The sequence below is a fragment of the Lissotriton vulgaris genome, chromosome 5, assembly GCF_964263255.1.
Source record: "Lissotriton vulgaris chromosome 5, aLisVul1.2, whole genome shotgun sequence".
Taxonomy (NCBI): Eukaryota; Metazoa; Chordata; class Amphibia; order Caudata; family Salamandridae; genus Lissotriton; species Lissotriton vulgaris.
Genome location: NC_141693.1, coordinates 1,504,870,322 through 1,504,942,410, shown reverse-complemented (window position 1 = coordinate 1,504,942,410; position 72,089 = coordinate 1,504,870,322). Strand labels below are relative to the sequence as shown.

The window sequence follows — 72,089 nt, the reverse complement described above, 5'->3', positions numbered from 1 at the left end:
ATTTCACTGAGTCAGTTTTACGACGCTGCCGCGTCAAATCCTTACGCCTTCCTGAAGCAGGCGTAAGGAGTGACACACCACGTTGAGTATGGGTGGCCCCTGTGCATTGCAGGAGTTGCGTTGCGCTTGCGACGCGACTCCAGCAATGCGTCGCCCATAAGCCACAAGATGCGTCACGCATCTTCCCTTCCTTGCACCATGGTGCGCCGTATTGTAAATGCGGTACAAAAGGGGGGTGGTGATGGACGTAAATGTAAATGCGGCACATCTGTGATGGCGGAAGGAGAGGATTGCATGACGCATTTGTTCTGGCGCATCCCTGCTGATTTGCAGAGATGCGTCAGAACATGTAAATATGCCCCCAAGTGTCTCCGGGCAATAGCTCACTTAATTTCCACGACTGCCCCCAGTCCCTTGAGACCCATGAGGGTGAGTAGTTCACGCTTTACAAATACGGATTTACATATTTTACGAGTTTATGTCCCCATCTCTCCAGATTCTACATCAACAGACAGACCATCGGCTGGTGTAGCCAAGGATGCCAGGCTATCATGGGCACAGTGGCGTAGCAAGGTCAGGTGGTACCTGGTGCGGAAAATTTCGTGTCAACCCCCCCTCTTGGCTTTACAAGATGGCAAAAATATGTGTTTAACACATATTTTTGCCATTTTGTCACCCCCCCCCCCTCACGCCCTCATTGATGACACCCGGGTAGCCCGCACCCCGCACCCTCATCCTGCGCCCCTGCGTGGGTACCCGAACCTCCCTGCTCACCGCCCCTCTGCAGGTCTTCTCGACCCTCATGTGGAGCGCTACAGAATCAAAACTGGCAGGCAAGTCGGAAATATGCTTTTGAACCGTTTGGGCTAGAAACAATTTCTTTTTGTTAAAATATGAAGATTATGCTACAGATTATGTATTATACGGTAGATGCGGAAAATTTAGCAAAAATCGCCATGGCCGCACAATTGCATAATTCCAGTGGCCCTGCCTATCACGCTGGATATGAATAACATGTATTCCATCATCCACACAGGGTCTGGGGGTGGTGGAGGAGTAAACAAGCATTGGTAATGCATCGGTTTCGCCTATTTAATGAATAAAGAGCTGTTTTCATCAATCATCATCCAGGAGAAGGAAATAGCTCCATGACAGATAACACTGGAGTAGAGAGGATGTGGCATAGTGGCCAGAGCTGCTAATTCGAGAGCTAGGGATTCTGGGCAGCATCCTGTGATTCTATGCAAATCATTCAATCTCAACGGGTGATAAATTATTATATAAATATGCTGCAATAGTAAAAGGCAAACTTTATGAAAATATAATTCCATCAAAGCGGATGTGAACAGTATTTCGGTAGTGGGAAACTGATAAAAGAAGAAGATGAGGAACAAGCATTGATAAATGTAGGAAAATATGCTCCAGCAGTAGAAATGGAGGAAATTTAAGTGGCAGGCACAGGAACCAATGAGACGCCAGCAAAGAGAAGAGACCAGATGGAAGTCCCTATTAAGCTTATCTTAAAAACAATAGATTTCTCATGCACAGTAGAAGCGCTGTGCTGGCGAAACCTAAAATAACAGCACAGTTTCAGGGTCTGAGTAATGCGGAGCAACATCAATAACAGCTAGTCTATTGTCCAAAGGTTCACATGGATTTTTTTAAATAATGCCTGTCCCAAAGAAATGAGCAAGGAACATGGGATTATATTGCTATTGTGGTTACATAATTGCTCACAAACTGATAACATAGCACGGCACTACACAACTCCAGCCCAGCCTACCTAAACGGTCACATTCCTAGCCGCAAACCATCCAGATACCTCTGCTCATCCGGACTCCTACATGCACACACCTCACAGACAAAGATCTGGAGGCTGGACCTTCTCCTACATTGCTCCTAAAGCATAGAACGACTTCCCACTACACATCAGAGTCTCCTCCTATCTTCTTGAGTTTTTCAAGCAGCTGAAGACCTAATAGTCCTGCCCACCCTAGGCGAGGCCAGACTCTCACCTGCTTATCGCCAGGATACCCTCCCAGGTGATAGTGCTCTGCAAATCCACATATTTTTTCCAAGTAGCTCTTTATTGGTTTTATAATACACCATAAAGCTGGTATGTAACAGTTTTAAGTTACAGTTCTGCCACAGTAAGGCATGCTAGAATGTATTGTTCATTTGAACGTCTCATTTTCGGATGTACAATTCACACATTACCTTGCCTGTATATTATGAATATTAACCAGCATACACCAAAGATAAAACACACAACAGCAAAAAGAAAGAAAAGTCAGCAAGGCACCTTAATAAAATAACTGGGGATATGGCCCAGCATAGCAACATCTACAGCTACTCTATCAAGATGTTGCACACTTTTTATCGCACCTCCCTACAGCGATGCGAATATCGAGACTTACGCTCTATAAATCTACATAACATAACAGGGCTGTTACGGCACTTGTTGTAAAGATCTAAGTGTATCCAGCCATTCCCATAGTACAATGGTGTTGTGTAAGCTCTTTTAATTAATACACTTTCTGCAGAGATCTGTATGCAATTTCTGGTCTCATGTCTGAATAATTAAATAATAGACTGAAGGGTTAATGTGTCTGCTAGACAGCACTGAGTGTAGTATGCCAGGCAACCGCATATGTATCGTAGCAAAGCGGGAAACAGCCATAACAAAGCATGCCTCACATTGCATGCCTTTACAATGCTGTCGATACAACAACTGCGTTGTTACAACGTGAACCATTACATCACGAGTCGTTTGAACGACTTGCTGTAGTGGGGGCACTGGTGTTGAATTTAGAATCCAACTCCTTCCCTGCTGGTGCACAAACTGGAATAGGAATTGTAAGTTATACTATTCCTAAGTCCAGCGGCCCCCTACAGCAAGTTCTAGAATGGAGAAACGTGGTGTTAGCATAGTTTGCTTAAAGCAACGCTTCGCCATTCTGCTGTAAATATGCCCCCTTGTGCTCTCAAAAAGTCTTGGTCTGAAGAAGAAATTGAAGTCACACCACCGATTAACTCACTCAACCACCTCATTTTTTCAGTGAGGTGCGAACTGGAAATCTACTGTGAGACATTGACTCTGACTGGTATAACGAGGAGCACACAATGAGACAAATTAGATGCACAGCAAAGCAGTACATGGACACAGCGATGCAGGGTAAGGCAAAAGCTACAGCAGGGCCAGGCAGTAAAGAGTAACAGTCTGTGCCAGGGAACACTCACCACTACAAGTTCTAATAAGTAACAATCTGTAAGAAAAAGGATTATTTAGGTGGAAATTCACCCCTCATATGGAATAATAACACTAGCTTTTCAGAATGAACTCCAAAAGTACTAAATTAACCAGAGCTCAACCCCCTCGTAGATGTGGCACAAAGCAAACAGGCTCACTTTAGTACAATCTGTATAGCATTTAGGCAGTAAGAAAGTCAAAAGTCCAAACAATAAAAATGCCACTCCAACTTAGGAAAATGTTTCGGTCAGGACCCTTGATGGCAGTTTGACTAAAGGGCTACCCCATTCTTGGAGTCCCCTGAGAAACGTTTACTCTCCCATGAAGGGATGGAGTGCAAATAAATCAAAGATAAATAATCTGTTACTATTTGGCTTTAGGAGCGGCTATCTGCCCTAAAAATAAAAGCAGGGCATGGACCCCCCCCTTCCCGTGCTATCCAGGAAGGATTGCATTCGCTGCCCTGAAGAAACTCCAGGACCGATTTGGCCAATATTGGACTGAAACATGTTGGCTCTAGCGTCATAGGACCATAAATCTCCTGACTGACCCCCATTCACTATTGTTTTTTAATACCCCTGGTAGATCCACGAATAAAAGGAAACTGGGATCGGACAGCAGATTTTTAATCTATAACTCCCCCTGGCCATATCTAAACAAGAGCTCCCTGAAACACGGCGAGCCCACCCTGACTTTTAGACGTCAGGGTGACCCGATGATGAAGCATGACACCACTAGGGTGTGTGAGGGTAATATAAACAAAAGGATGTGTGTCCTTCCCCACTCTATAGTGGAGTTCAGCTCATAACGTCAAGAAGATCCTTCCCATCCCTTGCCAACCAGGGTCACCCTCAGGGAGTCGTGAACTTTGGTCATAAGAGTGTAGAGTACTTTTTCGTGAATGCGAAGATCGGAATGTACCATATAATGGTAAATATGGTGCATCCCTGCCCTTTCCCTTTCACACAGCCACGCAAGTTGTCTTCCTGAATTGTGTTGCATGAAAAAATTATAAATTTGGGCCTTAGTTGGTATCCTCAGATTGATTCATGGCAGCAGTACAAATGCATGAAACAGCATATAGTACGGACGATAGGTGGTGTCAATTGAATTTAGAAAAGCTCAAACTTTCCTATTAAAATTTTACTTTTTTATATATTTGTTTGAGAATTAACTAAAATATTTCCTTGTTTGTGTTTCTGTTTGATAAATTCTTGTTTCTGTATTTTTGTGTATTCTTTTTGTATTTCAGTCATCGAAATTGCCTATGACAGTGTACCCAGTTTCCAGTAATGACTCAGTGGGTGTCCCCGGATTCTACTAATGATTCAGTGTGGTCATCACCGGATTCCAGTAATAATCAAGTGAGAGTCCACAGAAGTCAAAAGGTGAAGAAACACTGCCCTTGAGATCAGCATGAGAAGTTGTCAACCAAGCTAGTTAGTAGGAGCACAAAGAAAGTTCATCTGGTACCGTGATGATCACCAATCAAAAATGAACAGGGTAACTATTTGAGAGGGTAAAGGGAAACACGCTGAGTGCTTGCTCCGAGTATTCATCCTTACAGCCACCCCATTGGTATGACCAGACCCTGGCACACTTTAACTGCAGTTCTCACAGCTGCATGATGCTACAATTTCCTTTCAGCTAAAGCTATCAATTATTTTCTCCATGGGGCAGAGCATAACCTTGCAAACCCACCGTCGCTCTCTGATCACCTTGTCTGATTTTTAGCTCTAGCTTCAGACAACTTTAACTGGATGCGAAAACACATGTCATCAATACACACAATAACACAGTGGGCTACCCACAGAGCGCCCTGACAAGAAAGAAATGCAGAAAGAGGAATAAGGGGGCTGAAGCAGCAACCTCCAACCTTAAATGGGGGTATCCTCCTTACACTAGATTTTGGAGTGAGGTGTGGGCACAGGATTTGCCGTTCCAAAACCGATGTATCAGAGGAATCATCAAGGTTACACAGCTCGGAGAAAAGGGTAACACCCCTAGAGAAAATCCCAGACTGATGAAATGTGTATATAGCACAGGAAGTCTTGACGCAGGAAAGAACAAGGGGCATACCCCTCACCTATATACTGCTGAGCATGGCTTATGCTTTGCATAGTGAGCTTACGGGTCATGACCTCAACCAGAGATTTCTGCACATCGCTGAAAGTCATGCAAGGAGAGATGCTGTTCAGGGTGATTTCCTGCTCTGGTCCATGTATATTATTTTTAAAAAACGTAATTCATCAATAAAGCTTTGTGAAACAGAAGTTATGGTTCTTTAATTATGAGACAGATATGGCGTGTTATATAAAAATAATTAAATTCTTCAAGAAAAATCTACTGAAATTATGTTTTGCTTATAATGTAAAACTTAAGCAAACAGTGGCAAAGCCAATAGGTCTTTGCATTGCATGAGCTATTGGCTTAGCCAATGTGTTTTAGCTATTTTGTACACCAGCGTGGATACTGTTCAGCGTGGCTAAAAGCTTATGGCATGAAAGTGAGTGGTGTGGAGTGGCGTGGCGTAGAGTGGCGTGGCATAGAGTAGGGTGGAGCTTCATGTAGATTCGAAAAGTGAAAGGGTGTAGAGTGGAGTAGATTGTTGCAGAGTGAAGTCACACAGAGTGTCAGAGTGGAAAGGCGTAAAGCGGAGTGCAGTGGCATAGAGTGGAGTAAAGTAACATTGAGTGGCGTACAGTGAGTTGTGTAGAGTAGATTGAAGTAGATTGTTATAGAGTCGAGTGGCATAGAGTGAAGTAGAGTATCGTAGTGGCATATAGTGGACTGGAGCGAAGTAGTGGAATGGAGTAGAGTGGAGTAGTGTTTCATAGAATAGAGTGAGGTAAAGTGGAATAGAGGGAGTTTCGTAGAGCATTGCAAAGTGGATTAAAGTGTCTTAGAGAGGCAGAGTTGAGTAGAGTTTAATGGAGTAGAGTGGAGTATGGTGGAGTATCATAGAGTGTAATGTCATAGAGTGGAGTAGAGTGGTCTAGAGTATAGTGGCATAGAGAACAGTGGTGCAAAGCAGAAAGGCAGAGAGTCCCATTGTGTGGAATGCATAGGTTTTTAGTAAAGTGGTGTAGAGTAGAGCAGCACAGAGTGCAGTAGTACAGAGTGCAGTTGTGCAGGGTTGAGTGGAGTGGTGCAGGGTAGAGTGGAGTGGCGTAGAGTGCAGCGAGTAGATTAGAGTGGTGTAGAGTGGATTGACGTTGACTGCAGTGGCATAGAGTGAATTGGTGTAGAGTGCAGCCGAGTGACATAGAGTTGAGTAGTGCTCAGTAGAGTGTAATGGTACAGAGTAGAGTGGCATAGAGTTCAGTGGCAGAGTGTAGTGTTGCAGACTAATGTGATGTAGAGTGGCATATAGTGCACTGGTGTAGAGTGTGTACAGTAGAGTAGCATAGAGAGCAGTGGCATAGAGTACAGTGGTGTAGAGTAGAATAGAGTGGTGTAGAGTGCAGTGGCCAAGAGTGCAGTGGCCAAGAGTTCAGTGGCGAAGAACCAGTGTTGCAGAGTAGACTGACATAGAGTGCAGTGATGTAGAATAGGGTGGCCCAGAGTGCATTGACTTAGGGTGCAGTGGTGTAGAGTAGAGTGGTGTACCGAGCAGTGGCCAAAAGTTCAGTGGCGAAGAACGCAGTGTTGCAGTGTACAGTGACATAGAGTGCAGTGATGTAGTGTAGGGTGGCCCAGAGTGCATTGACTTAGAGTGCAGTGGTGTACAGAGCTGTGGCATAGAGTACAGTGGTGTAGAAAAGAATATAGGGGCATAGAGTGCAGTGGTGTAGAGTTCAATGGCAGAGAGTGCAGTGTTGCAGAGTAGAGGGTCGCTGAGCGCAGTGGTATAGAGTCGCCAGGGCCACTGGAAATATGCGATTGTGCAGCAATTTTTGCATGATTATAGATGTGACGCATTTGCCACGTAATAAATTATCTGCTGCATAACCTGCAAATGTTGTCAATTTTTTTTTGTTTCCAGCAAAAATGCAGGGACATGCGTTGCCGCTCAGTAGAAGGCCCTTTGCAAAACTGGTTATCTTTCTGTTGCTTATTGCTATATTTGGGTGTTACTTATACTGGTACTAAGGAGGTCCACCCAATGCCCAAAGTAAAATAGTGTAGCGTAAAGTGCAGTGGCACAGAGTGTTGCAGAGTAGAGTATAGTGGTGGAGAGTGCAGTGGTGTAGAGTAGACTGGCATAGAGTGCAGTGATGTATATCAGAGTGGTGCAAAGAGGAGTATAGTGGCATAGAGGGCAGCAGCACATACTGCACTGGCGTAGAGTAGATTGGTGTAGAGTAGAGTCGGGCAGGGCAGATTTGAGCGGGGCAGAGTAGATCAAAGTGGCACAGGGTAGACTGATGTAGAGTGGAGGGTACAGATTAGAGTGAAGTGGAATAGAGTAGAGTTTTGAAAAGTGTAGTGTCGTAGAATGCATTGGTGCAGACTAAATTAGAGTGGCATAGAATGCAGTGGTGCAGAGTAGAGTCCAGTGGTGTAGAGTCCAGTGGCAGAGAGTGCAGTGTTGTAGAGTATAGTGTCGTAAGACACCAGTCAATCAAGATAATCTGACTCCTTTTTTATGCTCAACCACACCAAGACAAAGTTTGTTCTCGTTTGCAGTGGCACCTGCCAACCCTAGGTCTAGAGATTGCTTGACAACAGTGGTGGCTCCTCTGCTAAGGCATCGGAGCATTACCCTGCTGAGCAATTCAAAACGGCAAAGTAAAATGATAATAATGCTACATTATTATTATGTTATTTAAATGTACTGGCTATATTGGTTGGGGGCGGGGTTGGGCTAGTTAGAGATGAGGGATGAATGATGGGCACTTCCTAAGTGCACATTACATTTTGGCCGGCCAAAGAGTCATGCGCATCTTGCATGTCCTCCACCCAGGCTGCCTTACATCTCCTAAACATCTTCATGCTTTACCGCGGTTCCTCCCACACTTGGCCACATGGGTTCTGTATAAGGTTAATCTGCTTTACCAGTATTATAAGTTGTAGGGGTTCACCTAATGGCTAAGGCAGTCGACCTGGAATATGGGGAACCGGGTTCGAGTCTCAGCTAGGACCCGCAACATCCTGTGAATCTGGGCAAATCACTTAATCTCCCCGTTTGAAAAGTGGAGAGTGTGTACTCCATGAGGGATCACAAATGTCAGGATTAATATCCGTTCTTTCAAGTTGTCATACAGAGGACAAAACTATTTCAGGTTGCAGTGTAACATCTGTATTGTTTTTTAGTAGAACATGGACAGCCGACACGTGTTTCGCCCCCTCTTGGCGAATTGCGCCGGGGCTTTCTCAAGGCTGTAAAGAGAGATGAATGGATTGTTTAGAAGTGTGATGAGATAGCAGTTGACCCCAAGAGAGAAAAAGAAAGAAGTCACTTAAAGTGGAAAGTTAATTGAATATTTTGTGATGTCTCAGCATCAAGGCATTATCTAAACCGTGAAATGACAGTGTGTCGTGCCTCAAGTCACGTAATTATAGATTTCATATATCCTTATAGCGAGTCCAAACAAACAACAAAAAGTGCAACAAAAAGTGCAAACCATAAAAAGATGAATCAAGTGATTTTAAGGAACAGTACGGAGAAGTGCGCTTTAAACAGTGTCTCGATGTTCGATATGCTTTTAGCAACCCAGATAGTGACCAAAGGTACCAGACCAAGATAATGTAGCAAGGCAAGACAAAAGAGTAACAGCATAATAGACAATATGCAGTAATCATACCTATTTTCACATATATAGCGTATATTATTACTGTTTCCAATTTTGGCAATATCCAAGATACAGGGAGTTCAATACTCGAGGAGCAAAAGTTCTTCTGTGAGTTCTAATAAAAGAATTTTTATACAAAATGCTTGTAACCAAATGTTATGCCATGGCACAGCATACAGATCATACAATATTTCACATTGCGTTTCATTAAAAACCATGCATGTAGATAAAAAATGTATATGGTACAGATTAAACAAATATATCTATATTGGGTCTCAGATTTTGTATTGCTTTGCTTCATATATCTAGGCCTGAATGCCCTAGGCATTGTATGTTGATTGGGTTAACCCACATGTCCTCATACCTCGTGGGGAGAGATGGGCATATATACTTGTCATTCTTATCAGGGAGTACATATGAAAAAAACATATTTAAAGGAATAACTAAAGACTGTGAGAATAGGGGAAGATGTCCTTTAAGTTTAGTGTGCATGGAAAAGTCTCCAAAAGCGGGATAACCCGTTAATTGTTGGATTTACAAATACTGCAAACTTGAATGCATAAGATAAAATGTATCAAAAACGCACAGATCGTTTTTTAAAAAGAAGGGAAAAAAAGAGTTGTCAATTGGATTGTTTTTCTAAATTTATTATTTAAGATTTATCAATATTCACATGGTGGTGCGTGTATTTTTTCATGTACATTTCCGTCTTTTAAAGTCAGCGTTTAATGGCTCACTGGGCACCCACATGATTACAGGTGGTTGCCTGTCAAGACGATAACTAATTAAGGAAAAATCAGCTTCTTAGTAGAACACATCGGGTATACAAGACCGACAGTGCAACCCGTGTGTTATTAGTTTGCGCCCATCTCGTAATATCCACATTATTTTAAGCATACACAGGAACACCAAGATTCTATGTGTGTTCGAGTGCCACAAAAAAAGACCGTTATTTAGACAAGACTCCAATTTTAGCCACCATTGTTTGCAAGAATAAAACGGGACACCCGTATTGCTCGGGCAATACTTAGCCAAAGTAAGGTGCCTTAAATAGAGAGAGCCGAAGTACTGATAGGGTCGCATGAGCATGCTAACTGACTGGAGCGAGTAGAGCGAGCCGCAACTCTTTTTCATCTCGCCAGGCTTATCAGAGCCCCAAACATGCTTTTACTCACTTTTTGAGCTGATGGCGCAGTTCGGTCCCTGCTCCCAGTCCTCGATCTTCGGGTTAGTTTACGGATTGAATCCCAGGCTATCCGTCGCCCGTGAGACAACCGGAAGTTAAAGTGCATTACCCGGAAATGAACCTGGGAGATCGTGTTTGCAAATTTGGATTGCCTTCGTTTTTCGGGAAGAAACCCGGCTAAGTTTTACTGTGCTAATTGTTATTTCATATTTTGTCAAAAGGAGTGATGATTTAAAATTTAGAATTGAAAATAGCATATTGTGTCTCAGTCAGCATCGTTACTCAAGGCCGCCATTTGTAAGAGGTGTTGACGCCTTAGTGTGAGACTGTCATCCTATGTAGGCGAAGGCGTCACAGAGCATGTACAGCATCGAGTAACCATTTTCTCTGTTGTACATCAGATCCTCACGTAAGGTACATCGTGTCTATGAATATTTATTACACTGCCTATCCTTCAGAGCAGAGATATAGTCATGGTTTAGTTTGCAACCAAGTTCTAATAACAGGAATTCATAACCCTGGGGCAAGTAGAGAGCACATTTTAGCAACCTTTAGTATAACACGGAAAAATTACATCATGTTAAATCCTAGTCTAATTTCTAAAAACCTGCCTAGTTATGGGAATTATTCATGGTACAGTCACCAGTGTCACGTTTTTTTGTTTGTTTATGCAGTCTAAGCAGATCAACATTCATGAACAGCTGGATCTTGCGGGGAACAAAGGGTGGACTAAACATTACTGTGATTGTGCTGCATAGGGTAGTGTTATCAAAGCAGCACATTTATACAAAGCAAGATGTTATTACTCATATCACATAGTTGTTAGTAATGTATGGCTGTATCCATTGGCAATGTACATCATCTCCTAATGGGGGAATTGGAGTTTTATTAAAGCCAGGGATGCCATTCATATTCCTGATTCAATCCCTTTGTTACTGTTTCCATTCCTATAATTAATGAGCTCTCTTCTCTGCGAAGCAGTAGGTCCAGATCACCCCCTCGTTTTGGTATTTTTAGTCTTTTTATACCCACAAACGTGAAGGTCAAGCGATTCCTATGGTGTTGTAGGAAGTGTTCAACTAGGGACTGTCTAGTGTCTGTTCCATGAATGTTCTGATAGTGTTCTTGTATCCGTACTTTTAAGGGTCTCTTTGAGCTGCCGATGTAATGTTGTCCACACGGACATGTTATCAAATAAATCACATAGGTGCTTTCACAGTTGATAAGGTCTTTGATCTTATGATTGTGACCATTGATTGAGATCTCTTTTGTTCTTGATTTACCAAGTTTACAAATTGAACAGTTGGTGCAAGTGTAAAAGCCCATAGTCTGAGGTGGAAAAGGTCTCGATTTCGGTTTTATATCCAGAAAAGACGGACAAAGCATATCTCTTAGGTTTTTCCTCCGTGAGAAACCCATCTAGGGTTTGTCTTGTAATGCATTGGACAGAGTGGGATTATCTTTCAGCAGGTGCCAATGTTTTTGCAAGGTTTTGCGGATATATTGTTGTCCGCTATTGTATTCAGTATTGAAGCGAATTGTTTGTTTGCTTTCTCTCAATTGGTTGTTGTGTAGTAGGCTCTGTCTGTCTGTGGTTTTGAATTTGGTTAATGCTTTTGTTAGTGGTTGCTCCTTATAACCCCTTTGTTTTAGACGTTGAGTTATATTGGCTGAATGTGTTTCATACTCTTCCACAGAGCTACAGTTCATGCGTGCTCGTCTGTACTCCCCTCCTGGAATGTTTGTAATAGTATGGGCAGGATGGCTGCTTGTAGCATGAAGGATAGAGTTTGCAGAACTGGGCTTTCTGTAGATTTTGGTGTGTAACTGATTGTCTGAGATGTAGATTGATAAATCCAAAAATTCTATTTCTGTTTTCGAAATATTGTGAGTGATTTCAATTCCCCACTGGTTAGGTGACATAGACTTGATAAACGATCTGAGTTTGTTCTCTGTTCCTTGCCAAATCATTAAAATATCGTCTATGTAGCGACCCCACATTATTATGTTGTCTGTGACATCTTCCGATCTTTCTTGCCAGAGCCAGTGTTGTTCCACCACTCCCATCAGGAGGCAGGCATATGGGGGTGCAAATTTTGCCCCCATTGCGGTCCCCCGTAGTTGTAGGTAGTATTTCCCATTGAAGAGGAAGTAGTTGTTAAATAGACAAAACTCTAAGAAGTCAAGAATCATTCTGTTGCGTGCCGTGAGGTGGACTGATCGGGTTTGCAAATATTTTCTAGCAGCAGCTATACCATCTGTGTGTTTTATTAAGGTATATAAGCTGGTGATGTCTATTGCAATTAAGAAAAAGTCTTCTTGCCATGTTATATTCTCAAGTTTCTGAAGTACGTCTTTTGTGTCCCTAATAAAGGACGGAAGTGATCTCATTAAAGGTTGCAGCTCTGCATCAATGAAGGCTCCCAAATTCGAACAGACAGAGTCAATGCCGGCAATGATGGGTCTCCCCTTAGGTTTTCTCCCTGGCTTGTGCACCTTAGGTATTAGGTACATGGTTGGTACGATTGGATTTTTTATGTACAAAAGATTTTTTTCTTCGATACTTAGTAGGCCTTTTTCTTGCCATAGGTCGAGTAACGCAGATAGTTTTTCTTGGATCTGCAGGGTGGGATTGCTTTCTAGGATTTAGTAGCATGTGCTGTCTTCCAATTGCCGTTGTGCTTCCAAGAGGTAGTCCGAGGTGTTTAGGATGACAACATTTCCCCCCTTGTCTGCTTCCTTGATTATCAACTCCTCATTTTGCCGTATTTCAGTCAATGCCAGTCTCTCTTTGGCAGTAATGTTTTTTGGAGTATATTTTTGCTTAGCTTTATATTTGTCAAATTCCTTGTTTAAGTCTTCAGTCACTTTAGTAAAAAACATGTCAATCGAATTGCCAGATGGTAATGACGGAGTAAATCTTGATTTCTTCTTCAGTGGATTAGGTTTGGAGTGAAAGATATCAGAGCCCAGTTCTTCTGCAGTTGTTGTAAGTGATTCCAAGTCATCCGGTGCATCATCTGAGGACAGATGCAGTAGGAGATTACTGTTTTCTAGGTCTTGTACTGACAAATCACTGGTTTGATTATTGCAATTGATAGTAGTATGTCTTCTAGGGTTATCACAAAAAAAGCAATGTAATTTTAGTTTTCTTGTGAATTTGAAAAGGTCAATTTTGGTTTTGACCAAGTTCTATTGGGCAGTTGGACAAAAGGATAATCCTTTATTAAGAATTTGATTATGTGTTTCCGTCAATGTGGTTGTAGATAGATTAAGTACCAGGTTATTGGTTATGTTTTCATCAGATGTTGTTCCCTTTTCCTTGCTCTGGTTTGGACAACTGGCATATTTGGTTTTGGTGTTCCCAGATTTGGGGGTCGTGGTCGATTGTCTTGTATATTTCCAAGGCAATGTCACTGAACCTCCTCCCGAAAATTTACCTGCGGTCGCATATTTGTAGATATAGTTAAATTCTCTACTGAGCCAGCCTCAGATGACGAGGGTGTTTGATTAAGATCACTGGCACTGTTGCTTGGTGTTGAAGTGTTGATGTTATCATATTTCTGTGCAAAAGTATACACCCTCCCTTGTTGGTAGTCTTGCAGGTCACATCTAAATTTTCGTTTTTTTCTTTGGATTATATCCTCCTCAAATTCATCCAAAAATTTGTTTAGAATCTCATAGTTTTTGGTTGTGATCTCACCCCAGTTTGCATCCTCAATTCTTTTTGATAAGGTGTCAACTTCTTTTTTGTTGATTTCATATTCCTCCTGTGCTATGTCTATAAGTTGTCGGAGCATATTGTTAGAGGCTGTGCGAAGATTTTCTTCCCATAGTTGTAATTTTTCTGGAGCTGTAGTTTCAATGGGGGGAAAGATCAGAATACGTAATCCACGTGGAATTAGGTTATGTTCCAAATATTTTTTGAGAGATGCTCCTTCCCACCACTTTGAAGTCTCCTTTTTCGCAACTTTTTCCAAGGCTTGGAAAGTGCTTTTTGCCGACATTAGATTGGTAGTACTTGGTGTTCGGCTTATAGTTGCACCTGTGGGGTCAAATGCTTCTTCCAATCTGTTATTGCGTCTATCGCGTCTCGTATTATATGATGACATTGTATATTAAATTTTCCTTGTACACCAATGGTACACTTCTTTTGATACTGATTAGTTGATTGGCGAAGAATTAGTTGTTTAGGCCTTTAGAATACATATATTTAGATTACAGGCAAGGTAGGAAAGGTCCAAGGATTCCAAGGCTTAAACAGCGCTTTGATAAGCTGCTTTTGTAGGTGAATGGAGACACACTCGAAGCTCTGGACCTCTTGGGCTTCATATAGAAATGCAAGTTTGAAAAGTGGAGAGTGTGTACTCCATGAGGGATCACAAGTGTCAGGATTCATATCCGTTCTTTCAAGTCGTCATACAGAGGACAAAACTATTTCAGGTTGCAGTGTAACATCTTTATTGTTTTTTAGTAGAACATGGACAGCCGACACGTGTTTCGCCCCCTCTTGGCGAATTGCGCCGGGGCTTTCTCAAGGCTATAAAGAGAGATGAATGGATTGTTTAGAAGTGTGATGAGATAGCAGTTGGCCCAAAGAGAGAAAAAGAAAGAAGTCACCTAAAGTGGAAAGTTGATTGAATATTTTGTGATGTCTCAGTGAAATGACAGTGTGTCGTGCCTCAAGTCACGTAATTATAGATTTCATATATCCTTATAGCGAGTCCAAACAAACAACAAAAAGTGCAGCAAAAAGTGCAAACCATAAAAAGATGAATCAAGTGATTTTAAGGAACAGTACGGAGAAGTGCGCTTTAAACAGTGTCTCAATGTTCGATATTCTTTTAGCAACCCAGATAGTGACCAAAGGTACCAGACCAAGATAATGTAGCAAGGCAAGACAAAAGAGTAACAGCATAATAGACAATATGTAGTAATCATACCTATTTTCACATATATAGCGTATATTATTACTGTTTCCAATTTTGGCAATATCCAAGATACAAGGAGTTCAATACTCGAGGAGCAAAAGTTCTTCTGTGAGTTCTAATAAAAGAATTTTTATACAAAATGCTTGTAACCAAATGTTATGCCATGGCACAGCATACAGATCATACAATATTTCACATTGCGTTTCATTAAAAACCATGCATGTAGATAAAAAATGTATATGGTACAGATTAAACAAATATATCTATATTGGGTCTCAGATTTTGTATTGTGTTGTTTCATATATCTAGGCCTGAATGCCCTAGGCATTGTATGTTGATTGGGTTAACCCACATGTCCTCATACCTCGTCGGGAGAGATGGGCATATATACTTGTCATTCTTATCAGGGAATACATATAAAAAAAACATATTTAAAGGAATAACTAAAGACTGTGAGAATAGAGGAAGATGTCCTTTAAGTTTAGCGTGCATGGAAAAGTCTCCAAAAGCGGGATAACCCGTTAATTGTTGGATTTACAAATACTGCAAACTTGAATGCATAAGATAAAATGTATCAAAAACGCACAGATCGTTTTTTAAAAAGAAGGGAAAAAAAGAGTTGTCAATTGGATTCTTTTTCTAAATTTATTATTTAAGATTTATCAATATTCACATGGTGGTGCGTGTCTTTTTTCATGTACATTTCCGTCTTTTAAAGTCAGCGTTTAATGGCTCACTGGGCACCCACGTGATTACAGGTGGTTGCCTGTCAAGACGATAACTAATTAAGGAAAAATCAGCTTCTTAGTAGAACACATCGGGTATACAAGACCGACAGTGCAACCCGTGTGTTATTAGTTCGCGCCCATCTCGTAATATCCACATTATTTTAAGCATACACGGGAACACCAAGATTCTATGTGAGTTCGAGTGCCACAAAAAAAGACCGTTATTTAGACAAGACTCCAATTTTAGCCACCATTGTTTGCAAGAATAAAACGGGACACCCGTATTGCTCGGGCAATACTTAGCCAAAGTAAGGTGCCTTAAATAGAGAGAGCCGAAGTACTGATAGGGTCGCATGAGCATGCTAACTGACTGGAGCGAGTAGAGCGAGACACAACTCTTTTTCATCTCGCCAGGCTTATCAGAGCCCCAAACATGCTTTTACTCACTTTTTGAGCTGATGGCGCAGTTCGGTCCCTGCTCCCAGTCCTCGATCTTCGGGTTAGTTTACGGGTTGAATCCCAGGCTATCCGTCGCCCGTGAGACAACCGGAAGCTTAGCCGGGTTTCTTCCCGAAAAACGAAGGCAATCCAAATTTGCAAACACGATCTCCCGGGTTCATTTCCGGGCAATGCACTTTACCTTCCGGTTGTCTCACGGGCGACGGATAGCCTGGGATTCAACCCGTAAACTAACCCGAAGATCGATCTATTTAAGGCACCTTACTTTGGCTAAGTATTGCCCGAGCAATACGGGTGTCCCGTTTTATTCTTGCAAACAATGGTGGCTAAAATTGGAGTCTTGTCTAAATAACGGTCTTTTTTTGTGGCACTCGAACACACATAGAATCTTGGTGTTCCCGTGTATGCTTAAAATAATGTGGATATTACGAGATGGGCGCGAACTAATAACACACGGGTTGCACTGTCGGTCTTGTATACCCGATGTGTTCTACTAAGAAGCTGATTTTTCCTTAATTAGTTATTGTCTTGACAGGCAACCACCTGTAATCACGTGGGTGCCCAGTGAGCCATTAAACGCTGACTTTAAAAGACGGAAATGTACATGAAAAAAGACACGCACCACCATGTGAATATTGATAAATCTTAAATAATAGATTTAGAAAAAGAATCCAATTGACAACTCTTTTTTTCCCTTCTTTTTAAAAAACGATCTGTGCGTTTTTGATACATTTTATCTTATGCATTCAAGTTTGCAGTATTTGTAAATCCAACAATTAACGGGTTATCCCGCTTTTGGAGACTTTTCCATGCACGCTAAACTTAAAGGACATCTTCCCCTATTCTCACAGTCTTTAGTTATTCCTTTAAATATGTTTTTTTCATATGTACTCCCTGATAAGAATGACAAGTATATATGCCCATCTCTTCCGACGAGGTATGAGGACATGTGGGTTAACCCAATCAACATACAATGCCTAGGGCATTCAGGACTAATATATGAAGCAACGCAATACAAAATCTGAGACCCAATATAGATATATTTGTTTAATCTGTACCATATACATTTTTTATCTACATGCATGGTTTTTAATGAAACACAATGTGAAATATTGTATGATCTGTATGCTGTGCCATGGCATAACATTTAGTTACAAGCATTTTGTATAAAAATTCTTTTATTAGAACTCACAGAAGAACTTTTGCTCCTTGAGTATTGAACTCCCTGTATCTTGGATATTGCCAAAATTGGAAACAGTAATAATATACGCTATGTATGTGAAAATAGGTATGATTACTACATATTGTCTATTATGATGTTACTCTTTTGTCTTGCCTTGCTACATTATCTTGGTCTGGTACCTTTGGTCACTATCTGGGTTGCTAAAAGAATATCGAACATTGAGACACTGTTTAAAGCGCACTTCTCCGTACTGTTCCTTAAAATCACTTGATTCATCTTTTTATGGTTTGCACTTTTTGTTGTTTGTTTGGACTCGCTATAAGGATATATGAAATCTATAATTACGTGACTTGAGGCACAACACACTGTCATTTCACTGAGACATCACAAAATATTCAATCAACTTTCCACTTTAGGTGACTTCTTTCTTTTTCTCTCTTGGGGTCAACTGCTATCTCATCACACTTCTAAACAATCCATTCATCTCTCTTTATAGCCTTGAGAAAGCCCCGGCGCAATTCGCCAAGAGGGGGCGAAACACGTGTCGGCTGTCCATGTTCTACTAAAAAACAATAAAGATGTTACACTGCAACCTGAAATAGTTTTGTCCTCTGTATGACGACTTGAAAGAACGGATATGAATCCTGACATTTGTGATCCCTCATGGAGTACACACTCTCCACTTTTCAAACTTGCATTTCTATATGAAGCCCAAGAGGTCCAGAGCTTCGAGTGTGTCTCCATTCACCTACAAAAGCAGCTTATCAAAGCGCTGTTTAAGCCTTGGAATCCTTGGACCTTTCCTACCTTGCCTGTAATCTAAATATATGTATTCTAAAGGCCTAAACAACTAATTCTTCGCCAATCAACTAATCAGTACCAAAAGAAGTGTACCATTGGTGTACAAGGAAAATTTAATATACAATGTCATCATATAATACGAGACGCGATAGACGCAATAACAGATTGGAAGAAGCATTTGACCCCACAGGTGCAACTATAAGCCGAACACCAAGTACTACCAATCTAATGTCGGCAAAAAGCACTTTCCAAGCCTTGGAAAAAGTTGCGAAAAAGGAGACTTCAAAGTGGTGGGAAGGAGCATCTCTCAAAAAATATTTGGAACATAACCTAATTCCACGTGGATTACGTATTCTGATCTTTCCCCCCCCATTGAAACTACAGCTCCAGAAAAATTACAACTATGGGAAGAAAATCTTTGCACAGCCTCTAACAATATGCTCCGACAACTTATAGACATAGCACAGGAGGAATATGAAATCAACAAAAAAGAAGTTGACACCTTATCAAAAAGAATTGAGGATGCAAACTGGGGTGAGATCACAACCAAAAACTATGAGATTCTAAACAAATTTCTGGATGAATTTGAGGAGGATATAATCCAAAGAAAAAAACGAAAATTTAGACGTGATCTGCAAGACTACCAACAAGGGAGGGTGTATACTTTTGCACAGAAATATGATAACATCAACACTTCAACACCAAGCAACAGTGCCAGTGATCTTAATCAAACACCCTCGTCATCTGAGGCTGGCTCAGTAGCGAATTTAACTATATCTACAAATATGCGACCGCGGGTAAATTTTCGGGAGGAGGTTCAGCGACATCGCCTTGGAAATATACAAGACAATCAACTACGACCCCCAAATCTGGGAACACCAAAACCAAGTACGCCTGGTGTCCAAACCAGAGCAAGGAAAAGGGAACATCATCTGATGAAAACATAACCAATAACCTGGTACTTAATCTATCTACAACCACATTGACGGAAACACATAATCAAATTCTTAATAAAGGATTATCCTTTTGTCCAACTGCCCAATGGAACTTGGTCAAAACCAAAATTGACCTTTTCAAATTCACAAGAAAACTAAAATTACATTCCTTTTTTTGTGATAACCCTAGAAGACATACTACTATCAATTGCAATAATCAAACCAGTGATTTGTCCGCACAAGACCTAGAAAACAGTAATCTCCTACTGCATCTGTCCTCAGATGATGCACCGGATGACTTGGAATCACTTACAACAACTGCAGAAGAACTGGGCATTGATATCTTTCACTCCAAACCTAATCCACTGAAGAAGAAATCAAGATTTACTCCGTCATTACCATCTGGCAATTCGATTGACATGTTTTTTACTAAAGTGACTGAAGACTTAAGCAAGGAATTTGACAAATATAAAGCTAAGCAAAAATATACTCCAAAAAACATTACTGCCAAAGAGAGACTGGCATTGACTGAAATACGGCAAAATGAGGAGTTGATAATCAAGGAAGCAGACAAGGGGGGAAACGTTGTCATCCTAAACACCTCGGACTACCTCTTGGAAGCACAACGGCACTTGGAAGACAGCACATGCTACCAAATCCTAGAAAGCAATCCCACCCTGCAGATCCAAGAAAAACTATCTGCGTTACTCGACCTATGGCAAGAAAAAGGCCTACTAAGTATCGAAGAAAAAAATCTTTTGTACATAAAAAATCCAATCGTACCAACCATGTACCTATTACCTAAGGTGCACAAGCCAGGGAGAATACCTAAGGGCAGACCCATCATTGCCGGCATTGACTCTGTCTGTTCGAATTTGGGAGCCTTCATTGATGCAGAGCTGCAACCTTTAATGAGATCACTCCCGTCCTTTATTAGGGACACAAAAGACGTACTTCAGAAACTTGAAAATATAACATGGCAAGAAGACTTTTTCTTAATTGCAATAGACATCACCAGCTTATATACCTCAATAAAACACACAGATGGGATAGCTGCTGCTAGAAAATATTTTCAAACCCAATCAGTCCACCTCACGGCACGCAACAGAATGATTCTTGACTTCTTAGAGTTTTATCTATTTAACAACTACTTCCTCTTCAATAGGAAATACTACCTACAACTTCGGGGGACCGCAATGGGGGCAAAATTTGCACCCCCATATGCCTGCCTCCTGATGGGAGTGGTGGAACAACACTGGCTCTGGCAAGAAAGATCGGAAGACGTCACAGACAACATAATAATGTGGGGTCGTTACATAGACGATATTTTAATGATTTGGCAAGGAACAGAGAACAAACTCAGATTGTTTATCAAGTCTATGTCACCTAACCAGTGGGGAATTGAAATCACTCACAATATTTCGAAAACAGAAATAGAATTTTTGGATTTATCAATCTACATCTCAGACAATCAGTTACACACCAAAATCTACAGAAAGCCCAGTTCTGCAAACTCTATCCTTTATGCTACAAGCAGCCATCCTGCCCATACTATTACAAACATTCCAGGAGGGGAGTACAGACGAGCACGCATGAACTGTAGCTCTGTGGAAGAGTATGAAACACATTCAGCCAATATAACCCAAAGTCTAAAACAAAGGGGTTATAAGGAGCAACCACTAACAAAAGCATTAACCAAATTCAAAACCACAGACAGACAGAGCCTACTACACAACAACCAATTGAGAGAAAGAAAACAAACAATTCGCTTCAATACTGAATACAATAGCGGACAACAATATATCTTCAAAACCTTGCAAAAACATTGGCACCTGCTGAAAGATAATCCCACTCTGTCCAATGCATTACAAGACAAACCCCAGATGGGTTTCTCATGGAGTAAAAACCTAAAAGATATTCTTTGTCCGTCTTTTCTGGATATAAAACCGAAATCGAGACCTTTTTCACCTCAGACTATGGGCTTTTACACTTGCACCAACTGTTCAATTTGTAAACTTGGTAAATCAAGAACAAAAGAGGTCTCAATCAATGGTCACAATCATATGATCAAAGACCTTATCAACTGTGAAAGCGCCTATGTGATTTATTTGATAACATGTCCGTGTGGACAACATTACATCGGCAGCTCAAAGAGACCCTTAAAAGTACGGATACAAGAACACTATCGGAACATTCATGGAACAGACACTAGACAGTCCCTAGTTGAACACTTCCTACAATACCATAGGAATCGTTTGACCTTCACGTTTGTGGGTATAAAAAGACAAAAAATAACAAAACGAGGGGGTGATCTGGACCTACTGCTTCGCAGAGAAGAGAGCTCATTAATTATAGGAATGGAAACAGTAACAAAGGGATTGAATCAGGAATATGAATGGCATCCCAGGCTTTAATAAAACTCCAATTCCCCCATAAGGAGATGATGTACATTGCCAATGGATACAGCCATACATTACTAACAATTATGTGATATGAGTAATAACATCTTGCTTTGTATAAATGTGCTGCTTTGATAACACTACCCTATGCAGCAAAATCACAGTAATGTTTAGTCCACCCTTTGTTCCCCGCAAGATCCAGCTGTTCATGAATGTTGATCTGCTTAGACTGCATAAACAAACAAAAAACCTGACACTGGTGACTGTACCATGAATAATTCCAATAACTAGGCAGGTTTTTAGAAATGAGACTAGGATTTAACATGATGTAATTTTTCCGTGTTATACTAAAGGTTGCTAAATTTTGCTCTCTACTTGCCCCGGGGTTATGAATTCCTGTTATTAGAACTTGGTTGCAAACTAAACCATGACTATATCTCTGCTCTGAAGGATAGGCAGAGTAATAAATATTCATAGACACGATGTACCTTACGTGAGGATCTGATGTACAACAGAGAAAATGGTTACTCGATGCTGTACATGCTCTGTGACGCCTTCGCCTACATAGGCTGACAGTCTCACACTAAGGCGTCAACACCTCTTACAAATGGCGGCCTTGAGTAACGATGCTGACTGAGACACAATATGCTATTTTCAATTCTAAATTTTAAATCATCACTCCTTTTGACAAAATATGAAATAACAATTAGCACAGTAAAACTTAGCCGGGTTTCTTCCCGAAAAACGAAGGCAATCCAAATTTGCAAACATGATCTCCCGGGTTCATTTCCGGGTAATGCACTTTAACTTCCGGTTGTCTCACGGGCGACGGATAGCCTGGGATTCAACCCGTAAACTAACCCGAAGATCGAGGACTGGGAGCAGGGACCGAACTGCGCCATCAGCTCAAAAAGTGAGTAAAAGCATGTTTGGGGCTCTGATAAGCCTGGCGAGATGAAAAAGAGTTGCGGCTCGCTCTACTCGCTCCAGTCAGTTAGCATGCTCATGCGACCCTATCAGTACTTCGGCTCTCTCTATTTAAGGCACCTTACTTTGGCTAAGTATTGCCCGAGCAATACGGGTGTCCCGTTTTATTCTTGCAAATAATGGTGGCTAAAATTGGAGTCTTGTCTAAATAACGGTCTTTTTTTGTGGCACTCGAACACACATAGAATCTTGGTGTTCCCGTGTATGCTTAAAATAATGTGGATATTACGAGATGGGCGCGAACTAATAACACACGGGTTGCACTGTCGGTCTTGTATACCCGATGTGTTCTACTAAGAAGCTGATTTTTCCTTAATTAGTTATCGACTTGACAGGCAACCACCTGTAATCACGTGGGTGCCCAGTGAGCCATTAAACGCTGACTTTCAAAGACGGAAATGTACATGAAAAAAGACACGCACCACCATGTGAATATTGATAAATCTTAAATAATAAATTTAGAAAAAGAATCCAATTGACAACTCTTTTTTTCCCTTCTTTTTAAAAAACGATCTGTGCGTTTTCGATACATTTTATCTTATGCATTCAAGTTTGCAGTATTTGTAAATCCAACAATTAACGGGTTATCCCGCTTTTGGAGACTTTTCCATGCACGCTAAACTTAAAGGACATCTTCCCCTATTCTCACAGTCTTTAGTTATTCCTTTAAATATGTTTTTTTCATATGTACTCCCTGATAAGAATGACAAGTAAATATGCCCATCTCTCCCGACGAGGTAGGAGGACATGTGGGTTAACCCTATCAACATACAATGCCTAGGGCATTCAGGCCTAGATATATGAAGCAACGCAATACAAAATCTGAGACCCAATATAGATATATTTGTTTAATCTGTACCATATACATTTTTTATCTACATGCATGGTTTTTTTAATGAAACGTAATGTGAAATATTGTATGATCTGTATGCTGTGCCATGGCATAACATTTTGGTTACAAGCATTTTGTATAAAAATTCTTTTATTAGAACTCACAGAAGAACTTTTGCTCCTCGAGTATTGAACTCCCTGTATCTTGGATATTGCCAAAATTGGAAACAGTAATAATATACGCTATATATGTGAAAATAGGTATGATTACTACATATTGTCTATTATGCTGTTACTCTTTTGTCTTGCCTTGCTACATTATCTTGGTCTGGTACCTTTGGTCACTATCTGGGTTGCTAAAAGAATATCGAACATCGAGACACTGTTTAAAGCGCACTTCTCCGTACTGTTCCTTAAAATCACTTGATTCATCTTTTTATGGTTTGCACTTTTTGCTGCACTTTTTGTTGTTTGTTTGGACTCGTTATAAGGATATATGAAATCTATAATTACGTGACTTGAGGCACGACACACTGTCATTTCACGGTTTAGATAATGCCTTGATGCTGAGACATCACAAAATATTCAATTAACTTTCCACTTTAGGTGACTTCTTTCTTTTTCTCTCTTGGGGTCAACTGCTATCTCATCACACTTCTAAACAATCCATTCATCTCTCTTTACAGCCTTGAGAAAGCCCCGGCGCAATTCGCCAAGCGGGGGCGAAACACGTGTCGGCTGTCCATGTTCTACTAAAAAACAATAAAGATGTTACACTGCAACCTGAAATAGTTTTGTCCTCTGTATGACGACTTGAAAGAACGGATATGAATCCTGACATTTGTGATCCCTCATGGAGTACACACTCTCCACTTTTCAAACTTGCATTTCTATATGAAGCCCATTAGAGGTCCAGAGCTTCGAGTGTGTCTCCATTCAACTACAAAAGCAGCTTATCAAAGCGCTGTTTAAGCCTTGGAATCCTTGGACCTTTCCTACCTTGTCTGTAACTTAATCTCCCCGTGCCTAACAAAAATGAACATGCCTCATGTAATGCAACTGATGCACGTGTAAAGCGATCTGCTACCCGGGATCCTTTGGGTCAAGTTTGCCCTATATAAAACTCTGCAAAAAAAAAAATATATATATATATATATATATACTAGCAGCCCGTCCCGACGTAGTCCGGGTATGAATTGCTGCCGGCCAGTAGTATATTGTTTTGTAGGATTTCATTTTGATAGTATTTCTTATCTGTGACAGGCCTGTGAAACGCTCTGATTCACAGTGCACTGCTGATGCACCGAAGAGTGCGCGTTCAGTAGTGTGTGAACTCGAGTTTCCCTACTTTATTTTTCCTTGCAATATTATATAGCGCGAATTCGACAACATGGCATGAGCACAATTTACATTACAGAAGAACACATTCATTTGTGGTAGGCACGGGGAGACAAAGCGATTTGCCTGGAATCACAGGATGTTGAGCTGATGCCGAGATTCGAACGTACTCCCCAGCTCTAAAGTTCTCAATTCTAGAACTTGTGGCGGGAGGTGTGTCTAAAAGTGTATCTCGTGCTGGCCATAAATGAGAGAGACCTGCACATTTTTCAAATGGGTGGTGAAAAAATATGAGTATGTTGCTGGAGATGTGGGCCGCCGTGCCACCAATGTACTTACCGGGGGAGGGTAAACACCCATTATCCCGCAACTTTCTTTCCGCATACCATCACTCCACATACTTTCATTACGATAGTACCATGACTGCGCAATTCCATTATAACGCATGGCATTACATTGTATATGCTTTTACCACGCATACATTTACAACGAAATTCGTTGTAAATGCATGAGTGGTAAAAGCATGTTTTTTTTAAATGTTTGGATAAGGTAAGTATGGTTATAGGGGTATATGTTTTGGGGTACTGAGGTATATGTTTTGGGGTGTTTGGGTATTTTAAGGGTTCAGATATAGTTTTGGGTTATGGGGTACAGGGGTCGTTTTAGAGTTTAGGGATAGGTATGGGTTTTGGAGTACAGGGGTTTTTTAGGGTTCAGGGCTAGGTTTGGGTTTTGGGGTACAGGGTATATTTATAGGGTTAGTGTTTAAGGGTGTTGGGGTATTTTAAGGAGTAAGGGTGGGTTATGATTATGGGGTACAGGGATATTTAAAGCGAGCAGGGTGGGATTAGCACACGATATGAGACATGGCATGAAGGGCAGAACATACCACACGCCCCCAGCGTTTGTCACGCCTCCAGCACACACCCACAGCACAACGCAGACACGCCCGCAAGGGACTACTTTGCTGGCACGGTTCTTTTACCTTTTAAATGTATATGGTGGGCGTCTGCATAGCCTATGTCCTTCTGCTGCAACTGCCCTTTCCAACGCTGTATTGGGTGTTGTGATTGGTGCTGTGGTTCCTGAGATTACCCGCCACAAAGGTTTGGGCTCTCTCTTTATTATATTAGTATAGATATATATATATATTTTTTCCAAACCAAACGCCCTTGCGCTCAGGATATGCACACGACAATGCTCCCACCAAATTCATGGTTCTTTTTAGCCTCTTTGCAACATGGTTGCACTTTGTGCCTCTTCATCATGAGTTTTAAACAGAGGCAGGGAAGGCTCACCTGATGAATCACTTTTCTTTTATTAAATGACTCCGCCCACAATGGGTTTGACTTACAATTATCGCCATGATGCATGCTGGCACTTGCAGTTCAGGTGAGTATTAGTGAATGTCCTATAGTAGGCTCCAAGCCCCTGTTTACATTGAACCTTTCGTAAAGTCCTTTAGGGGGTTGGCACTACGGGGCTGCATGTTAATTGAGCAAGGGAACATCGTGCCACAGATAGCAATCTTTGCCTTCCCAGCCCTTCCATTCGAAGTGGTGCACTTCCTGTTACCGCGACTCGGGCAGCCGCGTTACAATTTATTTTTTTCAACCCAAACACCCTTGCGCTCAGGATATGCACACGAAAATGCTCCCACTAAATTCATGGTTCTTTTTAGTCTCTTTGTAGCATGCTTGCCCTTTGTCCCGCTTTAGCAATGATACTCGACGCGCTTCGAGGCAAACGCCTCTTCATCATGAGTTTTAAACAGAGGCAGGGAAGGCTCACCTGATGAATCACTTTTTTTTAATTAAATGACTCTGCCCACAATGGGTTTGGCTTACAATTATCGGAATGATGCATGCTGATACTTGCAGTTCAGGTGAGTATTAGTGAATGTCCTATAGTAGGCTCCAAGCCCCTGTTTTCATTGAACCTTTCGTAATGCCCTTTAGTGGGTTGACACTTCGGGGCTGCATGTTAATTGAGCAAGGGAACATCGTGCCACAGATAGCAATCTTTGCCTTCCCAGCCCTTCCATTCGAAGTGGTGCACTTCCTGTTACCGCGGCTCGGGCAGCCGCGTTCCAAAAGTATTTTTCAACCCAAACGCCCTTGCGCTCAGGATATGCACATACACGACAATGCTCCCACCAAATTCATGGTTCTTTTTAGCCTCTTTGCAGCATGCTTGCCCTTTGTCCCGCTTTAGCAATGATACTCGACGCGTTTCGAGGCAAACGCCTCTTCATCATGAGTTTTAAACAGAGGCAGGGAAGGCTCACCTGATGAATCACTTTTTTTTAATTAAATGACTCTGCCCACAATGGGTTTGGCTTACAATTATCGCAATGATGCATGCTGATACTTGCAGTTCAGGTGAGTATTAGTGAATGTCCTATAGTAGGCTCCAAGCCCCTGTTTTCATTGAACCTTTCGTAATGCCCTTTAGTGGGTTGACACTTCGGGGCTGCATGTTAATTGAGCAAGGGAACATCGTGCCACAGATAGCAATCTTTGCCTTCCCAGCCCTTCCATTCGAAGTGGTACACTTCCTGTTACCGCGGCTCGGGCAGCCGCGTTCCAAAAGTATTTTTCAACCCAAACGCCCTTGCGCTCAGGATATGCACATACACGACAATGCTCCCACCAAATTCATGGTTCTTTTTAGCCTCTTTGCAGCATGCTTGCCCTTTGTCCCGCTTTAGCAATGATACTCGACGCGTTTCGAGGCAAACGCCTCTTCATCATGAGTTTTAAACAGAGGCAGTGAAGGCTCACCTGATGAATCACTTTTCTTTTATTAAATGGCTCCGACCACAATGGGTTTGGCTTACAATTAACGTCATGATGCATGCTGGTACTTGCATTTCAGGAGAGTATTAGGGAATGTCCTATAGTAGGCTCCAAGCCCCTGTTTACATTGTACCTTTTGTAATGTCCTTTAGTGGGTTGGCACTTCAGGGCTGCATCTTAATTGAGCAAGGGAACATCGTGCCACAGATAGCAATCTTTGCCTTCCCAGCCCTTCATTCGAAGTGGTGCACTTCCTGTTACCGCGGCTCGGGCAGCCGCGTTCCAAAAGTATTTTTCAACCCAAACGCCCTTGCGCTCAGGATATGCACATACACGACAATGCTCCCACCAAATTCATGGTTCTTTTTAGCCTCTTTGCAGCATGCTTGCCCTTTGTCCCGCTTTAGCAATGATACTCGACGCGTTTCGAGGCAAACGCCTCTTCATCATGAGTTTTAAACAGAGGCAGTGAAGGCTCACCTGATGAATCACTTTTCTTTTATTAAATGGCTCCGACCACAATGGGTTTGGCTTACAATTAACGTCATGATGCATGCTGGTACTTGCATTTCAGGAGAGTATTAGGGAATGTCCTATAGTAGGCTCCAAGCCCCTGTTTACATTGTACCTTTTGTAATGTCCTTTAGTGGGTTGGCACTTCAGGGCTGCATCTTAATTGAGCAAGGGAACATCGTGCCACAGATAGCAATCTTTGCCTTCCCAGCCCTTCATTCGAAGTGGTGCACTTCCTGTTACCGCGGCTCGGGCAGCCGAGTTCCAAAAACTTTTTTTTCAAACCAAACGCCCTTGCGCTCAGGATATGCACACGACAATGCTCCCACCAAATTCATGGATATTTTTAGCCTCTTTGCAGCATGCTTGCCCTTTGTCCCGCTTTAGCAATGGATTCTCGACGCTTTTTGAGGCAAACGCCTCTTCATCATGAGTTTTAAACAGAGGCAGGGAAGGCTCACCTGATGAATCACTTTTTTTTTTATTACATGACTCCGCCCACAATGGGTTTGGCTTACAATTATCGCCATGATGCATGCTTGTTCACCTAATGGCTAAGGCAGTCGACCTGGAATATGGAACCGGGTTTGAGTCTCATTTAGGACCCGCAACATCCTGTGATTCTGGGCAAATCTCCCCGTGCCTAACAAAAATGAACATGCCTCATGGAATGCAACTGGTGCACGTGTAAAGCGATCTGCTTCCCGGTACCTTTGGGTCAAGTTTGCGCTATATAAAACTCTACAAAAAATAAAAAATTATATATATATATATATTACGCTTCAAAACATCCCAGGATCGTCGGTCCTTCAGGAAAGTAGCACACACAGGGGGTGGTTCCACAAAGATTTTATTGTAAGAACCAAACAGCAACGACGCGTTTCGCTTTAGGGCTTCGTCAAGTTGTGCGGCACAAGGCGAGTGTGTCGCCGAAACGCGTTGGGTTTCTTGTCCTATGTTTGGCTGAATATGGAATAAAGACTTCCTAAACCACTTACCTGTGTGGCGGAGATCATTGTTGGAGTGCAAACTGTACTTTGTAAGTACGAGGTGGTGTGGATTTAACAGGGTTACCTTGAGCCCTGACTTGCTGCACCGACGCGCAGAGTGTCCCGGTTTCCAGTCAAGGAAAGTGCAAAAGGATATATATATATATATATATATATATATATATATATACTAGCAGCCGGTCCCGACGTTGTCTGGGAGCAATCATGGCTCAGGGCCCCCGCCCGCCCTGATGTTGTGCAGTATTATGCCTCTATGTTTACTTTGTACGCTTTTATAAGCTGCCCACGTCACTTTTTCCTCCTGTAATGCCCCGTTTGGTACCTTCTCCCGATTGTCATTTTAGCTTTAAGCTGACCGCTCCACTTTGTACGCTTTTGTAACCTGCACACGTTTCTTTTTCCTCCTGTAATGCCCCGTTTGGTACCTGCCCACGTCACTGCCCACGTGACTTTTTCCTCCTGTAATGCCCCGTTTGCTACCTTCTCCCGATGGTCATTTTAGCTTTCAGCTGACCGCTCCACTTTGTACGCTTTTGTAAACTGCACACGTTTCTTTTTCCGCTTGGTACCTGTGGCTCGCTCACCGCTCCTCTCCGCCGCCGCTCCTCCCTCACGTTTGCTTTGCTCACTGCTTACTTGGCGCCCTACCTCATCCGCCGCTCACCGCTCCTCCCCGCCGCCGCACCTCACTGCCTGCCCGCCGCTCCTCACCGCCTGTCCCCCGCTCATGTACGCTGCTCCTCCGCTCGTCACTGCTCCTCCCCGCGCTGATCTCTGCCGCTCCTCGTCACTGCTCCTCCCCACGCTGATCCCCGCCGCTCCTCCCCGCGCTGATCTCCGCTGCTCCTCGCGCTCGTGTATGCCGCTCCTGATGTAAGCACGCACGTCGTGGCCGGCGCTACTTTGAAGGGACTATTGTTTTTTAACTTATATTTTTTTAAATAACGTATTTATTTTTAATTTATATAGCCTATGTCCATCTGCACACCCTGAGGAATACAACGATGTATCGGGTGTGTGGATTGGCGCTGTGGTTCCTGAGTTTACCCGCCTCAAAGGTTCAAAGTTCTTCCTTTATAATAGTAGTATAGATACATATATATATATTTGCATGGGCGATCGAGAACAGGGATCCCTCGTACCCAGTAGCGAGACACTTCTCCCAATTTCATAACAGTGATCGTAACCTCCTTAAATTTTTCTGTATTGATCATATCCCAAACAGCGAACGTGGTGGAAACAGGGAATTGAGACTACGCAGACTTGAGCCTAGGTACATAATTGACCTACGTTCTGTAATTCCATTTGGTCTCAATACCGAAGAAGAACTTTCCATACACTTAGGCTGAACATACATTTACTGTAAGGAGGTTGAGGGAACACTGCCAACATTTTTAATGACATTGGACTGCTATAAGAGACATAAGGATATAATGATTGCATTTATGAGTTGAATTGATTATATCTCGTACACATTTTGGTTACAGTCTGCAAAAAACCATGTTACATTGACTGTCGGACTAGATTTAATAATAATAGTAGTATGAGGACTTGGCGCGATTAATTGCCCATCCAGGGCTTAATTTTGTTTGTTGTTTTCTTTAAAAACAATGTAAAAATGTGGAATCTATTGTTATATCAAGATGAAGTTTTTCTTTGAATTAATTGTGCTAAAATACGAGAATTTTGAGTACATATGCACTTTAATATGGCGCCTAAAACGAAGGCGAAGTTGCAGTCCGCTTTCTATGTTTAATGGTGGCGCCGGAAATAATGCGATGTTTGTACATAAAATGGCGCTTATTTGATTTGACATAAACACAGCAGGAAGAAGGCGCGTATGCCGAAACACGTCCTGTGCGAATTGTCTGCTAAATAAAGAATTATTTTGAATCACAACAACCACACGAGTGTGACCATTCCTTCCTTCCTTGGTGAGGAGGAAACTTTTATATATATATATACATATATATACACATTATGTAAAAGACCCCTTGCATCCCTTTGGGGCCAGTACCACACTCTATAAATATGCCTAACAAGAGGCAACAGGCAGTAGCTTCTCTGGAAATGTCCGTATTTTTGACAGATCTCAGCTGTGTGACAGATCTCACCTCAGCTTGAATTGTTTAAGAAAAGCAGCCTTTAAAAAGAAGAACATTCCAAGACCTTAAAAATGGTCTCTGAAGGTCGTAGATGTTACACTATTTGTTTAGTGAGGTTATGTTGACACCAAATTTTTATCTGGGACACATAGACTTTGCGGAAAAAGAAATCCCTTGTTTCTAGTCTTTGTAAGGCTTGGCTTTACCTATGGAAAGAACTGATAAGATCCACAACACCTGATAGCTCAACCAAGAAAATTACCTGAGTAAATGTTGGCATTCCATTAAATACTGATATGAGCACTAAATGGGACCAAATCGATGGGAGGGAACGCTGATAGGGAGATCTCCGTAGCTATAAAAAGCAATGACTGGGACTGGTGCTCTGAGTCAGTCCCGGATCCTTGAGTGGTGATCAACTAGTTCTCTTCCAGAAGCTGACCCATCGAGCTGAGCACCATGAAGTGGCTGATCCTGGCGATGGTCTGTCTCCAGCTGTCTGAGGGGATGGTGAGGTGAGGAAGGATTGCAGCTGGATGTTTCTATTTAGGAGCAACCCTCCGTAGATGAACAATGGCTGACCTAAGAGTTGAGTTATGAGGTGGCGGAGCCTTGCACTGGTCTGTCTCCAGCTTTCAGAAGGGTTGGTGAGGAGAACATTGTAGCTGAGCTGGAGTGTCCTAGTAGACCTATAGATGTGTGTGAGGAGAGCACTCCTTTCAAAAAGGTCCATCTCATAATCTTGATGATGGCCCTAGCAATTGAGTGCCGACTGCTGTTGGACAGGCTGGTGAGGTGAGTTCTGCAGGTTAGGTTGGGACGTTTCTCACTAGGGGTCTAATTACGAGTCTGGCGGTCGTTGCACTGCCAGACTCATGGTCGGGCAGCGGTGGCGGTCTTCCCACTGCCACATTTCAACTCTGGCATTTGTACCGGCCCTGGACAGCCGCTGCCGCCAGAGAACCGCCGTTCCCTGGCAGTGACACGGTGGTCTTGAGGCAGAAATATGTTTGGCAGGACCACCGCAGTCCTGCCGAGCATATTACAATTTTCCTCACTTCCACTGATTTCATGGAGGTCTTTCCTCCATGAAAACAGTGGCAGTGAGGAAAGAAAGAAAGGGTGCCTCACTCCATGTGGACGCTCACTGGGTGGCACAACATTTTCCCTCCTGTGTGCATGTCTCGCAGTTCCAGCACAACATGGACTTCAAGGCCCATGCCATTCCTTTGATGTTCCCATTGTGGCACATATTTTATAGGCACCGCCATGGGAAGGCAAAAAAACTACTTGCCAGTGACTCAAAAGTCATAATATGGCGTGTGGTTCTCACACAAGTTTGGCGGGGCCACCGCCCCACAGTCAAACTTGTAATCAACCCCTAAGTGTGTTCTTACCCAATACTCTGTATCGAGTCTCAAAAAGTCTTTGCGTCTGTGAACATGCTTCATATAATTGCACAAAACACGATCAAAGATATGCAGAATGCTGCCACGATTCCGGGGACAACAACTGTAGCAAGGAAGACATGCAGGACCCAGGGGCGGTGGGTGACATTTGAAAGTGGTGGGGCGCAAAGTGATTAGCATACAGAAACGTAGCGAGCGAGCGAAGCAAGCGAGCTCGAACCCCAAAAGGGGGGTTTGGGGGGATAACCCCCCCAAGAAAATTTTGAAAAAAAAGAAGAAAAATCGTGCATTTTCAAGCAAATTTGAGAAAGCAGGAAGGTTAATAAAGCAATTGTGAAAGTGCAGTTATTACATTAATAGATGGCATAACATAGGTAGCTGCTTATTCAGTAAAACCACAGAGCTTCATACATTTCGTCCTATTACGCTCAGGTGCGGAATTCAGACTATAAGACTTTCATGAAAATCTCAGCTCTAAGAGTAAAAGAAGTTGCACAGCATTTGGGAAACAGCCTTCACAAAGCATTAGGAAAATGAGAGGCAATTACTTGAAAGCAAACTGAAAGCAATGCATTAAGTAGTAACTTAAAGCAATGCATCCAGCAAAACAGTGCATGCAGTCAACCATACAAAAGTAAACTAAAGCAAGTGTGAACCTGTGAACCTTCACTTTGAAAGCAGTGTGCTAGTCAACAGGCCAGTCACATACATTTAAACTGAAGAAGAGTACACTTCAGCAAGCAGGCACCAACATAAAAGCACCAAGCAAGTCAAACAGTTTAATTAAAGAAAAATTAAAGCAATACATCCAGAAAACTAGACAGTGACTCAAAAAGTAAACTGAAGCAGGTGCACACTGAAAGGAATGCGCAGTCATAAGTCAGACATTCACATAAAAGCAACTTACCAAGACACCCAATCAATTACATGGGAAAAACTTGAGCCAATGCACCCAGAAAACCAGACCAGCACACCAAAGCATCCCACCCCTGATTGGATGGCAGCTGTGCTCTTAGGGTCACCCCTCAGTTTTTTGGCAGGGTTGAGCACCCCCCAGTTTTATGCCCTCTGCTCTGAAGGGGAGACAGGCAAAAGGGGTCATAATGGGACATCTGGCACAGCCACTTTGTAATCGCGGTCACCCACCCAGCTCAAAACTGAGTTACAGGCTGATCTTAAATCTTTAAACAACCACAAGGGTCTCCAGCTAGTTGGTTCTTGAGCCAAAAGAGTCCTCAGCTCACTGGGAGTCTTTACATCGCGCCTGAGATGACATGACAATATCCCTTAATACGGAGCAACTGTGGGGACTGGTCTGGCTCTGGATCTCACTTGGTACGAGCAGGATACAAAAAGTAACGGGTAGGTGGTAACCCACTTCAAGTGAAAGAGCTGTAAGGAACCTAAGCGCACTGGTGTTGATACCGCTAACAGGGCAGCTCTGGCTTTCTCAGGGTGGGTATCAGCTGTGTGATGAAACCAGCATATGAAGCAGTTACCTCAAACAAACTAAAACCAATGCACTCATCAAGACAAGAAGTTACATGAAATCAAATAGAAAAACATCATCAAGCCAGGTAGTCACCTAAAGGCAAATTGAAGTGACTGCACACTATGGGAAGTGCACTTCACCAGCCAGCCTATTACACTAAAGGAAAATAAAAGCAATGCTCCCAGTCTGCTAATTAGCTTCCGCAACCCATGGAAAATCTGTTCATGGCAAATGAAGGATCCTGTTACTTTATATCCCAGTAAATGAAGCTTTCACCCCAGCAATACCCAGGACAGGCTCCATTTCCTGCTAGTCCATATCTCATTTTCATGTTTTTTTTTTATTTCCCAGTGGGTGGGGTTGGCGTAAAGTGCTTTTACTTCAACTATATCACTTCTGTAAATACAACACAATTTCCAGTAAAACCAATAGCATTAACATCACAACAATATGGAGAGGAACACAGATGATCAGTAACAGTAAACACATTTACTGATCAGGCAATGTGCCTTTACGGGCAGGGAATGAACCCTTGGTAATGTAATGTGTACCCTGTTTTCATGCTGGTTTTATACCCTTTCTGCTAGATACAGGAATCAGAGACTGGCTGATTGTATAGCAGTCGTGAACATGTAAATGACTACCATAACTCCACTGGATGGAAAACATGCTGATTTCTTAAATTGCTATTCCCTCGCTGTTGATTGCTAGACTAGTGTGTTACATCTTCTAATTTGTGTGTATGCATAGCAATGGACCAGAAAGGGATGACAGTTTGGAGCAATATGCACTTCAGTAAGAAGTTGAATATGAACAATATGAAAGTTATGTCAAGTATATCCTAAAAAACCATTGCAGAATGGATCTGTGAAGGTGTCTCTAAATTCCCCTTTATGTAGCCTTTGTCTTTTGACAATTCGATATGCGTTGTCAATCGCTGCACCATTCATACATCCAAAAGCATGTGGAGATCTAAATGCAAAGGTGAATTGCCAAAATTAAATAATAGGACACTTGCTGTCATAGCCATCATCTTTTGCCCAATCTCCATTGCTCCATCCTCAGCAAGACCAATATGTCACTAATCAATTATGTAGGAATCACAACCTGTAGTAAATACAACATCTAACATGACAAAATTGATATAAATGATAAAGCTGGCCGGTCTGTATGCCACATTGAATGGTATGCTGTCATCAACTCACTTCATAAATCAAAGGCAGATACTGCCCTTAATATGCATCCCTGGGTATTCAAGAAACCTGCAATACAGCAGTGCCTGTAGTGAGGGAAATGTTTGTGTTTCATCACTATTCTGAGCGTAATGAGCCTAGGTCGTGCTTTATGTAAATTGAAAAGCACGCATGTGAAATTGTAGATTTGTCTTTTAGGGAAAATTGACTCTTTGTTAACAGATCTTCCTCAGTTTTGGGAACTCAATACTCTTACCCCCTTTTCTGTGACAGTTTGGCCTCTTTAACCCCGCTCCTCTGTGTATGTGGCAGCCCTCGCTGCCAACCGGCCCCCACTTGTCCCCCCTTCTAGTGTGTGCGACATCTCGTGCTCCCTTGTTCTTCTTTTGCCAAAACATAGCTGCCAAGGTTCCCAGGCCCATGCGTGAAGCGCTGATCCGGCCCAGGTGTTTTCGTTGAATTCTGGGACTTGTAGTCATGTTGCATTCACTCACCTCTCCCGGCCACAGCTTGCGCTCTCCCACCCGTGCCTGAACATAGTATATGCTCAGCTTCTATTTCCCAGTATAGTATGTGTTCACCGCCCACACCCCGGGCACTTCTGCTCTCCTGTCCCTGCATTTCTGCAAGTCTGGGCTCGGACACATGTCCGTGCTTGGTCCGCCTCTGCGTAGAATGCACATTTGAAAGTGGGCACTGTCAGTGCTTAATTTGTAAAATTAGAAGTGCAGGTGCTGATATGTTTTCGTAGGAGGCCACCACCCACTTTCCAGGCTCCACCCACATCCTCTATGGGCCCCACCCACTTCCTCTATTAGCTCCAATGATATGTTTCCCATGATGTGGCCTAGGTAATGACTGATGGAGCAACTTAGGCTACAAAGGCCAATACGTCAAAGGCTAGTCAGGTTTGTGTGTGAAAATGAAAAAAAGGCTATTTACTCTGTGAAAGAAAGTATTTTCTTATGAACACACCATTTGATCAAGCAAGAAAGCCAGGATTGACCCCAGATTCTCCACGTTCACACTCTGCAGTACACCAATTATAATCATATTTAGATGTGTAATTCTTTCTGGCATCAATGTTTAACATTTTGTCCTTAATCCATGGGGCATAGGAATAGTTCTGGGGTGACTAGCAGAATTCACATTTTATTTTTTGCTGTTTTACATGGTGCAAACCCTGATGTGGACAGACAGAGGAGCGAGCATAAGGCAGACACAGACTATTGTACACTTTTTTCCCCCAACACATCCAGATTTGCCGGAATTCAAAGGGTGATGCCGAGCCCAGGGATTTGAACCTACTTCCCTATGTCTTTCTGTTGCCTTTGCCTCCCACACAAGCTCCTCAGACTTTCAGCAGCTCACCCACCTCCATCACAAGTACACACACACACTCACACATACAACAATAAGCAGCAAGGGCCCAGTACTGACAATGGTCTCTATATATGCCTAAAATCACACAATTTCGTTTAGTTGGAAAGCTGGGATTCATCCCCAGTATAATTCCCCTGTCTTGCACTGTGCAATTCAGTCATGATTAGATGGGCATACCTTTCTGACTTCAAGGGTTAGTGCTATGTCCTTAATTCATGGGGGATGAGATTTGAAATTTAAAAGTGTTTGACGTGTGCCATGTTGGAAATCCTGAATTGATGAGCTGATGACCTCTTTTTAAAAATATTTTGTGCCAGTGGTGTTTTCTTGCCTATAGTAATTCACGCAGACCTCAGCTCTGACCCTACGGCCCGCTACTATTGATCATTCTATACATTAGCACCAGCAGCACAAAAGAAGTCCACAAAGGGCCATATAAGGAGACACTGGAGCCTAAGCAGTGATTTTAACGATAATAGTGACCTACATTTTTTAGACTATGGCATAAACATATAACAATTTCGGATCCAGAGTGCAAAATTATCTATTATCAGGGGACAATCTTCTGGAATCATTTTATCAAGGTCTTTAGGTTCAATTAACTATATCTCCATTTTAAAAGTAAGCACTCTACATGGGAATTAGACGCTCGCACTCCACATAATAAAGCATGTAGAAGAGAGCACAGAAAATGTCCCGGATGCAGGAATAATTGGAGTAAATAATCCGTAAATGGAAGGGAAGAAGTTATGAAGGCAACCTAACCCACCGCAACATCCCACAGAGGCATTGGCAACTCTTTTGCAACCTCGATTTAAGTAAACGTTATGGTTCAGAGTTGAATTCAATTACTATCTCAGTTGCAGATCCAAATCCAGATGAAGACTTAGACTCACTTTCAGACGACACAGGCAGATATGATTCTAGCCTGACACAGTCCTTGCCATCAACAACTAAACTACTTTTGCTAAAATGACATACAAAACTTTATAAATAAATAATAAATAAGTAACACTAACTACTTTTACTAAAATTACATGCATAAGTAACACTAATTAAAATATCAGACACACTGATTGAACAATCTCTGTCATCAGTCAATCAGACAGTATTATTAAAAGAAATTTCTCTGAGCACGCAGATACTAAAAGAAAGCAGTAAAGAGTTTAGTTCCGTGTCTCTTGCACGCACATGGCAAAAAGCAGTAAGGGGCCAGTGCCGCCAATAGTCTCCCCTGCTTACCTGCTCCATGAGGGGTGATTAATTAATTTGTGCACACCAGACCGGTGTTCACATTATTACAAGCGGTGCTGATGCCTTGTGAACTTTGCTCAGCTGATCCACGTAATGTTGCAGCAGTAACGTAGCAATTAAGGTGCTGCCAGCGAAGTACACTCCAATATAAAGTGGTCCCATGGGTTGGTAGAGGGCAACGAACACACCAACAAAGGTGGAATTAAAGCCATTTTACAGCTATAGCCAGCCAGTGAAGCGGAAAAAAAGGTACATAGCACTTTCAGCTCGCACTTCATTTCCCACGCAGGCCGTACTGAACACTTCATCTTGCTCCTGCGCTGTCCCTGCCTGCCACGCCTTAGCTCAGGTCTTCGTGGGTGACAAAGTGTATTTGATTCAGAGCGCATTTCTTGCGAAAAATGCATATGCAAATTTTACTCGGGGGTCGTCTGTTTGAAAATTATTTGCTAGATATGTCATCGGTACAAAAAAGCTGGCCAGATAATTCAATATACTCCCCATACTTTTACAGAAGATAGAGCAGAGAATACTTCTAGCCCTGCGCACACGGCTGCAGCAGTCACCTGCTTTTCAATTCTGCACAACAGGTTTTCTGCTCACGACTTCAATGAGGAAAAATACACAGACAGCGCAGGAGTAAGAAAAATGGAAATTATGCTAGATATATAATCACTAACGGTGGTGATTCATCCGGAGCCACCCAAAGGAAAGGTACATTTCTTTTTAAATAATTATCAGGTTCACTGCGGAGGGAGAAAAATGTTGTAGCTCCGGCCCTGTCAAATAAGTGCCGGTGCTGAGCACTGGAAAGCACCAGCACACATTTTATCAGACTGCGCAACAGTCGCATCCGGACTACACTCTGTGTAAACATTTTTTTTTTTACAATCCAGACACCCACATGAACATATGTAGAGCAAATGGCCAATAAATGTGTGCTCGCCTGAAACGGACATAAAAGCACACATTAAATAAATATGAAAAACTTAAGTTAAAGGACACTCGTGCAACCCCTCCCACCCCCGGAGAATGCGCCTTGTCTGCTGAAATTAGCTCTTGTGCAGGGCATTCATTTGTTGTGCAGATGCACGAAACGCACCAGGGTGTGGCTGTAGACAAAATACTTTTGCATATATTACAATGTCTGTTCAAGCAATAAATCAACATGATCCAGATTTCAGGACCAACAAGCATTCCGCATTTTTGTTTATTTGCCAAAATAATTGAGAATATTTTTCCAGGTGTCAGTTAATGCGTTTCGAGTATTTGCTGTTTGGCTTCGTGACAATAGTCGAAGTCGATGTCGTTTAAACCCTAAGTAATGCCACTCCACGGAATGCCTTCTGACAGAGAGCTGGACGCTGCGCCCCAGCCTGACCCTAACTGTACCCCCTATTCAGCCCACGAATGTTGGAAGGGGCAGGACCGCCCGCCCCTGGGGAGAGGCAGTGAAATTTCATGGAGGAGAGAATAAAGCTGCAAGGGGAGAAAGTGCAGCCAGCCTACGCTCGCCCAATTCTCTCATGCCGCCGGTTGTTTTTTTAAATACGCCGCCTCAACTCACCTCCGTTTCTAGATCGGCGCAGCCTGCTTTTCTAATGAAGGTCTCCCGGTGCCACGTGCCTTGCCAAGGTCAGGTCTGGGCCTTTCTAAGTAAGCACACCTATCAAGGGATCATTAGCACATCATTGCTGCTAGACTGAGGCATTAACTTGTCACTCGCCTCCAAGCCTTCCCGCTCCGCCGCTCGTGCCAAGCTCTCGCGCGCTGTCACCCCCACGCACGGCATCCAATGGAATGCTGCGCCGGTGGACCAGCCGCGCCAGGATTGGCTAGGAGGGCCCATTTGCTGCTCGCCCTGTCGCCCTTTGGAAACACGGGCTGTGGCAGCAAACAAGCACCCCTGGGTCCCGCTGGGGAACTTACAGTGCGCATGCTTGGGAAAGTTTACAACTTTCCCAAGCATGCGCACTGTAAGTTCCCCAGCGGGACGGTCTGCTGCAGCCTGAGTGTGGACTGTCACTCAAGCTGCAGCAGGCCACCCCCTACGCAATTCCCGCCGGCGGCTGATTGTTGCAATGCTTTTAACCTGTTAAGAAGATACGGCGGCGATGCGGGTCCATGGTGGCTGGTGGGGCTACACCCCTACGCCCCAATGGACGCACCGCTGCTGGCAGGACCCAAGTCTTGTAACTGTCCGGCTGTTGACCTCTCACCAGGGCTGGACTGGCCATAGCGGGCACCGGGCAATCCCACAGTCGGCCGCATGGGTGGGGGCCGGTTTTGGGCCCCTGGGGGACATTTTTGTTACAGCAAAAGCATAGCTGCAAAATTGGCCGAAAACCGGCCCCGGCAAACAGCTCGGTCGCACCCCCAACCCCCCAGGGGGGTGGCGACCGAGCACTTTGCCATGGCCAGTTTTGGTTCCCAGTCCGGCCCTGCCTCTCACTCACAAAGTACTAGCATACCGTCGAAGAGAGCTTTGAGGTATCCTGTGGCTGACAATGTGAACGGAGAGCAGATTCCTAGAGCACGCTCTGGGATTATAAAACTGGTTTGCACAGCGAATGGACGAGGGGTGCGCACCACTAGATCGCTTGAAAGACAAATAGAATACAGGCATTGGGAGAGTGTTTCAAGACAAGGAATGAGACAGAGCACTCGAATACCCTCAGAAAATAATCTGCAAAGCCAGGCTTCAGTGTATATAGTACAACCACTTGCACAGGGCTTACTGTATCCTTACACACATTGGGCAAATGAGCCCTATGACTCCCTCCTGCTGCCCTTATTTTTCAGCAGAGCGTGTGATGCTGTAAACATGATTTGGGGGTGCCCATTCATGGCCCCATTTCTGCAGGTAGTGGGTGAACACCTTGAGAATATAATGGGGATAAAGCACTGTAACATACTATGTGCTGGGGCTTGCCCCTAGGCCCAAAACCAGTAAAGCAAAAAGCGAGATTCGCTGATCTACACACACCTTTACAATGAACTGGAAATGAGGAGTGGGCCCTCCTGTATGTCAGTGGGGTAATGCCACAGGCCCGGACCTAGAAGTTTAACTTTGGGAGGGCGGTAAAGAAGCATTGGTAGGCCACGAAGATGAGTGGGTACTGGCCAAAAAATAACTAAGTATTTAACCGAGCTGATATTTTAGGTATTGGCATATGTCCACGTTTGACATTTTTAATACAATAATCAGCACCCAAAGAGCAACATTCTACACTTTTGCTTCCAGCTTTGGGGAGGGGGAGGGACGATGTCCAATCTGTAAGAAGCAGAACTTTGAGACTGCAGCGCGCTCCTGGTCATGTGCAGCAGCAGCAGTGTTTCTGCCGCCATACAGGGCCGTTTTACAGCTTCTCATGTTTTTAAAAAACTTTGGCAGATTTTTACTTTGCAAAGCACTGAAGATTAAATACACCATACAATAAGCCCAGAATCATAATTAAGGCTCCCGGTTTTCTATTTAAACAGATTTTTGCATATAAGTACAAACGCTTTTCCTTTGTCTGTATTTCTAAATAGAAAAGTAAAAATGGCAGTAAATATGTTTAACAGAGAGATTTTTTCCTAGCTGCAATAACATCACGTGTTTGCCTGTGTGGATTGGTCAGCCAGGCTTCAGCTGCTTCAGAAGTTAGCTTTTAGAAAGGGATGGAGTCTTTGGGGAGAGGATACATTGGAAGGTGGTGGGGCCTCATCACCTCGTGAACAGGTCATCATGCGTGGCTTGAAAGCACGGGGAGCCCTTGTGCTTCCTAAAACGGGTGCGTCCAGGTGAAGGGGCCACAAGACAGACCCAGGGAGGCCAACGTGGTTGATGGCAGGACGGGTAAAGTGAGCTGTAAGTCTTCATGTGCGTCACCAGTCACCACCTTTGCTATAAAACACTTGAATCAGCATCTTTCAGTACCATAATTAGTAAGCTGAAACAGAGAAAGAAAAACAGTCCTTAATAAATGTCCTGTTTTTTTAAATTCAAAGCAAGTTACACCTGGCACCCCACCAGCGGTTAGCATCCTCAGTAGTCGCTGGGCAGCGCCCAGCAAAGGTATGTCCCTGGGTCACACAGACCTGGCTGCCAGGTGCATTTAACAGAGCTCTATTTTAAGTCCTGCACCAGGCACTTTGCTACTGCCTGTGACAAAGTGCTGATCCCATCAAATAAAATTAATTATGCGGCATTGACCTTCTATCGCAGGCTTTTTACTTAGACAAGCCTGTCTGGTGAAGGCAGGGAGAAGGCTTATCGGATTTCAGCTGGGCCCAGTACAAAGGCCGACGTAAAGGGGCCATCAGGCCTTCTTCTGTTGGAATATCCTCGCTGGGAGCTATTAGGGGAAGGGAGAGACACACGTTTAAAAGCAATGGAGGGAAATCAAATGTACACAGCTTATCACTTCACAGCTACTGAAAGGAGGCATACTTTTGACTTTGTTCAGTCCCTGAATACAAGAGATGCATGCACTGTAAGAATGTTAGAGGTGTTGGTCCATCCGGTATTTACGCAAATAGTAATTTAAATACTACTATTTTTTTGTATTTCTTTTATAGCGCTACTCATCCTTATGCAGGGTATCAGAGCACTTTACATCACACGTACACATTATACATTGACAATAAATCATATATGTGTAACTCAAAGTGTAGGATGTGCTACAAAGGCAGTGAGGGTTACAATGTGTAGGAGCCATATGTCCTTCATAGCTCACTGTGCTATATTAGAAGGATTGCAATTTATGAACTGCAATTAACAAAAGGATCTCTTTGTCAAAAGCAGTAACCCATTTACCCATATACTTAAATCTATCTAAACCTATAACCACCAAGTGAGCATTGTCTATTTAAATAAATTTGAAAAATACTAGCTGTGGCGTCTTTTTTTGCTTGCAACAAACATAAATGTGGCTGCATACAGATAAAATGACCAAAAAAATAAATATGTGGAAATTCAGAGGGGAATGTTAAAACAATACATACCATAAACCTGGAGCCCTAATAATAATTCAGTTTTCACTATATCCATGCTGGTCATTCATGAATCATAGCAGCTGATAAACTCTGCTGACTTCACACCTCTCCCCAGACCTTAAAGTATTCTCTGTCAATAGTGTTAATCAGTACAATAAACTATAAGGGAGGGCCCACGCGGCTACATGCCACTGCGAAATAAAAAGGTGAACAACACTTGATTTTCACTACTGAATTGCCTTGGATGCACCTGAGTATTCCTTGGGAGAGTGAGCCCGTCCCACCCTCTAGAAACACTCCTGTATTGATTTCAAAAGGTTTACATCCAATGAAAGTCAAGCTTTGCATAAAGAGGAGAGAAGTGGACTCTGGGAGTATCCAACAGCCCAGGCTTGGGACCAGCTGATGATATCCTCTCCCAGGCAGGCAAAAATGATGATAGACCCTGCCTTCCTCAGCACCCCATAGAGGGCATATCCCAGGAATGGCGACCTGCTGGGCTGATATCTGGAAGCTTTCATACTGGGGATAGGAAAATAACTAACATCCACAGCACTATGCAATACACACAAGCAAACCATTTGGAGTGCTTCTTTGAAAAAAAGCAGAAGTGCACCACTCCCCATTGCAGAAGGACCATATTACTACGGCTGGTCTGACCAAAAGTCCACATGCTTGTTGCAAGCTATTAGATGTTGTCAGGGCCGGACTGGGAACCCCGAGCATCCCTGGCAATTTTGTAGGACTGCACCCCTCCCCGGGCAGGGGCAAGTGAAGTGCAAGTGTAAAGCACTGCTGTTTTTTTTCTGGTGACCAATATTGCAGCAACGGTGCAAAACTAGCCCCCAGTAACAAACAAAGGCCCCTCACTGCTGCAAAAGAGGCCTCCACCCTTCCAGCCTCCTGGGAAAACTCCCGATGCCTGCTACGGCCAGTCCGGCCCTGGATGTTGCTGTATCAGAGGAAGAGGTAACATCTGCTAATTCCCAACTCAAGATAGGCAAGGCACCGGGCGGCTTTACAGGTGCACCCCACAAGGCATTCATGCACAAAGTGTCCCCCAGATTATCATCCTTTTTTAACACATTCAACACCACTAGGACAAGAAGCATAATCACTATGATACTAAATCCTGCTAAAGATCAACAGAAGTGTGCCTCATCAAATCAACTGGAATTTGTAGAGCACTGCTCATCACCTCTGAGGGTATCCCGGTGCTGTGGGTTCCTGCTGCTGGCTGGGATCAGTCGAACAGCCAGGTCTTCAGATCCTTCTTCCCATAGGCTTTGTATCGCCCACGAGGCACGTCACAAAGAAGGGCAAAAATTCCTATGGGACCTCTTTAGATGGTATTCCCCTAATAGACCTCTGCGTTCGGCCAATGCCAATCTGACGCCTATGGTCAGAATTAAAAAGACGAACTGGGGGAGGGGGGGGGGGAAGTTTCAGTTACAATACCATCAAGGAATGGAATTCCCTTCCTCTATATCTTAGAAAAATTCCTTCCCTTCATGAGTTCAGCAAACACCTGAAGACCTGGCTTTTCTAGAAGAACTAGTCCATAGTACAGTATGTAGCACTGGAAGCGCCAAGACACCTAAGGGTATACGTGCCCTGTATACATTTAATTAACATAACATAACAATGGCATTGCTAAATCTTGATGTCAAACTGTATTGAACAAATCCTGGTGTTTAGACCAGAAAACACACTCCCTGGGATCCTCGATTAAGACCGGTAATTGTTTCTGAAGTGGAGACAGACACACAACAATACCAACAGGCGAGTCCAACTGGTGGAAAAAGCTGTAAAGATAAAGATACCAGCAATGCTGGTCTCTCTCGATGCACAGAAAGCATTCGAGTGGCTAGACTGGCACTTTTTGAGACTAGTCCTGGAGGAGATAGGCATGGCCCCTAAATGCATATAGATGATCATGGACAATTAGACGGTACTTATAGTCAGGATAACAGTCAAGGGCCAGTCTTCTCAGCTTTTTCAACTAACATGGGGGTATGTACCAGGGATGCCCTTTGCCCCCGTTGTTATTTGCTCTTAGTATAGAAAACTTTCCATTCCATATTAGGGGAGTGAATGATATACAGGGAACATCATTTGGGGCAGAAACACACAAAGGAGTCCTGTTTGTGGACGGCCATTGTCCTGACATTGAGTGATCTGTCTCACTCGCGTGGGAAAGATCTTCGACACTTAACAGATTTTTAACATTTGACAGGTTACACAATCAATATATCCAAGTCAGAAATCACGAATTTAAATCTTCCATGCCCTAAAACGGAGGCTCTGCAAAGTAGATGACCCACGCCTCATCAAATATTTAAGGGTTAAAATCATCCTATAGGTGCAGGATTCATATACGACAAATTGCCCCCTGTCAGGGGAAGATTTACCAGCCCCTTGCGCCACTTTTGCGTCACTTTTAACATGTGAAACGTGATGCAAAAGTGGCACAAGGGGCTTGTACATCTGCCCCTCAGTGCTTAAATTGATTGAGTCAGTGGTTTCCACCGGCACTTAGGGGCTTATTTATGAGCCTGTGTGTCACTTTTTGTGCCGCGAGTGCATCCCTTTTTGTGACACACCAGCAGAGTAAAAAAATGCGCCATGTTGCATCATATTTACAAAGTGACGCATCTCGGTATATGCGTCACTTTGTAAACCCCTGCGCCACATTATACCTGCGCCAGGTATAATGTATGCAGGGTGGGCGTTCTGACGCAAGTAAGCCAGTGACGCCGTGAAATCTTTGAGATTTCACTGCGTTACTTCTAGTACGCAAATGCGTCTATATCTTACGCCTGCCTCACAGCAGGCGTAAGACTGACGAAGGCTTATTTGAAATGGGACTTGCCCATTTGAAATGGCCCATTGATGGAGTTGCGTCACTTTGGTGACACACTCCAGCAATGCGTAATTTTTGCGCCTACAGATACGTCAGAAATACTGACGTATCTGTAACTCCTTGCAACATGATGCATCATACTGTAAATATGATGCATCCAGCATGTCACGAGGAAGGTGCAATGAAAAGTGACACAACGCTGTTTTCACGCAGCAATGCGTCACTTTTCATAAATGAGGCCCTTAATTGTTAACACCAGCACCTCTGACAGTCTGCCACATGGTGGCGCTGTTTATCTTATTTAGAGACAAGCACAGCAACAGTTGTTCATAACGTCAAAATACTTTAGAAATGATTAATACCTACAGCCCAGCATTTTCATAGCATTGGAGTCCTGCAGTAGTCTGTATTGCACACCTATAGGAGTATGGTAGTTAGTAGCTGTGTTTGTATTGTCATTAGCACGCTGGCAGGGGTTATGGGGCAGTGCAAGCTCAAGTGACCTCCTAACAAGGGCCCTGGCACGCATTTTTCCAAAACATAAGCATTGGCGCCTCTCTTCTAACTTAAATTAGGCACAACTTGCATCGGTGGTCTACTATTTTTTTCTCTCGATATTGTGGTAAAAATGAACGTCCTGTCCAGAGTTCTCTATCTGTTACAGACACTTCCAACTTTGAGAGGAGAGCTTTTATACTTCCCTACACAATCAATCATTCAATCAATCATAGCATTTGTAGAGCACACTACATACCCGTGAGGGTCTCAAGGCACTGGGGGTGGGGGTGCTGCTACTGTTCGAAGAGCCAGGTCTTGAGGAGTCTCCTGAAGGTTAGAAGGTCTTCGGTCTGCTGTAGGTGGATGGGGAGGGTGTTTCACGTCTTGGCGGCGAGGTGGGAGAATGATCTTTTTGGATGCGGGGGACGGTGGTGAGAGCGTGGTCTGCAGAGCGGATCTGGTGGTGGGGGTGTCGAGGCTGAGTCGTCTGTTGAGGTACGCTGGTCTGGTGTCGTGGAGCGCCTTGTGTGCGTGGGTGAGGAGCTTGAAGGTTATCCTCTTGTTGATGGGGAGCAAGTGCAGGTTTTTCAGGTGGGGTGTGATGGTGCTGCGGTAGGGGAAGTCGAGGATTAGGCGCGCGGAGGCGTTCTGGATGCATTGGAGTCATTTCAAGAGTTTGGCTGGGGCTCCTGCGTAGAGTGTGTTGCCGTAGTCCAGTCTGCTGCTGACAAGGGCCTGGGTGACCATCCTTCTAGTTTCGGTGGGGATCCACTTGAAGATCCTGCGAAGCATGCAAAGGGTGTTGAAGCAGGAGGAGGAGACGGCGTTGAGCTGCTTTGTCATGGAGAGTGTGGAGTCGAGGAAGACCCCTAGGTTTCGTATGTGGTTGGTGGGTGTAGGGGGTGCTCCTAGTGCCGTCGGCCACCAGGAGTTGTCCCAGGCTGAGGGGGTGGAGCCGAGGATGAGGACCTCCGTCTTGTCCGAGATCAGCTTCAGTCGGCTGTTCCTCATCCAGTCGGCAATGGCCTTCATTCCTTCTTGGAGGTTGGTTTTGGCGGTGTGGGGGTCCTTGGTGAGTGAGAGGATCAGCTGGGTGTCATCAGCATAGGAGATGATGTTTAGGTCGTTCTGTCGGGCGACGTGGGCGAGTGGTGCCATGTAGAGCCTTGGGGTACACCGCAGATGATCTTGTGGCTTTGGAGCGGAAGTGGGGGAGGCGGATGCTCTGGGTTCTCCCGGAGAGGAAGGAGGTGGTCCAGTCCAGGGCCTTCTCATGGATTCTGGTGTCGTGGAGGCGTGCTCTTAGTGTGCAGTGGCAGACTGTGTCGAAAGCGGCTGACAGGTCCAGGAGGATGAGGGCCGCGGTTTCTCCGTTGTCGAGCATGTTCCTGATGTTGTCGGTGGCGGCGATGAGGGCACAAAGCAATCTATGTTTATCTGGAGTGGTTCTAGACCGCAAGTCCCCAAAAACATTTGCACCAAAATAAATGCAGAGGAGGTGGAGCTCTCCCAGTGTTTAGATTGTACTACCATTACGGGGCGGCACAGTTGCAAATGACACTAAAGCGATCTAAAGATGAGACAGATTCGTTGGCACACATGGAACAGGAATCTATAATGTGCTCTTCACAGGAGATTGAATGGTGAAGTAAGTCTCAAAGGTCATTCAATGCCTATTAAACCATTCCAGTTAACACAACACAACAACTCTCTAACTTGGAAGGGATACCCGACTTCCTATCCGTCACCATATACCACAATATATGCTAACCCGGAATTCTCTCCATCACTAAACCATGGGACCATTGGCCGATGGCGAGATGGAAGATGTAGATACAATGCAGAAATGTTTCATAATGGGGTCATTACATCTTTTACACAATGCACCACTGAACTGCATTACGCTCAGCTCAGACACCGGTTAGTGTATTCAGAAGTTAGAATAGCTGCTCCCAGAGAAAACATCGAATTCATTGAGAAGCTTTTGACAATCTTTTTAGCTCAGAAAGGTCCTGGCACTAAATTGTATGCAATACTGTTGGTTATAAGGCTGATCCTAAGTGAGCCCATAAGAACAAATGGTATAAGGTGGGATAGAGAAACTTCACTTACACAAACGGAGAAACTCTGGATTGATATCCCAAAATGTTCAATATTTATAAAAACAAAGGAAATTCATTACAAACTACTTTACGCTTGGCACTTCCTCCCTACTAAAGTTCATAACATGTTCCCAACTGCTGGCCCCCTATGCTGGAGACGCGAACAAGGAGGCTCTTTCATCCACATCTGGGGGTAAAGTCCACATATACAACCCTTCTGAAAGAGGGAGCGAAAACTTTCAAAGACATTTTGGGATTCATCTTACCATTTACTCAAACACTGTTTTTGCTTGGTCTGTGAAAGCGAAAGTTTAAATATGTGTCAAATAATGATAAGGCACCTAGGGCCAGATGTAGGTGGCTTAATACCGAGCGGTAACACAGAAATTCGCAGAATGACCGACCGGTATTTGACTGAGAGCAATGTAGGCGAGTTTAAACCTACTAGCAAAATAAGGAATCGCAAAATTTGTGATTCCTTATTTTTCTCTTGCATTTAAATGCAATGTAGGTAGCACAAAAGAAATTGCACTTTAGGCTTAAGGAATCGCTAATTACCACCAACTTCAAGTTGGTGGTAATTAGCGATTTCCTGTAAAAAAGCACTTTTTTGCTTTTTTTAAAGTGTCATGTGGCACACATTCATGCCCTTAGGGTATGTATGTGCGCCACATGTGCCCACATGCACATTTCAAGGGTGCAACAGGGTGTCCTTTTGACATCCTGGCACCCTTGAAATAGCTCCCGCGATTTGCGCTTCTTTTATACCGAATCGCAAATAGTGAATATCTCCCCATTCATTCCTATGGGCCTCCTAGCCCATAGGAATGAATGGGTAGGTATTCCTTATTAACGAATCTCAATTTGCGATTCATTATTAAAGATTTTTAAGGAATCACTAATATTTTAGCGATTCTTACCTACATTCAATTTAGAGAGTCCTTAATAGCAATTCGGTAAAAATCGCTATTAAGGATTCGCTAAATTGAATTTACCTACATCTGGCCCTTAGTTATCTGGAGCTGTCCTGGAGGATGAAATTAGCAGAAGCTATGTGTTGTAAGAGACAGGACCCTACTTCAGATTTCCAGTGGTCTGTGCACTTGTGGGATTTAGGGACTATGGGGCATCTTGTAAGTAAGGTTAGGCTCAACACTCGAATTTTGAAAAGTCAATGTTAATTCGGCAACTAGGCCCTTTGTTCAGCTCTAAACTCCTTTAGGTCAGTGACCTCTCTGGCTCAACTATAGAAATTGCGGCTTTAAACAGGATCAAGGCTCAGCGTGTAGAAAATGTGACTCTAAACAGGAACAAGATCAGGTTATCAAAATTGATCTTTTTTGCATTAGTCCCAACTTGAAGGACTTGGAATTACATGAACATTAGTAGGATGTGATACAGCCACTATACTCTTAGGAGAACTTGGAGGCGTTGGACATTTTGGGATATATATATATATATATATATATATATATATATATATATATATATATATATATATATATATATATATATATATATATATATATATATATATATATATATATGATTTTCTCTTTCATACATTTTGGTACAGTAATAAAAAACACGAATTTAGATATTCACCTCTTTTGATTTTTTTTTTTTGTTGCTTTCTCTTCTTCTGGATGTTTAACTATAAGATTTTTTTGTTATACGTTTCTCCCCTTTTGCTGATTATATGAATTGTGAAGCAGGTTGGTCCCCCTCTGGCAGAATATCGGTCAATGAGTCATTTGAATACAGTGTGTCAGCCACACTTAAGAGCTTTATAAGTCTTTTAATACACTAATTTTATTTTATGACATTAAGGACATACCAGTATCACATCGTCCAAAGGTTGAAAGGACATTCTTTGTGGTGTTGTGTTTGAAGTCATTTTACAGTCGATACGGATAGGTATGTTACTGTGGCCAGATGAGGAGTGTGGGTGAGTGATTTGCCCAAAATCACAGGAAGCTGAGCCGTCGCCAAACTCAAACCTGGTTCCCCTGCTCCAAAGTCTGTAGCTCTGGCCGTAAGGCCACAACCTCTCCCCACTTGAGGGAATTGATGGGTTATATGCTAGAAATGGCCTGGCCACTAGTTTTCACGGAAAGCATACAGCTGGAACTAAACCAAAAGCATAAGATATGCATTCTTTTTATGTTTGTGACGGCTGCTGATGGTAAACTGCAAACTGTAGCATGATGATGGTGCCAACAAAAACTGAGCTTAAAAAAAGCAGGTTTGTGCAGCACGTGTATGGTGCTGCACAATTTTGTGTTGTGCTGCATCCACATGCTTTTATCAGCGGCAGCTCCTCCGTTATGGTGGAGGAGCGCTGCCCCGCCTGCTGCGAATGCAGCAGTCACACACATTAATAAAATGGTCCTAAATACCATTTTATTATAATGTGTCTCAGGGGTGCGCTGTTACAGCGTGAGGGCAGGGGGCGGAGCCAATTAGTGCAATTGCACTATTAATGCAGCGCCCTGCCAGTGAGCATAGCAGAATGGCTGTTTAGAGCCGACCAAATCTGACATGTGCACTTCAGCACCTGCAATCCCAGGGCTAAGAAACAGACGAGGGATTGCAGCCACAGTCCCATAACCTCAAAATGAGCGCAGGGTTGGCTTGCTCCAACCAATCCAGCTGCAGTTCCAGGATTGGTTGGTTTGTCATTGAATAAGGGAGGAAGTCCTTCCCTTTCCGTCTGAGTCAGCGCTGAGGAGAGTGCCAGGAGGACGAATGATACTGCGTCCACAGCCTGCAATTCAGAGTCTGCGTGCCAGCAAGTCCAACATAAATAATGAGTGTTTTGAGCATTGCGTCTTACCATATTGTAATGTTACCGGCCATCGCTGGCTTTTATAGTGGCAAATACACTGATCTATAGTTCTGCACCACTGTAAGCACCTGTACGAATCTGAAAGGTGTATATTTACTAACAATTAACACAGCACAAGGGCGAACAAACTAGCTGTGCTGCGTAGCATGAATGGAACTGAGCTCAACAGCCCTAATTCTACTAAGATATAAAGCTCTTCAGCTCTCTACCTGCGCTGGCACACTTGAGACTATCTAGCGCCAACGCAGGGTGCCTGCATTCCGCGCAGGATTATTTTTGGGCAGGAAGGGACCCTTTCCTGCACAAAAACAATCTTAAGAGGCAATTTCTTCCATCTATGCCCGAGGCGGGATGCATCACGTGTAGAATGAGGAAGTAACAAATAGAAATAAACATATTTCTTCTCGTTACGCCAAGGTCGGGGTGGCGTACCATTTTGGTGCAATCCCAGGTTTACTGAGCAACACCCGCCCCCCCTCCCGGTAGTTCAAAATACTTTGTTCAACTGGAAGAAGCCTATATTGAGTAGGTTAGGTATATTTTTGTGGAAATGTCCTATTGGCTTCAGCACCATAAAAGCAGCACGTTGTTCCCATGTCTTACATGACAAAGCAGTTATTTCCAACTTAGCATGGGATATAGGAGACCTGAGAGATGGAGTGTGTTGGGGTGCACGGCGTGGCTGAGAGGAGGATTAGCCTAGGAGAATATGGTCATAATCCAATTGGACTTTCAGCTACACCTTTCTGCCGGCAAATGTCATTCTAAGGAATATCCCAATAGGCCAGTCCAGCGTTGGTTGCTCTGCTCGATATGGATATGGATAAGGCTTGGGAACTATCATTGTGCTTCTATTAATGATTCTGAGTTTAACTGGGCTCTCGTGCTGAAGTAGCGAGACGCTGGAAGCTCCGATACTGAGGTGTTCTCTCTCTCTCCTACCCAGGGTACCCCTGAAGAAGTACAAGTCCATCCGGGAGAACATGAGGGAGCATGGGGTGCTGGATGAGTTCCTGAGAACGCACAAACCCAACCCAGCCAGCAAGTACACCTTCAGCAACTACGCTGTTGCTGATGAATATATGTACTTTGACGTAAGTGCAGTGCAGCAGTATCCAGGCTGGCTCCCATTCCCTCACTCATTCGGTCTCTTTTTGGTTCCTTTTCTTTCTCTGACATCACTCATTCCTCTTTCTTATTTCTCTTGATTCCTGTGTTGCTAGTTGTCCAAATTTCTCCCACTCCTTTCTATTTCTTTCTCTTTTTACACCCATCCCGCTTCACCATGGTTCTCTCTTTCGATCAATTTCTTTTTTGCCTTTCCACTTCCTCCCTGCCTCATTTATGGTGCTCCTTTTTATGCACCTCCATTTCAAATGCTCCTCCGGTCACCCCCTTTGCACCCCCCATCTTCCTGTTTCGTCTCGCAAGCCCTTTTTATCCTTCAATCCCCTGCCTATTTTATGACGTTCACAAATGTACTTACATCTTTGTTGTCTTTTTTCTCCTTTTGTCATTCTTCTTTTTCTGTTTTCTTTTCTTGTCCACACTGAAGGATTCAAAATTAATTCAACAGGCTATACTTACCAATAGCCCATATACCTTTATCACTAATAATGATTCAGTCGGCAATGGAGAAGGTTCAATCGTTTATTCATCAAATACAAGCCCTGACAGGGGAGCCTCAGTCTGCATGGCCCTCAGAGGTGCGCAGAGGAGACTGACTACATGTTCAAGATACAAAGCATATGTACGTTTCATATGTTCACATTCACACACTACAAGGAAAAATAGAGCTTGTCAGTAAGCCAAGGAGGAATACCCATATTAGGCACAATTGATTTGCTAGTAGCCTAGGCCTAAGCTATTCCGGGGGCAGGTCAATAAGGTGCCTTCCTTTCTATCTGTAGCCCGGGGAGTACAGGAACAGGCTCTGCTAGAATGTGCGCATCCCACAAGAAGGGCAGGTGTGACCTTGGGTTTCCTCATGCTGCAAGCTAGCAAGTATAATAGGCAGCTCAACTGGCCGTGGTTTCGAGCAGAGAGCGGAATCACATGATTTCAGGGAAGCAATACTTGCACACAGAGAAACGAAACAAAATGGCTCCAGTAATACCAATAGGGGCGAACGGTCGAAAAAGTGAATCGTTGCTGTTTATATTACTAATATAAACTCTAATTGCACGAATATACTAACACAAGGTTATATTGATATAGTTAGGCCAATAATACGTATATATCGAATTTTTGATCCCAACAACACCTTCCATCTTTTTACATCCTTACTGCCTTTCCCTCTCACTCTCATTGTCTCCTCCATTCCTCAATCTGCCTTGTTACTTCATCTTTGCTTTTCTTTAATCTCCCACCTCTGCTTTCTCTTTGTATAAGGACAATGCCAGTGTTTACAATTGCCTTACCAGACGTGCATTACTCCATAACTCAATTAAATTCAAACATACGATTTGTGACAGTAAGTCAAATCGTATGCAAAACAAAAAATAACCACGGTTCATTAATTCTGTTTGTTAGGTATTGTGACAAGCAGTTTAATTAGACGAAAGGCTAAGTTTACACGACAATTTTTCAGTCACCGCGGCAATGTTCATTAGGGGTCTTGACCTAAAGACATACTGGGGTGAATGTATGACATTGTTCAGCATTCTGTCAATCAATTGTTCTTTTTGCACTAAAGACAAACTGCAGCACAGGTTTCTCGCGCACCATAGTAAAACTTGACCATTCCTCACTCTCGGCTGGCTGCTGGCATACACAACCAAGTAATCAAACACATCCATGCATCTTTTACTGTAGAGCTCCTAAAATTGTAACCGCTTTTGGTCTATTCTCCCAGTTTCCATAAGTTGCTGTTCTCTTAGCACCCAACAACAACAGATAACCGGGACCCACTGTGTGCTCCTCTCTCCCCCTAGGCGTACTACTATGGCGAGATCAGCATTGGCACCCCTGGCCAGAACTTCCTGGTGCTCTTCGACACTGGCTCCTCCAACCTTTGGGTCCCCTCCACCTACTGCTCCAGCTCGGCCTGCAGTGAGTGTTAAGTAGAGGGGTTCATAGGGAAATTCGTGCTGGTTGGTGGGGGCATGCCACGGTTATCGTGGGGGTGTAGGGAGGGTGTGGGGGGGAGGTGCCGAGTTTAAGTTCAAAGGTAATCTAAGCAGTTTTATGCAAATATGTCCTGTTTCATCATCTATCTTTGCCGCCATTAGCATGCAGTCTACCCCAATTCATGTTGACCATGCTTCTCTCTCCTCAGCCAACCATCCAACATTCAACCCCAGCCAGTCCTCCACCTATACTTCAAATGGGCAGCGCTTCACCATGGGCTACGGCGGCGGCAACGTGGCCAGCAGCGTCACCGGGCTCTTCGGCTATGACACTGTGACAGTAAGTACCAGCTGAACCTTCCCAGCACGCAAACTGTATCGTCTGGAAGTGTATAGCAGAGACAAGCTGTCTGGCAGGGTATTACATCAAGGCTACACAACCATCACTTAGAAAGGAAACATTTCCAAAAAAGACCCTTTCTAAAGAAAAAAAAGAATTAGAAAAGACAGTGGGTTTGACACTCGCAATTGTGCGGTGGCAAACATGATAAAAATACTTGATGCAGTACAGGACAATTTAAAAAAGGGTCTGTTTGTGCATTCAGCACATAGATAAAACAAGCACGGTATGCGAAAGTGAAAGCGACTGCATTTGGAACTGAAAGTGTACGCTGTGCTTAATGAGCCATGACAAGGGAGGAAAGCCACGCTCCCTCCTGTGGACCCTAGGCTAGGGCAGAGAGAAGGCGGGACATGAATCCGCCTTTGGCAAATTGCGTTCTGTCTTTCTTAGAAAGATGCATGCAAAAGCCGATAGCGGGTGAAGAAAACAAAAGCACACGCATGAGTGTGTGTTCCAAAGTTTAAAGCCCTTCCTAAATGTCTCACCTGAGCAGCGCATGTGCGCTGGCACAGGCGAGACCTAAAAAAGGATTAAATGTGTGAACACTGTGTATTTTTCAGTAGAAAAATAGTGCTTAAAGCACTCCATGAAAGCATTAGGGTGCACACAAACATATAGAAAGAAAGCTAGATTAAAAAACTCTGATTGGCTGATCCAAGAAGTGACTGACCATATCTCAAGTGAATGGCCGAAGGTTTTTGAGACAAATAAGCCAATGGCATAACGAGGGTGGGCCAAAGTTCCTTACAGTATATGCATAGAATACATTATGCTCCACTTGAATGGTGCAAGTGCCATTACAAGTCAAGCCAAAAAAACAAATATTAATAATCCAGATGTAAGGGGGAAATCATGAAAACGATTAAAAAAATACGGTGATGGGGAGTAGGAAACAATGGGGAGTTTGGGTAGATCTAATTTCTCACCTACGTGTTTGGAAAAAAGAAAGGAAAAAAACGAAAAATGAAATGAAAAGGGCGCATTGCCATAGAACTTCTTGGAACTGAAGGGAACTACTTTGTGTGTGGGTGTGCTCCTTCTGAATGTGCAGCATGCCACCAGTCACAGTGAAGTCAGCCAATGGATGGCTGAGGTGGGCTGACACACTGTGGCGGAACATATATGGAAATGGCAGTACAGAACAATGGATGAAGAGGGCTGGCTGAAAGCTCCTACACGTATATTATACATATACTTTTTATTAAAACAAAGGGTTTTGGCTGAAGTCTTACTTAAAAAAAGACAAGTGAGTAAAGGAAAATGTGGATTAAATTGTTTAGAAGGGCTTACCCCTACTGTGTAATTAAGAAGAGAAAACATTTGAAGTAAAGAGAAAATAAAAAAAGTGGGAGGACACATTCAAAGTTAACAATTGAAATATCTGAGGTACATTTGTTTGGAAAAGCTTAGACTGAACGGATTATCTGCCAGTCATTAGACTGGGCCACTGGTTGGGAGTATAGATAGAATGGACAGACTAACGGAGAGAGATCTGACTCGCCAGGGTGTCTGGACACGGTCTGACTGAAAGTCCTCAACTCGATGGTCCACCCGAAAATGGTCAGACCGGTCCTGGCCAGCCTGTGCTTGTAGCCTGGGATTATTTGGAATGGACAATCGGTATGGGAGTGTCAGACAGGGCAGGCTGGCTCAAAGCAGTCATACTGGACAAGCTGTCTGCGAGAGGTGGGAGGACACTTTGTGATCTAGATCTGGGCCATAAGCATGAGTCAGCCGGAGTTTTTCCATCCATGCACACACACCTGTTTCACGTAAGGGGTTGAATTCCAAGTTATTCAGAGCTTACCACGCCCAGTAATTACCAGGTGTAATATAGTCTGCACTTTTTGATCAACTGGAATTTAACAAGGGAAAAGATATGGTGGCTTATGTACAAGCCCCTTGCGCCACCGGTATGTCACTTTTTCCCATTTAAAAAGTGAAGCAGCCTCGGCGCAAGGGGCTTGTAAATAAGCCCCATGGTATTTAATATGACATGTGTATTTCGGCCCAGATCTCTGTACTGGGGTGAATATATGACATTGTTCTGCATTCTGTCCATCAATAGTTCTTTTTGCATTTGTCACCCCGAGTGGGACGGGTATGCTCAGACGTGAGTTCCGTGCTCTCTATGCCACTGGAATCAAGCTAGCCTGGCTGAAGAGGGGTGAAACCCCGAAACCGGTCCTAGGATGCTCGTTTCCAGTCCAGGGAGGCCCTGGCCTGGCAGTTCAGGCTGGACTGTTCCCACTGGGCGCAGGGTCAAGACTGATTTGCATATGGCTGGGTCCAAACTGGAATGGCATGGTAAGCAAAAAACACGATGGATTTAGGCCCAGATCTCAGTACTGGGGTGAATGTATGACATTGTTCTGCATTCTGTCCATCAATAGTTCTTTTTGCATTTGTCACCCCGAGTGGGACGGGTATGCTCAGACGTGAGTTCCGTGCTCTCCATGCCACTGGAATCAAGCTAGCCTGGCTGAAGAGGGGTGAAACCCCGAAACCGGTCCTAGGATGCTCGTTTCCAGCCCAGGGAGGCCCTGGCCTGGCAGTTCGGGCTGGACTGTTCCCATTGGGCGCAGGGTCAAGACTGATTTGCATATGGCTGGGTCCAAACTGGAATGGCATGGTAAGCAAAAAACACGATGGATTTAGGCCCAGATCTCTGTACTGGGATGAATGTATGACATTGTTCTGCATTCTGTCCATCAATAGTTCTTTAAGCATCAAAGCCTACATGTTATTCACAAAAACTCTGAACATGTGCAGTTTACTGCAACCCAAAGATTCTAAACTGGGATTGTACGGGGAAGACACACAGCACCGTGTAATTCTGAAGTGTGATGGAAAAAAAGATTTTTATAGGTTCGAACCAACTCAACACACTTTACTTGGCAATGTGCAAATGGTAAATATTCGCTGAAACCCGATGTCCACACATGATCGTTTTGACCCTGTATAGTTTTACCAGTGCAACAGAATGTCTATGCAAATTTAGTGGCCACTTCAACGTAAAATGTTCTGTCTGTTATTGACAGTGCACCACCAGCTACATACCACCACCTTACCACTCTACTGCTGAAGAGGTGTGGCACATTTGCTACGCTTGTTTTTTTGGCTGATGCTTGGATTTTTCACAGTCTCTTTAACTTCAGTGACATATCATTAATGGCAGTGCTTCCACTCTGAAAATTGTTCCAGCACCACTGCTGTTCGTGTGACAGTTCTGCTGTCTCAGACAATGACTCACTTGTCTTCCACAGGTCCAGGGCATCTCCATCACCAACCAAGAGTTCGGTCTGACCATCACCGAGCCCAGCTCCAACTTTTACTACTCCAAGTTTGATGGAATCTTTGGAATGGCCTACCCAGGCCTGTCAGTGGGCGGAGCGACTACCCCGATGCAGGGCATGCTGCAGCAGAACCTGATGACCGAGCCCGTCTTCAGCGTGTATATGGGCAGGTAAGGACGATGCCACAATGCAGGCCTGATGGACCGCAGGAGGCACCTTTTGATTCACCACTTTAGGGCCTTGTACCACCCCAGTGTGAAGTGCCATCTCCACACATGGGCACACTGGGAGGTTGCCCTGAGACCTCACGAGGATAAGGGCCCCATGCAGACCAGAATTTAACACTAATTTTCCGTTAAACACATTTGTATTCCTGTGATTGGTTGTGTAGGCAGAGCCCAGTGCACAGCTTTCCCCAGGGGCCTATCAGGCTGTTCCCCGTTAAGGGTGCCATGTCAGTGTGGCATGTGGCTACTACGCGAGGTTTGGAGTCACATTTGTCTGCTTGGACCCCTATTTCTCGTGTCTCCCCGGGTGCAAGAATAGACTCCAGAATCTAACCTCTACTATAATAAGCTTACACTACCTATTTCGCCCATTGAACCGTTTTTCTTTTGCATTGTGACTTTCTGTTATACCACTATCCTTACTTTCAACACTTATGTCAACCATTTCGTGTTATCATAAAGATGACTTTGATGTAAATATATTTTTCACCCTTTAGTGTCTCGTTTTAGTTTCGACGTCTGCCAACGTCGAAATCTATCTGTTGAAGTGGTTTCAACAATAAACAGGAAGTGACTTCCTATAGTCAGGTAAACAAATGAGATGAGAGATACCAGACCTCCGGCAGGAAGTGTGATCACATAGATGCCTAGGGAAAGTATCGCATTCCAAGATGGGCAGGTCACAGAGAAGGATAGCACAGGAACAAACATAAGAAATGGGGGCTGTAGACGAAAGGTTCCATCACAGGGTCACATGACAAACAGGGAATAACATGATAAGATGGAAATTCAAAGCTACCAGTCCAGACAGGAAATTATATGACATGGATGCAAGGAAATCACAGGAAATTAGCACGGGCACAGAGTGACAGCAGAGGAGCACTATCAGACGTCACAGAAGTGACATCACGTAGTTAGACACAGAAGTGACATCACGTAGTCAAGTAGGCTGTGACAGCAGCTGAGGTTCACTAAGCAACAGCGATGAGGCAACACTGAAGTCACATGGGATCGGACCGAATTTACAAGGCCTTCTAGTCCCAGAGGGATATAATACAGAAACACAGGTGCTCGCTGATAAAGGCTGCCAGGCCACAACTAGCGAGCGGCATCACACATCACACTTGGCAGCGTAGGTGTGTGCCAAGACACGATCACGAAGTGTCATCAGAGGGGCACACAAGGGGTAGCAATAGAGGAGGCTGGCAGATCACAGGCGGAAACTGACATCACTAACTGATAGGCAAAGTCAAATATGCACAGCAGGCCTCAGACCGGAAGTTAAAGAGGAAACAAGGAACGCAAAGGTCCAGAAATGTTTTTATGATAAAAATTAACATAATTTTCTCAAGAAGGCAGGCTTGGTAGATGTTGTAATCGATACTCCAAAGGAGACCAAGGCTCATGTATTTAATGAAGAACTCACAGAGCGTAGAAGCGAAATATTTTTTTGCACAAAATATGTCCTCAGGCTTTACAACAAGTCTCCTAATAGGCTTAGCGTTTTCTTATCGAGTCCTCAAAGTTTCTTGCGTGGCGTGAGTCTCAGTGCACTGTGAGTAACCATTCCTTCTCCTCCATTGAAATTGCAGCCAGTCTGGTGAAGTCATCTTCGGGGGCATCGACAGCAGCCTGTACACTGGCCAGCTCTACTGGGCCCCACTGAGTGCAGAGCTGTACTGGCAGATCGCGCTGCAGGAGTAAGTATGCCAACCGCGTCACCGGGCAGGCCTCGGGGGGGGGGGGGGGGGGGGGGGGGGGCATCTAGCCTCATGTTATTGTCAGTTGAGTAATCAACTCCCATTTGCAAACGGCCACGCCCAGCAAGGGACATGTCCTTTTCAAGCCACTTTTGGAAAAGTCCTGCTGTTCCTGACACGATCCAGTTGTGGTGGAACCAACACCCTTATTTGTATGAACTCGTGGCCTGGACAAGCAGTCACTGTTGCGGCTCAAAGCAGTCGTTTCTGCACTGTGTCCTCACATTCACTTTGCCCCACTGAATGACCATTAATGAAGAGCCCTGAAAATGTCCAGGCTGGGTGGGAGCTGTCCTCAAGCCCCCGCCTCTAGCCTTCCTTCATTCAGAGACGTTTTAAGGCATGAGCAAAGTGGGCTCTGGCCCAGGGTCCCAGCCTTTTATGGGTGGGGGCCCCTGATAGAGCCAGTTTTGTTTTTGCAGCGCGCCTTGCCATAATGACTCTGAATTATTCTTGAACATATTGTTTTAAATACCATTAAAAAAATAATAATGTTGGGTGATGTGTAAGACTATTACAGACATTCAGAAACAAATATTATGTTTATGTTTCATGCAAAATCCTTTAAAAGTGCTTCTCTTAGACCTCACATATGAGAAATGGGAAGGTGCCACAGAGATTACTTGCGGTAATATTAGTGAACACATCACTATTCCTGAATAGTAGATGCAACACACATTTAGAATTTGGACCAATGTGCTTGTGCGGTCAGTGGCCTTGCCAAATGGGGCATGAAAGAGCTGAAAGTGGATTATACACTCAAAGCTGTTCTGAACTATTGCCCCAAAAATGCATTTGAGCTGATATTGGATTATAAATTCAAAGCTGTTCCGAACCAGGGCCCCAAAAATAGGGTTATCCGAGGTCCCCCACAAACCTTAACATGTCCCTGCCTTCATTAGTTGATCCAGGAGCTGGGGGAAATCTCTGTAGTACATACTAGTTCTTGCCAAGTTGCCATTCTAGTCTTTCTGTGTTATGCATTCATTACTTGTTCTATGTTCTATGTTCTACCCTGCCTTCTCTCTGTGAGTTCCACTCTTTGGCAGTTGACCTGTTGTTGCTGCTGTTGGTGGTCTGCTCTTACGCTTTCTCTTACTGAGAATAAAGGAACCTCCTACAATCGCCTACTGTGTTTGGTGCTTCATTTACTACAGTATTTTGGCGACGTTTCTTCGAAACCTGCACCTTTCCGCCACCTTCCGACTTCATTTAAGAGCAGACCGAGTTGAATTCCTGTCTACGCTTGGAGAATCTGCCTACGAGGACTAAACGAGGATTGATGGTTTCATTTTTAGCGTCTACCACGGAATCGGCGGAATCGGCAAGTTTTTACCTCTTCTGCCTCTGTTCCGCTTGCTTTCCTTCTCCTCTGTCTCCTGCTTGGCTATCTCCTGCTCCCTCGGCGTCTCTGCAGCTTTGATGACGCAGTGGAACTCTCCGGGGGAGTCAGCGATCCTGCTTGTGACGCTAGCTTGTGACGCTAGCATGCGCTCCTCTTCCTTTGCGTGATCGTCTCAACACGTCGTCTCAGACGCACAACGCGTCCACGTCATCACGCTGGGAGCCATCTTGGATTACCATGGTAACACATTCAACTCCAGCAACGACGATGCGCTCGTCTTGTGCGCATTTGTGACAAGTAAAGTTTTTACTTACTTCTTTTTGTAGCGTTTCGTTTTGGAACACGTTCCTGTCATTAACTATTTATTTGCTCATTTCTCCTGACTCGTTTTTTTGGTGTGTTTATTTCTTCGCAATTGACTCTGTTTGTGACTCTCACCTCTACTCAAACATGGCTGAACAATCATCACTGCAGGCAGGATCTATTGTTTTGCCGCCTAGCTTTCTTTCTTTGCCTGGCCAACCCAGCATATCATGGGAAGACTGGTTTCCCATGTTTGAGAACTATCTTGATGCGCTGGATGCTCAAGAGTTCTCTCCTAAACGCAAGAAAGCACTGCTTCTAAGTTCGCTAGGTAAAGAAGGACAACGTGTCTTCAGGTTCTTGCCTCAAGTTCTTGTACCTGGCGCACAGGCCCCGTTGGATGAGTATAAGGAGGCTGTGTCTCGCCTTGAGGTCAGGTATGCCAAGGAGGAAAACCTTGTCATGAACAGGTATAAATTTTACACCAAAAGCCAAAAAACTGGTGAGAGCATAGACGACTTTGTTTCTAGGTTGCGCGAAATGTCAGTGAAATGCAAGTTTGGCAATATGACTGATGAGCTGATCAGGGATCAGCTTATTGTACAATGCAATAATAAAAAAATTCAGGAACGTCTTTGGGCAGCGAAAAATCCCAATCTACAAACAGCAATTGACTTGGCGAAAGTTGTTGAACAGTCCCAAGGATGTATGCGAGAGTTGGAAAAGAGGGCAATTTCATCTGATGTTGGTGAGGTGTCTTGTCATTCGTATATGCCTCCGAGTCAAGGAGATGATGACCAAGACGAAGTTGCACTTCTTAAACAGAGAAAATTCTTCAACAAAAAGTCTGTTAATGTTAAGTCAAATAACATTGTTAAACCTTCTTCTTCCAGGCAATGTCTGAGGTGTGGTAGCCTGGCACATGCTTCTGATTCCAAATTTTGCTTTGCAGCCAAACAGGAATGCATGAAATGTGGCAAATTGGGGCATTACGCTCGTGTTTGCAGAAGTAAAGCCCGCTCTTCTGTTTCATATCTTAGCGATATTACAATAGTTGAAGATGACTCGGACAAAATTTTGGTTGTGGGTGATGATAGTGATCTTCAACGCGAAGACCACAAACGTAGGAATAGACCTAAGGCTCTTTTCATTATTAATGAAAAGCAAGTTTATTTGATGGTTGATACTGGTTCGCGGTATACAATTATTCCCTACTCACTGGTTGTTGAATTGTGGGGTATGACTTCCTTTTTTCCCACGGATATTTCTCCTGGGGGGTATCAAGGGGAACCACTGAGCATTTTGGGGTACTTTGAGGCCAACATTGCGTTCTCAACCAGACAAATTTTTGGTAAGGTGTATGTCTCAGAGTCTGGTCCTGCCATCCTTGGTTGGATACACCAATATGACCTGTGCATTGTTGTGAATCCCCGAGCTGATCCACAAGTCATGGTGGTGGAGGACTCTGATCTGTCTTCTTTACTCTCTAGATTTAAAAATGTCTTTGGTGAAAGTTTGGGTCGACTTAAGGGCTATTCACATAAAATCATAATCAAACCCAACTCTGTTCCCATACAACACAAGGTGAGACGCATTCCTATCATCATTAGGGATGAGGTCAAGGGTCTCTTGGATGACATGTTGAGTTCTGGTGTCATTGAGCCGGTTGAAGCCTCTCCGTGGGTTTCGCCCATTGTCGTCACCAAGAAGGCTGACGGCAAGCTCCGTTTCTGCGTTGACCTCAGGTCTCTCAACCACTGCGTTGTTGCTGACACCTTCCCACTACCCAACATATCTGAATTGGTTACTACCCTTAATGGTGCGAGATTTTTCTCGAAATTGGACCTCAGGAGTGCATACCATCAAATTGACCTCCACCAAGACTCCAAGTCCCTCACGGCCTTCATCACTCCCTGGGGTACCTTCCAATTTACTCGTTTGCCATTTGGTCTCAAGTCAGCAGCCAGCGTTTTTCAGCGCATGGTGTCAGGTATCTTCAAAGGTGTGCCCAAGGTGGTCTATTTTCAAGACGACATTCTCATTTATGGTCTAACTGAATCTCAGCACAATTACACTTTGAATGTTGTTCTTGAGAAGTTATCTGATGCTGGTTTGACTTTACGGAAGGATAAATGTTTGTTTGGTGTGTGTGAAGTGGATTATCTGGGCTACACTATCACTGCCTCTGGTATCAAGCCCAAAAGAAACCTATGTGAGGCTATTCGTTCTGCACCCTCGCCCTCTGACAAAGACCAGCTCCGTTCTTTCATGGGGTTGATAGAGTACTACTCTAAGTTTGTACATAACTTTTCTGACAAGACTGTGCCTATTAGGTCTTTGCTTAAACGGGGTGTAAGTTTTATTTGGGGGGCTGAGCAAGAAAAATGTTTTGTGAACATCAAAAATGAAATCTGCAATGCTAAAATTTTATCTCCTTTTGATGTACGCAACAGCTCTATCGTCACTGTTGATGCAAGTGCACATGGTTTGGGGGCTATGTTGTCTCAGTTGTGTGGGGGATCAGAAGTCACCATCGCCTTTGCTTCCAGGACCCTTACGGATACGGAGAAGAACTATTCCGTTATCGAAAGGGAGGCGTTAGCGGCCTCTTGGGCTGTTGAGTATTTTCGTACCTTTTTGTGGGGCATGAACTTCACTTTGCGCTCTGACCATAAACCTCTGATCAAGGTTCTTTCTCCTGGGGGGGCAGGTAAGGGTTCTGCCCGCCTTATGAAGCTAGCGGCCAGACTACAGGAGTTTCAGTACTCGGTAGAATACGTCCCAGGCTGGAAAAATGTCCAAGCCGATTGTCTCTCGAGGCTGTCCATGGATTGGCGTTCTCCTCACAATTCAGTTGTCTCTCTTGACTCAGATGATTTAGCTGTGGCCTCGGTGGAGGATGCCGTTTTTGTAGGTGAGGGCGTTTTTTCTCCCAGTGACTGGTCCAGAGAAATGTCTTCTGATGCCACTCTTCAGGAGGTCATCAGACTCATAAGGTTGGGGTCCAGACGGGAAAGTTCTGTTCCTATTGCGGTTCGTCCTTACATTAAAGTCCTTGATGATCTTTCTGTTGTTGGGGGCATTCTTTTTAAAGGCGAGAAATTCGTCCCCCCCTTCGGGTTAAGAACCAAGTTACTGGCTTTGGCACATGAAGGGCACATGGGCCAGACCCTTACCCAAAGGCGTTTGAAAGACCACTTCTGGTGGCCTGGTGTTGACTCCCAGGTTGTGGAGTGGGTTGAGAGCTGTTCTCTCTGTAGGGAAGGGGAGAAACGATTGAAGACTGGCCCTAAGCTTGTTGATGGTGCTCATGTTCTTTCACCAGATTTGCCTTGGCATACCATTGCCCTTGATTTCATTGGCCCTATGGGTGAGTTAGGGGAAAGCGATAGATTTGCCATTGTGGTCATTGACATTTTTACCAAGTGGTTGGTTGTTCATTTTACTAATGATATCACTTCTTCCTACTCCATCAGGTTTTTGGGTCATCTTTTTAAGGATGAGGGTCTGCCTTCTGTCTTAATCACAGACAATGGTCCACAACTCACCTCCAAGGACATGGAGACCTTTTTGAAGGGGTGTGGTGTCTCCCATCACCTTACATCTTTATACAACCCTCAGGGCAATGCCGTTTGCGAGAGAGCCAATAAAGTGGTTAAGGGTATCATACAGATGGCGTCTAGTGGTGGTCACATCGTCAGGAAGATGGTTGATGAGATGCTCTGGGCCTACCGCACCACTCCTTTGGCTAGTGGTGATTTGTCTCCTTTTCAGTTAATGAGAGGACGTGATCCTGGGTTGAAGTTAGTCCCGTCATGGATGAGGGATGTTGTCACCCTGCAGGCTCAGGGTAGTTTTCCGGATGATTGCCAAACTGGTGTTGCTGATTCTTCCTCAAATGTTTCTTTTTCTCCTCCCTTCCTTGTGGGAGATTTAGTCAAGATCAAGTTGGGCAGGCTTCAAAGAGGTTTGTCCAAGTTTAAGGGTCCATTTAAAGTCAAAAAAGTGCTCAACCATTGCGTCATTTTGAATAATGGCGAGTGCTGGAACTTCAGGAGAGTTGCTCTCTACAAGAGAGAAAAGGGGGGTTCCCCTTTGTTTCCTGTGCACTCTGGGGTTTCGGTTTCTCCCACCTCTCCCACTGATTCTTCCTCTAGTGGATTTTTGCTGGCCAATGAGTCGGATGTCTCCTTACCCTCTAGTGGTGTGCCTCTTGCTTCCCTTGTGCAAGATGAAGTTGTTGTTTCTGGTGGGGGTGATGCACCTGCTTTGTTGCCGGTCCCGGTCCCTGTTCCAAGCCCTTCTCCTTCTGCACGCCCTCTCAGGCCTCGGCGGCCTCCTACTTACTTACAGGATTTTGTTTGTTAGTTTTTTTTTTCTTTTCCTTTTCCTTTGTTTTTTTTTCTGTTCTTTCAAACAACAGAAAGGAAGAAGATGTGTAGTACATACTAGTTCTTGCCAAGTTGCCATTCTAGTCTTTCTGTGTTATGCATTCATTACTTGTTCTATGTTCTATGTTCTACCCTGCCTTCTCTCTGTGAGTTCCACTCTTTGGCAGTTGACCTGTTGTTGCTGCTGTTGGTGGTCTGCTCTTACGCTTTCTCTTACTGAGAATAAAGGAACCTCCTACAATCGCCTACTGTGTTTGGTGCTTCATTTACTACAATCTCCATAGATGATCTTTCTTTGTTTGTTTCCTTTTCAGTTTCTCTATCAATGGACAAGCCACTGGTTGGTGCAGCCAAGGCTGCCAAGCGATCGTAGACACTGGCACCACCCAGCTCAACATCCCAGAGCCCTACATGGGCCAGCTTCTGCCCTACCTGGGGGTCCAAGCCAACTCAAACGGCGTGGTAGGTGGTTCTTCGCTGGTTTTTTGTTGAGGCTAGATAGATATCTTTGAATACCTAGGGAAAGCAAACACCAAAACAACAGGTTGATGCTGATGAGGAACCTCAACAGGTTGATGTCACTAGATGCTAGACTCGTTAGTTTTGGGTGATTTGCTGACTGGGAGAAAAAGGGCATTCTGTTCCGCCAGAGGTATGCACCTCTGATGGAGAGGCTTTTCCATCATTTTTATATTTGCTGGGTTTCACAATTTTAATGTTTTGCTAAGTATGCTTGGTGGGGGAGTGTGATTGGCCTCCTCGATTAGACAAGTGAGAGGAACTCATGGGCCCTCACTACAAGTAAAATCCCCTTTATTTCCTCACCTTGAAAATTCTGTTACCAGAGGTCCCAGTAATGCTGGGGCGGGTTCAATAATGGGGATTACAAATTTGGGGGAAATAACATGCAGAAATTGGTGTTTCTGTGCTGATTCACACGTTTCGTGCAGGGGTTTCTGTTGTTCTCTGTGTATAAAACACAAACGCTTAATTGCGACGAGCCAGGTATTTATGCTGTGGGCCCATCAGAATTTAAGGATCACTGTTAATGAGCACCATAGTGCTTGCTATCATGAGCAATATCACAGTTCAACAGAGACAGGAAATAGGCCGCAGTGGAGCAGACGAGAAGCAGGAGGTGATATCACAAATGTGAGACGGTGTGCATTGTGGGATGGGGAGATTTAAGCTGGCGTACAGTGTTGTCTTTCCTATGTATAATCATTGGGCTCTTTTTCTGTAGTATCCAGTAAACTGCAACAACATCCAGAGTTTGCCAACTCTCGACTTCGTCATTAATGGCATCTCCTTCCCTGTCCCACCGTCGGCTTACGTGCTACAGGTATGGGATAGTAATTCCAGGTAGATTTCCACACTGAGTAGTTTGCCTCACTTCTGAGCATCTTTAAATGTGCTTACACTTCTGTAAAACCTGGGACATTCAGCTTTCATAAATCCACTGAGGTCAACAATCCCTTCCACCAGTGTCTCCGCATTCCTTGACGTTGCCTTAAACAAGGACCTACAACCTTCACTACAATTCCCTCTCACATTCAATTTCAATTAATCAAGGTACTTCAAGATCCCTAAAACCAGTAACTTACAAGTGCCCTACAGGAGGGCCTCACACCCTTCACTGGCCACATGTTCCGTGATTGCAAGTGGCCTTTAAAAGGTAACAACCTTACGCAAATCTCAATTGTTCCTAAAATAAATGTCTAGATCTGTTCAGAGTCACAGAGTCTTCATATTCCCCTTACTAGTTTCAACACTCAGGTCATGCAGGCTCTCTAGCATTACCCTCACCCTTATTCTGCTTTTAATATGTAATGATGAGCTGTGTACCTGATGCTGTGTTTTCTTTTCCTTCAAGTCCAATGGTTATTGCACCGCAAACCTTCTGAGCATCAACCTCAACGCACAGAACGGAGAGCCGCTCTGGATCCTGGGGGATGTCTTCATCCGCCTCTACTACTCCGTCTTCGACTTCGGGAACAGCAGAGTTGGTTTCGCCTCCAGGGCATAGACTCCGTCAGCCTAGGAGGTCCCAAGAGGGTCCCCCTGGCAGGCGGGGTACTCTCCTTTGTACCGATTCGAGGATGTACCATTGATTCACTGCTCTAGTTTGTTCCTGTAGATTTCGACCTCCAGTTCATGCAATCAAGGTATCCAGCCCTGTGTCCTGCAAATAAAACTGTTCAAATCAAAAACAAGTTTCTTAAAAATGATTCAATTAAGAGAGAGAGATGTGTGGGTATGCGTGTGTGTGTGTGTGTGTGCGTGCGTGCGTGCGTGTACGCTGTGGGGTAGTGGTTGTCTGCTGCACTCCATTTTATACCTACGCTCCTTTCTCATAGGAAAATGCTAAGCCATGACTCTTCTGTGTAGAAGTAACAGCAACATCATATATGTTTCATACTTGATGGATCTTAGCAACCCAACACAGTATAGGTCGTATAGTGCAGACACCTACGGAACCCACCGAGCATTACCCACTAAGGGTTACTCACTAAGAACAACAAGCTTTGGCAAAGCCAATAGGGCATGCTTTAGGGTTCTATTGGATTTGCCAATGGATTTAAGTCGTGCTTTACAACATGGCTAACGCCAATCTATGTAAAAAAGTAGCTATAACATACCAGTTGCTTATTTAGAAGGTGTGCCCAACACATATGCGTGCCCCTACAAAACGACACCATCACCTTTTAGAAATGCTCCTCTACTGTTTCTCACTATACTTCCACATTTGTTCAGCAAGATAACATCAACAAGCATTGGCAAAACCATTAGATCGCAGATATACCCGAGCTCTTGGCCTTGTCAATGTGAATATCTTTTAGCCATGTTGTATAGCACCACATCTGCTGTTCAGCATAGCTGAAAGTTAATGAAAGCCCAGAATCACAGGATGTCGAGCTGACACGGAGTCTATTCGTCCCCCATGTTGAGTTCATTGTCCCGCCCCACCTAACACAAAAAAGTGATTTTTCATGGCCTGCGCTGGCCCCACCATAGCGTTTTGTTCAGTGACTTTCAGCTGTGCTGAACAGCAGATGTGATGCTAGACAACATGGCTTTAAGACATTCATGCAGACAAGGCCAATAGCTCAGGCATATCTGAGATCTATTGGCTTAGCCAATGCTTGTTGATGTTGTCTTGCTGAACAAATGTGAAAGTGATAGTGAGAAACAGTAGAGGAGCTTTGAAGCGAAGCGAGAATGTGGCATAACACCTAGAGCTGCCGATAGGGGAACTATGGAACCAGGTTAGAATCTTGGGGTTGGCTAAACAATTTGTGATTCTGGGCAAATTACTTACGCTTCCCCTTGCCTGAGACAATGAACGTGTCATTGTGTAATGTAACTGGTGTGCACTGAAAGCTCTCCAATACAATCGGCTAGTGTTAACACTATGGAAAGATGAAGGACGGAACAAGCTCTCCAATACAATCGGATCGTGCAAAACAACAAACAGCAGTGATGAGGGAGGTAGTGGGTCGACGGGTCAAGCAGCAAAGCAGGAGGAGATAGGGAGATGGACAAGCAACAACAGGCAAAAAAAAAACTTAATTGAAGCAGGATCAGCTACAAAAATGAATGTGTCATTGAGTAATGTAACTGGTGAGCACTTAAAGCAAACCAATAAATCAGCTTGTGTTCTCGCTATGGCAAGACGGACGATGGAGTGAGTGCTCCAATACCATCAGATCCTGCAATTGAAGATAAACAAGAGCTGTTTGTGTTTTAACAACTTTTCAAGAAATGCATTTGTTTATGTTCATGCACATGCTTTTAGTGGTAAGGGTGTATGTGTACAAGGGGGGCTGTCTGAAAACACAAATACTCCTATAGAATGCTTGAAAACGAAGAAAAAATAGCTCCGCAAGCCGGGAGCAGTGTAAGGAGACGTGTGAAGTTGGTCCATGGACTATGGGAGGTCCAAACCCAAGAAGAGGGCTTGGTGCTCACATGCCATAACAAATGGCATCAAAGAAAATGAGTGTGATGCTGAAGTTTACCAATGGTAGGAGATGGGTGACCTGTAAGTCCACAGATAGAACACAACACGTTTCTTCGAGACAGCGCCTGCGCTGTCTAGCCAAAGGCCTAAAAATGTGCTGTTGAATGCACCTTTTGTATTATTTCCCCCCATTTTTTCTTGGGGGGGGGGGGGACTCCCCCACTTCCACTCTTCCAAGTCCCCCTTGTAGTGGTTAGGCTAGCTGGCTCGCTACGCACCATACAGGGGCTGGTCTGATAAAATTTGCCAGGGCTACTTTGGGTTCCCAGTCCGGCTCTAAGGAAGGCACACCTTCGCATAAGCTTGCTGTGGAGACTAGAGAGACAGTGAAGGAGGGAGTGGTATCTGAAAGTTGCACTGTCTGAAAATGGGCACTTATCCCTGGTTATGCTGTTCAGGTGAGCTCTGTAAGAGCAAAACCAATTTGTCAGCCGATTAATTGTACTAACAAAGTTATACTGTTAAAAAAGAAAATAAAAATGTTAAGAAAACAATGAGAATGCTGAAATTATTAGTTAGGAAAATCAGCTATTTAGCATTGTATTTTAATATTTGCAGTTATGCACAGATGACTATAGTCTCCATAATGCACAGAAAGCGCGAGACATGCCTTGCTACCAGGGTCGAAATGGGATCAGAAATAGGCTCAGGAACCCCACAAATAGTGGCCCACATTCGCGGATCACAGCCTTTCAGGAAACACTGCTAGGCTGGATCATTGACAGAATATCTGTAACAGAAATATTGTGTGGAAAGAATTTAGGGCCATATGTATCAAAATGTTGTTTTGCGATTCTCAAATTGCGATTTTCAGCGAATTGCAATTTGAGAATCGCAAAATGCAATGTATGTGAGATTTGCTAATCATTTTGCGAATCCCACATATTCATTATTTGCGAATCGCAAATTGAGATTCACAAATAAGGAATACCTTCCCATTCATTTCTATGGGCTAGGAGACCTATAGGAATGATTGTTAAGGCATTCTCAATTTGTGATTAGCAATTAGAGAATTGAAAATTGAGAATGCAATTTCAAGGGTTGCAGGGTGTCAAAAGGACACCCTGTTGCACCCCATAAATGTGCATGTGTGCACATGTGGAACGCATACATACCCTAAGGGCATGTATGTGCGCCACATGGCACTTTAACAAATGCAAAATAGTGCATTTTTAAGTGAAATCTCAATTTACCACCAGCTTGAAGTTGGTGGTAATTTGCGATTCCTGAAGGCCAAATCGCACTTTCTTTTGTGCTTCTTACATTGCATTTAAGGAATCGCAATTTGCGATTCCTTAAATGCAATCGCAAAATTTGTGATTCCTAATTTTGAGAGGCGGTTTTTGTGTGCTACATTGCACACTACTAATTTGCGATCGCAAACGCTGAAATTCTGCGAATTCCAGCGTTTATGATCACAAATTGGCTTCATACATATGGCCCCATAGTGTACATATATGTGGAGTTATATAGTAAAACTTTGCTTACTTATAGAAACATACCTTCACGATAATTATGTACTCAATATTCTTGACACAATATTTTGTCCACACAAAAAAGTTTTCTCTGATATTTTGTCTAAATACTACTAGATTAATGTCCAGGGCTACATTTTTTTCTAATATGAGTGGTAAATTATTAATTGTAAAGCTGACAGACATCAGTAACATTGACCAAGACTAGAAACCCGTGCAGATTTGAAAACTGAGGGCCTCCTTTATGAGAAATGACGCATCGCTGCGTGAAAACAGCGATGTGTCACTTTTCAGTGCGCACTCCTTGCGACATTCCTGATGCGTCATATTTAATGTATGATGCATCATGTCGCAAGGAGTTACAGATACGTCAGTATTTCTGACGTTTCTGTAAGCGCAAAAGTGACTCATTGCTGGAGTGTGTTACAAAAGTGACGCAACTCCAGCAATGCGTCCTTTCACATGGGGCAAGCCCCATGTGAAAGGGCCTGCGCCAGTCTTACGCCTGCTGTGAGGCAGGCGCAAGATTTTGACGCAACGGCGTCCTAAAAGTCACACAGTGAAATCTCATAGATTTCACTGCGTCACT

At 43.7% G+C, this 72,089-nt stretch overlaps 1 protein-coding gene across 1 annotated transcript; it reads left to right on the top strand.

The window, feature by feature from the left end:
• Window positions 1–31,561: 31,561 nt before the first annotated feature.
• Window positions 31,562–68,217, top strand: LOC147712870 (gastricsin-like). The gene is made up of 9 exons (XM_086923533.1): window positions 31,562–31,704; window positions 52,158–52,305; window positions 54,145–54,262; window positions 54,489–54,619; window positions 57,949–58,148; window positions 59,798–59,905; window positions 66,319–66,466; window positions 67,248–67,346; window positions 67,878–68,217. Exons 1-9 carry the CDS (start codon window positions 31,649–31,651, stop codon window positions 68,028–68,030), a joined length of 1,161 nt encoding a protein of 386 aa, XP_086779659.1. The 5' UTR covers window positions 31,562–31,648; the 3' UTR covers window positions 68,031–68,217.
• The last annotated feature ends 3,872 nt before the right edge of the window (window positions 68,218–72,089 follow it).

What these genes read in the sequence shown, in the direction of transcription:
- LOC147712870 (XM_086923533.1), top strand. Translation starts at nt 31,649, where the DNA reads ATGAAGTGGCTGATCCTGGCGATGGTCTGTCTCCAGCTGTCTGAGGGG. An exon ending in CTGCTCCAGCTCGGCCTGCA is followed by an intron (nt 54,263 to 54,488) that starts GTGAGTGTTAAG and finishes CTCTCTCCTCAG; the next exon opens with CCAACCATCCAACATTCAAC. An exon ending in TGGCAGATCGCGCTGCAGGA is followed by an intron (nt 59,906 to 66,318) that starts GTAAGTATGCCA and finishes TTTCCTTTTCAG; the next exon opens with TTTCTCTATCAATGGACAAG.